This window comes from Hordeum vulgare, chromosome 6H (genome assembly GCF_904849725.1).
Source record: "Hordeum vulgare subsp. vulgare chromosome 6H, MorexV3_pseudomolecules_assembly, whole genome shotgun sequence".
Classification (NCBI taxonomy): Eukaryota; Viridiplantae; Streptophyta; class Magnoliopsida; order Poales; family Poaceae; genus Hordeum; species Hordeum vulgare.
Window position 1 is genome coordinate 193,732,467 of NC_058523.1, and position 72,089 is coordinate 193,804,555.

The 72,089-nt window shown below is 45.2% G+C and overlaps 1 protein-coding gene, 1 long non-coding RNA gene and 2 pseudogenes across 3 annotated transcripts; 1 reads left to right on the top strand and 3 right to left on the bottom strand.

Annotated features, from left to right (window-relative positions):
• Window positions 1-9,521: 9,521 nt before the first annotated feature.
• LOC123405293 lies at window positions 9,522-10,167 on the bottom strand (annotated as a pseudogene).
• A 15,363-nt stretch (window positions 10,168-25,530) lies between these two features.
• LOC123403173 (protein CLP1 homolog) lies at window positions 25,531-29,801 on the top strand. Its single transcript, XM_045097130.1, has 10 exons — window positions 25,531-25,834; window positions 25,938-26,006; window positions 26,120-26,215; window positions 26,324-26,565; window positions 26,677-26,815; window positions 26,903-26,959; window positions 27,845-27,979; window positions 28,198-28,433; window positions 29,461-29,505; window positions 29,581-29,801. Exons 1-10 carry the CDS (start codon window positions 25,628-25,630, stop codon window positions 29,669-29,671), a joined length of 1,317 nt encoding a protein of 438 aa, XP_044953065.1. The 5' UTR covers window positions 25,531-25,627; the 3' UTR covers window positions 29,672-29,801.
• A 3,001-nt stretch (window positions 29,802-32,802) lies between these two features.
• On the bottom strand, window positions 32,803-34,144 carry LOC123403174. The gene is made up of 2 exons (XR_006611421.1): window positions 33,999-34,144; window positions 32,803-33,404 (listed from the first exon to the last, which is right to left on the bottom strand). It is a non-coding gene; the product is annotated as an uncharacterized LOC123403174 (long non-coding RNA).
• Window positions 34,145-34,234: 90 nt separating this feature from the next.
• On the bottom strand, window positions 34,235-39,071 carry LOC123405294 (annotated as a pseudogene). The gene is made up of 8 exons (XR_006611956.1): window positions 38,304-39,071; window positions 37,720-38,218; window positions 37,557-37,623; window positions 36,393-36,506; window positions 36,166-36,269; window positions 35,165-35,385; window positions 34,822-35,066; window positions 34,235-34,718 (listed from the first exon to the last, which is right to left on the bottom strand). The product of XR_006611956.1 is annotated as a cytochrome P450 72A14-like (transcript).
• Between the last annotated feature and the right edge of the window lie 33,018 nt (window positions 39,072-72,089).

The following is a 72,089-nucleotide window of genomic DNA, read 5'->3' on the forward strand; positions in this document are numbered from 1 at the left end:
CTCTGTGTACCTCTTAACAGACTTGCTGCAAGGCACACATCAGGTGCGGTACTCAGCATGGCATACTTTAGAGTCTACGGCTAAGGCATAGAAGACGACCTTCGTCTATTCTCTTTATTCTGCCATGGTCGGTTTTGAGTCTTACTCAGATTCACACCTTACAACGCAACCAAGAACTCCTTATTTGCTAATCTATTTTGAACTCCTTCAAAAACTTGTCAAGGCATGCATCTTGTTGAAACTTCCACTAAGCGCTTTTGATCTATCTCCTTAGATCTTTGATGCTCAACATTCAAGTAGCGCAATCCAGGTATTCCTTTGAAAACTCCTTTCAAACAACCTTGTATGCTTTACAGAAATTCTACATTACTTCTGATCCACAATATGTCAACCACATATACTTATCAGAAATTCTATAGTGCTCCCACTCACTTCTTTGGAAATACAAGTTTCTCATAAACCTTGTACAAACCCAAAATCTTTGATCATCTCATCAAAGTGTATATTCCAACTCCGAGATGCTTGCACCAGTCCATTGAAGGATCGCTGGAGCTTGCATACTTGCTAGTATCCTTAGGATCGACAAAAACTCCTAGTTGTATCACATACAATGTTTGCTCAAGGAAACCATCGAGGAAACAATGTTTTGACATCATATGTGCAATATTTCATAAATAATGCAGCAACTACTAACATAATTCTAACGGTCTTTTAGCATTGCTACGAGTGAGAAAGTCTCATCATAGTCAACTGTTTGATCTTGTCGGAAACATCTTTGCGACAAGTCGAGCTTTTCTTAATAGTGACTTATCAGCATCATCGTCTGTCTTCCTTTTAAAGATCCATCTTTACTCAATAGTCTTATGACCATCAAGTAGTTCTTCCAAAGTCTACACTTTGTTTTCATACATGGATCCTCTCTCGGATTTCATGGCTTCCAGCCATTTGTCGGAATCCGGGACCACCATTGCTTTCTCCATAACTCGTAGGTTCACTGTTGCTCAACAATATGACCTCCAAGACAGGGTTATCGTACCACTCTGCAGTAGTACGCGACCTTGTCAACCTACGAGGCTTGTAGTAACTTGATCCGATGCTCGATGATCACCATCATCAGCTTTCACTTCAATTGGTGTAGGCGCCACAGGAACAACTTCCTGCGCCCTGCTACACACTGGTTGAAGTGATGGTTCAATAACCTCATCAAGTTCTATCACCCTCCCACTCAATTCTTTCGAGAGAAACCTTTCCTCGAGAAAGGATCCGTTTCTAGAAACAAACACTTTGCTTTCGGATCTGAGATAGGAGATGTACCCAACTGTTTTGGATATCCTATGAAGATGCATTTATCCGCTTTGGGTTCGAGCTTATCAGACTGACACTTTTTCACATAAGTGTCAAAGCCCCAAACTTTCAAGAAACGACAGTTTAGATTTCTCTAAACCTCAGTCTATACTGTGTCATCTCAACGGAAATACGCGGTGCCCTATTTAAAGTGAATGCGGATGTCTCTAATGCATAACCCATAAACGATAGTGGTAATTTGATAAGAGACATCATAGCATGCACCATACCAAATAGTGTGTGGCTATGACGTTCAGACACATCATCACACTATGATGTTCCAGGTGGCATGAACTGCGAAACAATTTCCACATTGTCTTAACTGCGTACCAAAACTCGTAACTCAGATATTCATTTCTATGATCATATCGTAGACAGTTTATCCTCTTGTTACGATGAACTTCACTCCTGAAACAGAATTGAACTTTTCAATATTTCAGACTTGTGATTCATTAAGTAAATAATCTTGTATCTACTCAAATCATCATTGAAGTAAGAACATAATGATAACCACTGCGTGCCTCAGCACCCATTGGACTGCATACATCAAAATGTATCACTTCCAACAAGTTACTATCTTGTTTCATCTCAATGAAAACAAGGCCTTGCTCATGTGGTATGATTTGCATGTCACTAGTGATTCAAAATTAAGTGAGTATAAAGATCCATCAGCATGGAGCCTCTTCATGCAATTTATACCAACATGACTCAAGCGGTAGTGCCACAAGTAAGTGGTACTATCATCATTACCTCGTATCTTTTGGCACCAATATCATGAACATGTGTAACACTACGATCGAGATTCAATAAACCATTGAAGGTGATTATTCAAGCAAATAGAGTAACCATTATTCTCTTTAAATGAATAATCGTATTGCAATAAACACGATCCAATCATGTTCATGCTTAACGCAAGCACCAAATAACAATTATTTAGGTTTAACACCAATCCCGATGGTAGAGGGAGCGTGCGACATTTGATCATATCAACCTTGGAAACACTTCCAACACGTATCGTCACCTCGCCTTTAGCTAGTCTCCGTTTATGCCGTAGCTTTCATTTCGTGTTACTAATCTCTTAGCAACCGAACCGGTATCCAATACCCTCGTGCTACTAGGAGTACTAGTAAAGTACACATCAACATCATGTATATCAAATATACTTCTTTCAACTTTTGCCAGCCTTCTTATCTACCAAGTATCTAGAGTTGCTCCGCCTCAGTGACCGTTCCCCTCATAACAGAAGCACATAGTCCCGGGCTTGGGTTTAATCTGGGGTCTCTTCATTAGTGCAGCAACTGCTTTGCCGTTTCACGAAGTATCCCTTCTAGCCCTTGCCTTTCTCGAAACTTAGTGGTTTTACTAACCATCAACTATTGATGCTCCTTCTTGATTTCTACTCTCGCAGTGTCAAACATCGCGAATCGCTCAAGGATCATTGTATCTATCCTTGATATGTTATAGTTCATCACGAAGCTCTCACAACTTGGTGGCAGTGACTTTGGAGAACCATCACTATCTTATCTAGAAGATCAACTCCCACTTGATTCAAGCGATTGCCGTACTCAGATAATCTGAGCACACACTCAACGATTGAGATTTTCTCCTTTACTTCATGGACAAAGAATTTTGTCGGAGGTCTCATACCTCTTAACAAGGGCACAAGCATGAAATCACAATTTCATCTCTTTAGAACATCTCTTATGTTCCGTGACGTTTCAAAATGTCTTCGGCGCCTTGCTTCTAAGCCATTAAGTATTTTGTACTGAACTATCGTGTAGTCATCAGAAACGTGTATGTCGGATGTTCACAACATCTACAGACGACGCTCGAGGTGCAGCACACCGAGTGGTGCATTAAGTACATAAGCCTTCTGCGCAGCAACAAGGACAATCCTCGGTTTTACAGACTCAGTCTGCAAAGTTTGCTACTATCAACTTTCAACTAAATTTTCTCTAGGAACATATAAAACAGTAGAGCTATAGCGCAAGCTACATCGTAATTCGCAAAGACCATTAGACTATGTTCATGACAATTAGTTCAATTAATCATATTACTTAAGAACTCCCACTCAAAAAGTACATCTCTCTAGTCATTTGAGTGGTACATGATCTAAATCCACTATCTCAAGTCTGATCATCACGTGAGTCGAGAATAGTTTCAGTGGTAAGCATCTCTATGCTAATCATATCAACTATACGATTCATGCTCGACCTTTCGGTCTCATGTGTTCCGAGGCCATGTCTGCACATGCTAGGCTCGTCAAGCTTAACCCGAGTGTTTCGCGTGTGCAACTGTTTTGCACCCGTTGTATTTGAACGTTGAGTCTATCACACCCGATCATCACGTGGTGTCTCGAAACGAAGAACTGTCGCAACGGTGCAAAGTCGGGGAGAACACAATTTCGTCTTGAAATTTTAGTGAGAGATCACCTCATAATGCTACCGTCTACTAAGCAAGATAAGGTGCATAAAGGATTAACATCACCTGCAATTCATAAGTGACATGATATGGCCATCATCATGTGCTTCTTGATCTCCATCACCAAAGCACCAGCACGATCTTCTTGTCACCAGCGTCACACCATGATCTCCATCATCATGATCTCCATCAACATGTCGCCATCGGGGTTGTCGTGCTACTCATGCTATTACTACTAAAGCTACGTCCTAGCAATATAGTAAACGCATCTGCAGGCACAAACGTTAGTTTAAAGACAACCCTATGGCTCCTGCCGGTTGCCGTACCATCGACGTGCAAGTCGATATTAACTATTACAACATGATCATCTCATACATCCAATATATCACATCACGTCATTGGCCATATCGCATCACAAGCATACCCTGCAAAAACAAGTTAGACGTCCTCTAATTTGTTGTTGCATGTTTTACGTGGTGACCATGGGAATCTAGTAGGACCGCATCTTACTTACGCAAACACCACAACGGAGATATATGAATTGCTATTTAACCTTATCTAAGGACCTCCTCGGTCAAATCTGATTCAACTAAAGTTGGAGAAACCGACACTTGCCAGTCATCTTTGAGCAACGGAGTTACTCGTAGTGATGAAACCAGTCTCTCGTAAGCGTACGAGTAATGTCGGTCCAAGCCGCTTCAATCCAACAATACCGCGGAATCAAGAAAACACTAAGGAGGGCAGCAAGACGCACATCACCGCCCACAAAAACTTTTGTGTTCTACTCGAGATTACATCTATGCATGAGCCTAGCTCATGATGCCACTGTTGGGGAACGTCGCATGGGAAACAAAAAATTTCCTACGCGCACGAAGTCCTATATTGGTGATGTCCATCTACGAGAGGGGATTTCCGATCTACGTACCCTTGTAGATCGCATAGTAGAAGCGTTAAGAAACGCGGTTGATATAGTGGAACGTCCTCACGTCCCTCGATCCGCCCCGCGAATCGTCCCGTGATCCGTCCCACGATCCGCTCCGATCTAGTGCCGAACGGACGGCACCTCCACGTTCAGCACACGTACAGCTCGACGATGATCTCGGCCTTCTTGATCCAGCAAGAGAGACGGAGAGGTAGATGAGTTCTTCGGCAGCGTGACGGTGCTCCGGAGGTTGGTGGTGGTCTAATCTTAGCAGGGCTCCGCCCGAGCTCCGCAGAAACGCGATCTAGAGGTAAAACTGTGGAGGTATGTGGTCGGGCTGCCTTGAAAAAGTTGTCTCAAATCAGCCCTAAAACCCCACTATATATAGGAGGGAGGGAGGGGAGGAGGCAGCCTCAAAACCTAAAGGTTTGGCCGAAATTGGAGGTCGAGGAGTCCTACTCCAATCCTACTTGGAGTAGGATTCCACCTTCCCACTTGGAAACTCTTTCCACCTTGTGTTTTTTCCTTCTCAAACCTTATGGGCCTTAGTGGGAACTTATTCCAGCCCACTAGGGGCTGGTTTATCTCTTCCCATAGCCCATGAGACCCATTGGGGCGTGATACCCCTCCTGATGGTCCCCGGCACCCCTACCGGCACTCCCAGTACACTACCGATGAGCCCGAAACTTTTCCGGTAATGCACGAAAACCTTCCGGTAACCAAATGAGGTCATCCTATATATCAATCTTTGTTTCCGGACCATTCCGGAAACCCTCGTGGCATCCGTGATCTCATCCGGGACTCCGAACAACACTCGGTAACCAACCATATAACTCAAATACGCATAAAACAACGTCGAACCTTAAGTGTGCAGACCCTGCGGGTTCGAGAACTATGTAGACATGACCCGAGAGACTCCTCGGTCAATATCCAATAGCAGGACCTGGATGACCATATTGGAGCCTACATATTCTACGAAGATCTTATCGTTTGAACCTCAGTGCCAAGGATTCATATAATCCCGTATGTCATTCCCTTTGTCCTTCGGTATGTTACTTGCCTGAGATTCGATCGTCAGTATCCGCATACCTATTTCAATCTGGTTTACCGGCAAGTCTCTTTACTCATTCCGTAATACAAGATCCCACAACTTACATGAAGTCACATTGCTTGCTAGGCTTGTGTGTGATGTTGTATTACTGAGTGGGCCCCGAGATACCTCTCCGTCATACGGAGTGACAAATCCCAGTCTTGATCCATACTAACTCAACGAACACCTTCGGAGATACCTGTAGAGCATCTTTATAGTCACCCAGTTACGTTGCGACGTTTGATACACACAAAGCATTCCTCCGGTGTCAGTGAGTTATATGATCTCATGGTCATAGGAACAAATACTGGACACGCAGAAAACAGTAGCAACAAAATGACACGATCAACATGCTACGTCTATTAGTTTGGGTCTAGTCCATCACATGATTCTCCTAATGATGTGATCCCTTTATCAAGTAACAACACTTGCCTATGGCCAGGAAACCTTTACCATTTTTTATCAACGAGCTAGTCAACTAGAGGCTTACTAGGGACAATGTTTTGTCTATGTATCCACACAAGTATTGTGTTTCCAATCAATACAATTATAGCATGGATAATAAACGATTATCATGAACAAAGAAATATAATAATAACTAATTATTATTGCCTCTAGGGCATATTTCCAACAATGACTTCTCCAAACCCACTTTCAATATTATTGCAAATATCATTGCAACAAGTAGTGGACATAGCAAAACTAGCATCCCCAAGCTTAGGGTTTTGCATATTTTTAGCATGATTGTCATTAATGAATTTATAATGAAATCATTGCAATCATGCTTTTCATTCAAGGAGCCCTCGTGAATCATTTCATAAATTTCTTCATCACGATTTTCAGATTCACGCATCTCAAGCAAAACTCCATAGAGAAAGTCAAGTGCACTCAACTCACTAGCAATTAGTTCCACATAAGTGGATCTCTTAAAGAGATTAGAAAGTGGGTGAGGATCGATATCACGAGATTTTCAGCAAGCGAAGATGCAAGCATATTGAAGGCACATAGCACACAAGCGAACAGAAAGCAAGCGAGAGAAAAGGGCAAACGAAAAAGGCAAACGAAAAAGGCAAATTGGTGAAGTGGGGGAGAGGAAAACGAGAGGCAACTGGCAAACAAAGTAAATGCAAGACATGAGTTTGTGACACCTACTTGGATGAGTTCTTGACTTCATCCTCCTCCCCGGCAACGGTGCCAGAAATCCTTCAGCTACGTCAACAAAAGTCCTTCCTCGGCAGTGGTGCCAGAGATCCTTCTGTCGTCTCTTGAGCTTGTGTTGGGTTTTCCCTTGAAGAGGAAAGGGTGATGCAGCACAGGAGCAGTAAGTATTTCCCTCAATTTTATAACCAGGGTATCAATCCAGTAGGAGAATCTCGTCAAGTCCAGAGTACCTGCGCAAACACAAAAGAGCTTGCACCCAACGCTTTAAAGGGGTTCTCAATCCCTTCAAGATTGTTTGCAAAGTGAGATTTGAAGGCAGAAAGTTCAACGAAGTAAAAAGTGTAAGGCTGAAAATATGGTGTGGAGTAGACCCTCGGGGACGTAGTGTTCACTAGAGGCTTCTCTCAAAATAGCAAGTATTACGGTGGGTGAACAAATTATTGTCGAGCAATTGATAGAACCATGCAAAGTCATACGATATCTAAGGCAATGATCATACATATAGGCATCACGTCCGAGACAAGTAGACTGATACTTTCTGCAACTACTACTATTACTCCACACATCGACCGCTATCCAGCATGCATCTAGTGTATTGAGTTCATGACGAATAGAGTAACGCCTTAAGCAAGATGACATGATGTAGAGGGATAATCTCAAACCAATGATGAAAACCCCATCTTTTTACCCTTGATGGCAACAACACGATGCGTGCCTCGCTACCCCTTCTGTCACTGGGTGAGGTCACCGCATGGTATGAACCCAAAACCAAGCACTTCTCCCATTGCAAGAATCATAGATCTAGTTGGCCAAACAAAACCCACAACTCGAAGAGAATTACAAGGATATGAAATCAGGTATAAGAGAGATCAGAAGAAACTCAAATAAGATTCATAGATAATCTGATCATAAATCCACAATTCATCAGATCTCGACAAACACACCGCAAAAGAAGATTACATCGGATAGATCTCCATGAAGATCATGGAGAACTTTGTATTGAAGATCCAAGAGAGAGAAGAAGCCATCTAGTTACTAGCTATGGACACGTAGGTCTATGGTGAACTACTCACGCATCATCGGAGAGGTCATGGTGTTGATGAAGAAGCCCTCCGTATCCGAATCCCCCCTCCGGTAGGGCACCAGAACGTGCCCCAGATGGGATCTTGCGGAGACAAAAGCTTGCGGTGGCGGAAAAGTACTTTCGATGATCTCTTGATTTTTTTGGGATTTTTAGGGAATATATAGGTGCAACACCTAGGGCAAAGGAGGTCCAGGGGGGCCACAAGCGTGAGGGCCGTGGTCTCCCCCCCTAGCCGCGGGGTGGGGGCTTGTGGGGCCCCTGGGGACCCCCTGCCTTGGCTCTCAAGTCTCCTGATCTTCTTCCGTTACGGAAAAAATCTTTTCGGGGATTTTATTCCATTTGGACTGCGTTTCAAATTCTCCTCTGAAAGGGGTCAAAACATGGAAAAAACAGGAACTGGCACTTGGCACTGAGTTAATAAGTTAGTCCCAAAAAATATATAAAAGGCATGCAAAACATCCACAGTTTGACAAGATAATAGCATGAAACCATCAAAAATTATAGATAAGTTGGAGACGTATCAGTCAACACTTGATCGTACACAAGATGTGGAGGAATCTCCTTCCCATCTGGTCCCACCGGTCTAACTCGGGCCATGTGCTCGGGATTAAAGCGGTTCTTCACCATAGCCCACGCCCCCCCGAGCTCCTTCTCAGCATGTTGAGGTCTTCCACAATTCAAAGCGACTGTGGGCTCTTGTAAATTTCTCGACAAGATCGACCATCCCATACGGAGGGTTTTGGTTCACCATAAAGCTCGGATCATATGATGCATAGCCTTTCGCGCACGCTCCGTCAACAGGTCCCCCCCAATGGAGGTGGCCTCCTCCTCAGGACGCCCAGTCAAAAGACCTAATCCAAAGGAGGAACAAATTTTCATGATCAATAGAATAAAAGTTGAATCAGTTCCAAGCCAGATCTTTACTTACAGAACATGTCGCCTTTCAATTTCTGGTTCTCTTCTCGAGTCTGCGCCAATTGAGTTTTCAAACTGTCAACTTCCTCAACTTGCTTTTTGTTCTCTTCCTTGGTATTGTTGTTTTATTCATGGCATCACCTCAATACGGGCTGACCGGCTTCAAGCTATGATTCGGCATATCGCTAAGCCTCTTGAGAGGCATCCAGATCTTTTTGCATTTGTCCTATTGATTCACCTACTCTAGCAATTTTTTGGGCTATACATATTTTAAGCAAATTCAGCATACTACAAATCAACTCCCTTACCATGGGCTTCTCTATTAAATTCCTTCACATCTTCCAGCTCGGCCCTATTGGCCTTTAAATCGGCGTGGCTCTGATGGAGATCTTTGGATAAACTATCATTTTCCTGCTTCAAAGATTGTAGATTGAAAAAGTAATTGTTGTCAACCCCTAATTCAGTCGTCCCGACCAAATTAAGGCCCGGGTACTACTGGGTCTGAAATTTTGTTTGGATATTATAAAGTCGATAACTTACGTGCAGGTGGGAAGACACTTGCCCGACCACTTCTTTAAGGTGGCTCACGAGGCTCCGAGGTACGCATCAGTCGAATTAAGAGCATTAAACTCTTGTTTGGAAAATACAGGATGACGTAGAGCCTCCTTCCGGTGCTGATGATTCATGGCACTCTCGTATTCAGAGTTCGTTACCGACAGACCATCCAAACACTCTGGGAGCGGACCCATGTTCGGTACTCCGATGCCCACCGACGCGCCGGGGTTTGGTTGACTACCCAATACATCGACATCGTCCTCGGGCGGGGAAGGTTGCGCATGTTTCCTACATTGGTCGGTCAAGGGTCATGAAAGTAAGGAAGGACACATATCATTGTAAGGAATATAAGTCAGCCCGTATACCTTTTTGCCAGTGGAGCAGTAGATGGGTTTTCTCCCGCCACCTTTCGTTTGGGAATTTTGTCCTCGTTCGACGGAACCCCGGCCGATCTTGTCTGGGGAGTGGTGTGACGACCGCTCCGATGATCCCTAGGCGCATCCCCTCATTCGGGCGTCGTTTTTCTCTTCCTCCCTGAAGATGGAAGGGGATTAGGGTTGTCGACTACAAGGGCTACCCTCTATTCATCAACTCCATCCTGGTAAAACACTCCATCCTGGAAAGTGATCGAAAGCTTCGGGCCTTCATGAAACCGAGGATCATCGTCACGGGCATAGTCCTCGGGCTGAGGCGCAGGAAATTTTACCGTCTTGATATAGTGTTTCCAAGGCTGCAAGGAAGGGGTAGAAGTTATAAATCAAACAATAAAGGGCATGAATGCCTTAAACTTTGAACATTAGCACACTTACGTATTTGACAGGGTTGTATGCCGAATTGCCTTCCTTGGTGAAGGGGCGGTTAAGATCTTCTTTTTCCCCTTTGAAGAGATCGGCTAGGATGGCCGCTAAGGCTTTCTGGTCTTTCGGTCCTAGCCTGCTGGATCGAGTGGAATCGCTCGTCCCGCTGTAACACCACAAGGGATGCGTACGTTGTTGGAGCGGCTAGATGCACCGGGTAATCACCTCGGCCATTACATCACTGATGGTTAGCCCACAATCAGCAAGCACCTTGACCTTAGCGGATAGTTGTTTTACTTCAAAACTCTCCTCTTGGGAGAGACTCTTCGGCCTCCAGCTATAACGCTTTTTCAAAGTCTGTGCAGAGTATTTGGGAAGGCCCCTCCGAATTGGATAGAACAGGGGAACATCCTCGATATAAAACCACTCAGACAGCCACTCGTCGAGTTCCTTCTTTGGTGTCCCAGTTGCGTATTCGATGGCGGCAATATGCCACACTTTGGCTCCTCCCACTTCTCGGATTGATGTCCCTCTTGTTCGAGGACTGACGCGGAAATACCTTCTCCAGAGATCAAAGTGGGGTTCACAACCCAAGAACATCTTGCATAAGGCCACGAAGCCTCGGATATGGAGGATGGAACCAGGAGTGAGATTGTGGAGCTGCAACCCGTAAAATTCCAATAAACCCCTTAAGAAGGGGTGAATGGGGAATCCCACCCCTCGCAGTAGGAAGGGAACGAGGCAAACCCGTTCCCCCCGTGTGGGGAAGGGAAGTTCTCTGCTAAGGCCTTCCCATCAATGGAGGTCACACCAGCGCGAGTGGGTGCGGGATCCGATTGGGGTAGATATCCCTACATTTTGAGATCACGCACGCGAAGGAGGGAGACAGGGCAACTGGCCGAGTCCCCTAGAAGGGGATCGAGGGGGCGCGAAGAGGAACCAACCATAATTCCAGGAGTGTTAAGAGCTCTAGGGTTTCTTGGCGAGGCTGAGATGCGATGGGGGGCTCGAGACGAATTTTGATATGTTTATAAAGGGTGCTACCCCCGCTTGCTATAAGGAGCAGTTTCGTCCAGGATTGCGAGAGGTGTCTTCCTCTACAACACACGCAAAAATCAAGAAATATTGTTAATCTTTGTGCAGAATTAAAAGTCGTGGGCCCCGTGACGCTTCGGTAATCGTGAGCCAGCCGAAGAACAGACCATAATTTCTTGTTTGGAGGAGACGAAGGAACTCGCCTTGCAAGCCGAACACTTTGGGCGTAATCATCCGAAGACCCTACACATCAGCGTTGAAGGATAGTTTGGGGGATACCGAGGGAGTCCGGGATTAAGGAGTCCTTGGGTGGTCGGCTTACTATGAACAGGTCGGCCTTATGGGTTGTGCTTATGATGGGCTGGGTTGTGCGATTGTCTCGTATTCGAGAAGGAGAACCTCGAGGACTAGCGTGGTGACCAAGCAAACTAGATTAGGTCGGTTGCATGTAACCCTAGGACTCCCGGTGACTATATAAACAAGGGGTCCTTGTCCATGTAGACGGATTATTCCACCTAGGGTTTAGAATACGCGATCTCGAGGTAGACTGTGTAATCATCATCCATATCAATATAATCAAGCAGGGTGTAGGGTTTTACCTCCTCAAGAGGGCCCCAACCTTGGTAAACATTGTCTCCCCCTCTTTCCTGCAACCCATCGATCTAAGGTCCACAGTTCGGGATCCCCTACCCGAGATCTGTCGGTTTTGACTCTGGCAGGAGGGTGAATAGACAACTACCAACTTTAGGTTTTTCTTTAACAAATTAAGTTTAGCAACAAATAGGTTGTCTAGATATGGAACTAATTGAGCAACCTATATGATGCTAACAACAACAATAACAAGCAATTAACAAAAGCAAGTAAAGGTAAGAAATGACCACAAGTGAAACCGATGAAGACGAGGATGTGTTTCCAAAGTTCCTTCCCTTTGAGGGGAAGTACGTCTCCGTTAGAACGGTGTGGAAGCACAATGCTCCCCAAGATGCCACTAAGGCCACCGTATTCTCCTCACGCCCTCACACAATGTGAGATGTCGTGATTCCACTAGTGTTGTCCTTGAAGGCGGCGACCGAACCTTTACAAACAAGTTTGGGGCAATCTCCACAACTGAATTGGAGGCTCCCAATGAAACCATGAAGCTTCACCACAATGGAATATGGCTTCAAGGTGACCTCAACTGTCTAGGGTGCTCAAACACCCAAGAGTAACAAGATCCGTGAGGGATTAGTGGGGGGAATCAAATTTATCTTGGTGGAAGTGTAGATGGAGGCCTTCTCGAGCAAACCCTCGAGTATCAACAAGTTTTGTTGGCTAGGGAGAGAGATCGGGTGAAAATGGAGCCTGGAGCAACAATGGAGCTTAGGGTTGGGAAAGGTGAGCTTCTAAAGGAAGAAGAACTCCTTTATATAGTGGGGGGACATTTCCAACCGTTACCCACTCACTCAGCACACACATGAGCGGTACTACCACTGTGGAGAGCGGTAGAACCACCCATTAGAGGTAGTATCGCTCCAGGGGGAGTAGTACTACTTCTGAGGTAGAGGGCAGCAACACAAGAGGGAGGCAGAGGCTTGTAGTAGTATCGGGGTGGTACTACCGCTGCCAGGAGCGGTACTACCGCCATTAGGGGTAGTACCGCCTCCTATATCTGCTCAAGATTTTGCTGCAGGCCTAGCCAGAAACAATAAGTGGTCCTGGCGCGGTAGTAACAAGCGGTACTACCGCTCCGTGGGCGGTACTAACTCCCAGTACTTGTTGGAAATATGCCCTAGAGGCAATCATAAAGTGGTTATTATTATATTTCCTTGTTCATGATAATTGTCTATTGTTCATGCTATAATTATATTAAACGGAAACTGTAATACATGTGTGAATACATAGACCACAACATGTCCCTAGTGAGCCTCTTGTTGGCTAGCTCGTTGATCAATAGATGATCATGGTTTCCGGATCATGGACATTGCATGTCATTGGTAACGGGATCACGTCATTAGGAGAATGATGTGATGGACAAGACCCAATCCTAAGCATAGCACAAGATCGTATAGTTCGTCTACTAGAGCTTTTATAATGTCAAGTATCATTTCCTTAGACCATGAGATTGTGCAACCCCCGGATACCGTAGGAGTGCTTTGGGTTTATCAAACGTCACAAAGTAACTCGGTGATTATAAAGGTGCACTACAGGTATCTCCGAAAGTATCTGTTGGGTTGGTACGAATTGAGACTCGGATTTGTCACTACGTGTGACACAGAGGTATCTCTGGGCCCACTCGGGAGTGCATCATCGTAATGAGCTCAATGTGACTAAGGAGTTAGCCATGGGATGATGTGTTACGGAATGAGTAAAGATACTTGTCGGTAACAAGATTGAACAAGGTATAGGGATACCGATGATCGAATATCGGGCAAGTTATGCATCGATAGACAAAGGGAAGTGCATACGGGATTGATTGAATCCCCGGCATCGTGGTTCATCCAACGAGATCATCGTGGAACATGTGGGAGCCAACATGGATATCCAGATCACGCTGTTGGTTATTGACCGGAGAGGTGTCTCGATCATGTCTGCATGATTACCGAACCCGCAGGGTCTACACACTTAAGGTTCGATGGCGCTAGAGTTGTAATGGGAATAGTGTGTAGTTATCGAAGGTTGTTCGGAGTCCCGGATGAGATCCCGGACATCACGAGGAGCTCCGGAATGGTCTGGAGGTAAAGATTTATATATAGGAAGTCGAGTTTTGGTCACCGGAAGGGTTCCGGGGTATATCGGTATTGTACTGCGATCACCGAAAGGGTATGGGAGGCCCGCCGGGAGGGGCCACCAGCCCCGGAGGTCCACAAGGGCCTAAATAAGGTGCGAGCCAGCCACCTAGGTGGTCTGGCTCGGTCGACTAAGGCCCATTGGCGCCTAGGGGTGGGAACCCTAGGGCGATGGTGGCCCACCTCCCAGCTTGGGAGGCAAGCCACCTCAACCGTGGCCGCCACCCCCTCCTTGTCCACCGCACCCACCCTAGATTGGTCTAGGGTGGTCGGCCCTCATCCTCCTCTTCCTCCTATAAATACCCAAGGGGTTTTCAGGGTTGCACACAAGAATTCTTCTCTCCCTCGGCGCAGCCCTGCCCTCTCTCTTCCTCCTCCTCCGCAGCGCTTGGTGAAGCCCTGTCGGAGAACTACATAGCGCCACCGCCACCATGCCGCCATGCTGTCGGAGCTCTTCCTCAACTCCCCCTCTCCCCTTGCTGGTTTAAGGTAGAGGAGACGTCATCGGGCTGCACGTGTGTTGAACACGGAGACGTCGTTGTTCGGCCCTTCGATCGGTATCTTCCGCGATTTGAATCGCTACGAGTACGACTCCATCAAGTGCGTTCATAGTAACACTTCCGCTTAGCGATCTTCAAAGGTATGAACATGCTCAACAACCTCTCTCGTTGCTGGTTTCTCCTAGTTTGATCTTGGTGTTTCGTAGGAATTTTTTTAAGTTACTACTACGATCCCAAACAGTGGCATCAGAGCTAGGTCTATGCGTAGATTCTATGAACGAGTAGAACACAAAAGTTGTGGGCGATGATTTTGTCAATTGCTTGCCATTACTAGTCCAATCTTTTTTCGGCGGTATTGTGGGATGAAGCGGTCCAGACTGACTTTACACGTATGCTTACGTGAGATTGGTTCCACCGCCTGACATGCACTTGTTGCATAAGGTGGCTAGCGGGTGTCTGTCTCTCCCACTTCAGTTGAATTGATTTGGTGAAAAGGGTCCTTATTAAAGGTAAATAGCATTGGCATATCAACATTGTGGCTATGAAGTAGGTAAGAAATGTTCTTGCGAGAAACCCATAGCAGCCACATAAAACTTGAAAGAACAATTAGAGGACGTCTAACTTGTTTTTGCACGGTATGCCATGTGATGTGATATGGCCAAAAGGATGTGATGATATATATGTGATGTATGAGATTGATCGTGTTCTTGTAATAGGATTCATGACTTGCATGTCGGTGAGTATGACAACCAGCACGAGCCATAGGATTTGTCTTAATTTATTGTATGAGATGCAACGCCATGTGATTACTTTACTTTATTGCTAACCGTTAGCCATAGTAGTAGAAGTAATAGTTGGCGAGATGACTTCATGAAGACACAGTGATGGAGTTCATGGTGTCATGCATGTGACAGTGATGATCATGACGCGCCCCTAAGATGGAGATCAAAGGCGCAAGATGATAATGGCCATATTATGTCACTATATGATTGCATGTGATGTTTATCATGTTTCTATATCTTATTTGCTTAGAACGACGGTAGTAAATAAGATGATCCCTTCACTAAAATTTCAACAAAAGTGTTCCCCTAAGTGTGGACCGTTGCGAAGGATCGTTGTCTCGAAGCACCACGTGATGATCAGGTGTGATAGATTCTAACGTTCGCATACAACGGGTGTAAGCCATATTTACACACGCAAAACACTTAGGTTGACTTGACGAGCCTAGCATGTACAGACATGGCCTCGGAACACGAGAGACCAAAAGGTCAAACATGAGTCGTATGGGGATACGATCAACATGGAGATGTTCACCATTCATGACTAGTCTGTCTCACGTGATGATCAGACACGGGCTAGTCGATGTGGATCATGTATCACTTGGATGACTAGAGGGATGTCTGTCTGAGTGGGAGTTCATTAAATAATTTGATTAGATGAACTTAATTATCATGAACTTAGTCTAAAGTGTCTTTATAATATTGTAGATCCAATGGCCAACGCTCATGTCAACTTCAATTTCAACGCGTTCCTAGAGAAAACCAAGCTCAAAGATGATGGTAGCAACTATGCGGTCTGGGCTCGTAATTTAAAGCTCATCCCAATTGCTTCCAAGAAGGCATATGTCCTTGATGCATCACTAGGTGACCCTCCCGTTCCCGCGGCAGCCCAGGACGTTATGAACACTTGGTAGTCGCGAAGTGATGACTACTCCCTGGTTCAATGCGGCATGCTTTAGAGTTTAGAACCGGGGCTTCAAAAGCATTTTGAGCAACATGGAGCATATGGGATGTTCCAAGAGCTGAAACTGGTTTTCCAAACTCATGCCCGGGTCGAGAGATATGAGGTCTCCGACAAATTCTTCAGCTGTAAGATGGAGGAAAATAGTTCTGCCAGTGAGCACATACTCAGAATGTCTTGGTTGCACAGCCGTCTGTCACAACTGGAAGTTAATCTTCCGGGTGACGCGGTTATTGATAGAATCCTCCAGTCTCTTCCACCTAGCTACAAGAGCTTCGTGATGAATTATAACATGCAAGGAATGGAAAAGACCATTCCCGAGTTATATTCAATGCTGAGGTCAGCGGAGGTGGACATCAAGAAGGAACATAAAGTGTTGATGGTGAATAAGACCACCAGTTTCAAGAAAGGCAAGTGTAAAAGGAACTTCAAGAAGGACAACAAAGAAGTTGTCGCTCCCGGTAAAACAGTTGCCGGGAAGAAGCGCAAGAATGGACCCAAGCCTGAGACCGAGTGCTATTACTGCAAGGGAAACGGTCACTGGAAGCGGAACTGCCCCAAGTACTTAGCGGATAAGAAGGCCGGCAACGTCAAAGGTATATATGATATACATGTTATTGATGTGTACCTTACCAGCGCTCGTAGTAGCTCCTAGGTATTTGATACCGGTGTTGTTGCTCACATTTGCAACTCAAAACAGGAACTGCGGAATAAGCGGAGACTGGCAAAGGACGAGGTGACGTTGCGTGTCGGGAATGGTTCCAAGGTCGATGTGATCGCCGTCGGCACGCTACCTCTACATCTACCTTCAGGATTAGTTTTAAACCTCAATAATTGTTATTTAGTACCAGATTTGAGCATGAACATTGTATCTGGATCTCGCTTAATGCGAGATGGCTACTCGTTTAAATTTGAGAATAATGGTTGTTCTATTTATATGAGTGATATGTTTTATGGTCATGCCCCGCTGGTCAATGGTTTATTCTAAATGAATCTCGAACGTGATGTTACACATATTCATAGTGTGAGTACCAAAAGATGTAAGGTTGATAATGATAGTCCCACATATCTGTGTCACTGCCGCCTTGGTCATATCGGTGTCAAACGCATGAAGAAACTCCATACAAATGGACTTTTGGAGTCTCTTGATTTTGAATCATTTGACACATGTGAACTGTGCCTCATGGGAAAGAGGACCAAGACTCCATTCTCCGAAACAATGAAGCGAGCAACCAACTTATTGGAAATAATACATACTGATGTGTGCGGTCCAATGAGCGTTGAGGCTCACGGTGGCTATCGTTATGTTCTCACCCTCACTGATGACTTAAGCAGATATGGGTATGTCTACTTAATGAAACACAATTCTGAAACCTTTGAAAGGTTCAAGGAATTCTAGAGTGAGGTGGAGAATCAACGTGACAAGAAAATAAAGTTCTTGTGATCTGATCGTGGAGGAGAATATTTGAGTCATGAATTTGTCACGCACTTAAGGAAATGTGGAATTGTTTCACAACTCGCGCCGCCTGGCACACCTCAGCGTAACAGTGTGTCTGAACGTCCTAATCACACTGTATTAGATATGGTGTGATCTATGATGTCTCTTACTGATTTACCGCTATCATTTTGGGGATATGCATTGGAAACTGCCGCATTCACTTTAAATAGGGCATTTTCTAAATCCGTTGAGACGACACCATATGAATTATGGTGTGGAAAGAAACCTAAGTTGTTGTTTCCGAAAGCTTGGGGTTGCGATGCTTATGTCAAGAAACTTCAACCTGGGAAGCTCGAACCCAAAGCGGAAAAATGCGTCTTCATAGGATACCCTAAGGAAACTATTGGGTATACCTTCTATCTTAGATCCGAAGGCAAAATCTTTGTTGCCAATAAAAGATCCTTTTTAGAGAAAGAGTTTCTCTCGAAAGAAGTAAGTGGGAGGAAAGTAGAACTTGATGAGGTAATTGTACCTCCTCTGGAACCGGAGAGTAGCACAGCACAGGAAAATGTTTCTGTGGTGCCTGCACCGACTAGAGAGGAAGTTAATGATGATGATCATGAAACTTCGGATCAAGTTGCTACTGAACCTCGAAGGTCCACAAGGACACATTTTGCACGAGAGTGGTAAAGAAGTCCTATCATGGAAATCATGTTGTTGGACAACAGTGAACCTTCGAACTATGAAGAAGCGATGGCGGACCCGGATTCCAACAAATGGCTTGAAGCCATGAAATCCGAGATAGGATCCATGTATGAGAACAAAGTATGAACTATGGTGGCCTTGCCCGATGATCAGCGAGCGATAGAAAATAAATGGATTTTTAAGAAGAAGACAGATGCGGATGGTAATGTAGCCATCTATAAGGCTCGACTTGTTGTTAAGGGTTATCGACAAGTTCAAGGAATTGACTACGATGAGACTTTCTCACCCGTAGCGATGCTGAAGTCGGTCTGAATCATGTTAGTAGTTTTCGCATTTTATGATTATGAGATCTGGCAAATGGACGTCAAAACGGCATTCCTTAACAACTTTCTTAAGGAAGAATTGTATATGATACAGCCGGAAGGTTTTGTCGATCCTAAAAATGCTGACAAGGTATGCAAGCTCCAACGCTCCATCTATGGGCTGGTGCAAGCATCTCGTAGTTGGAACATTCGCTTTGATGAGGTGATCAGAGCGTTTAGGTTTGTACAAAATTACGGAGAAGCCTGTATTTACAAGAAAGTGAGTGGGAGCTGTGTAGCATTTCTCATATTATATGTGGATGACATATTGTTGATGGGAAATGATATAGAACTTTTGGAAGGCACAAAGGCCTATTTGAATAAATGTTTTTCAATGAAGGACCTTGGAGAAGCTGCCTACATATTAGGCATCAAGATCTATAGAGATAGATCGAGACGCCTCGTTGGTATTTCACAAAGCACATACCTTGACAAGATATTGAAGAACTTCAATATGGATAAGGCCAAGAAGGGGTTCTTGCCTGTATTACAAGGTGTGAGGTTGAGCACAGCTCAACGCCCGACCATGGCACAAGATAGAGAAAAGATGAGTACCGTCCCCTATGCTTCAACCATGTTGTGTACCAGACCTGATGTGAACCTTGCCATAAGTTTGGTAGGGAGGTACCAAAGTGATCCAGGAGTGGATCACTGGACATCGGTCAAGAATATCCTTAAGTACCTGAAAAGGACTAAAGATATGTTTGTCGTTTATGGAGGTACCGAAGAGCTCGTCTTAAAGGGTTATGTTGATGCTAGCTTTGACACAGATCCAGATGACTCCAAGTCACAAACCGGATATGTGTATATTTTGAATGGTGGGGCAGTCAACTGGTGCAGTTGCAAGCAAAGCATCGTGGCGGCATCTACATGTGAAGCGGAGTACATAGCTTCTTCGGAAGTAGCACCAAAAGGAGTCTGGATGAAGGAGTTCATCACCAACCTAGGAGTGATTCCCAGTGTATCGGGCCCGATGACTCTCTTGTGTGACAACACTAGAGCTATTGCCATTGCCAAGGAGCCGAGATTTCACAAGAAGACCAAGCACATCAAGAGTCACTTCAACTCCATTCGTGGATACATCCAGGATGGAGATATAGATATTTGTAAAGTACATACAGATCTGAATGTCGCAGATCTGTTGACTAAACCTCTTCCACGAGCGAAACATGATCAACACCAAAACTCTATGGGTGTTTCGATTCATCATAATGTAACTAGATTATTGACTCTAGTGCAAGTGGGAGACTCTTGGAAATATTCCCTAGAGGCAATAATAAAGTGGTTATAATTATATTTCCTTGTTCATGATAATTGTCTATTGTTCATGTTATAATTGTATTAAATGGAAACTGTAATACATGTGTGAATACATAGACCACAACATGTCCCTAGTGAGCCTCTAGTTGGCTAGCTCGTTGATCAATAGATGATCATGGTTTCCTGATCATGGACATTGGATGTCATTGGTAACAGGATCACATCATTAGGAGAATGATGTGATGGACAAGACCCAATCCTAAGCATAGCACAAGATCGTATAGTTCGTTTGCTAAAGCTTTTCTAATGTCAAGTATCATTTCCTTAGACCATGAGATTGTGCAACCCCCGGATACCGTAGGAGTGCTTTGGGTGTATCAAATGTAACAATGTAACTGGGTGATTATAAAGGTGCACTACAAGTATCTCCGAAAGTAACTGTTGGGTTGGTACGAATCGAGACTGGGATTTGTCACTCCATGTGACGGAGAGGTATCTCTGGGCCCACTCGGTAGTGCATCATCGTAATGAGCTCAATGTGACTAAGGAGTCAGCCACGGGATGATGTGTTACGTAACGAGTAAAGAGACTTCCCGGTAACGAGATTGAACAAGGTATAGGGATACCGACGATCGAATCTCGGGCAAGTTATGGATCGTTAGATAAAGGGAATTGCATACGGGATTGATTTAATCCCTGACATCGTGGTTCATCCGATGAGATCATCATGGAACATGTGGGAGCCAACATGGATATCCAGATCCCGCTGTTGGTTATTGACTGGAGAGGTTCTCGGTCATGTCTGCATGATTCCCGAACCCGCAGGGTCTACACACTTAAGTTTCGATGACACTAGAGTTGTAATGGGAATAGTATGTAGTTACCGAAGGTTGTTCGAAGTCTCGGATGAGATCCCGGACGTCACGAGGAGCTCCGGAATGGTCCGGAGGTAAATATTTATATATAGGAAGTCGAGTTTCGATCACCGGAAGGGTTCCCGGGTATATCGGTATTTTACCGGGATCACCGAAAGGGTATCGGAGGCCCACCGGGAGGGGCCACCAGCCCCAGAGGGCCACAAGGGCTGAAATAAGGTGGGAGCTAGCCACCTAAGTGGGATGGCTCGGCCGCCCAAGGACCATGGGCGCTTAGGGCTAGGAACCCTAGGGCGATGGTGGCCCACCTCCCAGCTTGGGAGGCAAGCCACCTCAACCCTGGCCGTCGCCCCCTCCTTGGCCGCCGCATCCACCCTAGATTGGTCTAGGGTGGCCGGCCCTCCTCCTCCTCTTCATCCTATAAATACCCAAGGGGTTTTCAGGGATGCACACAAGAATTCCTCTCTCCCTCGGCGTAGCCCTGCCCTCTCTCTTCCTCCTCCTCTGCAGAGCTTTGCAAAGCCCTGCCGGAGAACTACATAGCTCCACCGCCACCACGCCGTCGTGCTGCCGGAGCTCTCCCTCAACTTCCCCTCTCCCCTTGCTGGTTCAAGGTAGAGGAGACGTCACCGGGCTGCACGTGTGTTGAACACGGAGGCGCCGTTGTTCGGCGCTTGGATCAAAATCTTCCGTGATCTGAATCGCTACGAGTACGACTCCATCAACCGCCTTCATAGTAACAGTTCCGATTAGCGATCTTCAAAGGTATGAAGATGCTCTACAACCTCTCTCATTGTTGGTTTCTCCTAGTTTAATCTTGCTGTTTCGTAGGATTTTTCTGAATTACTACTACGATACCCAAGAGTACTACCACTCTAGAAACCACTGAGTCGGACACGAAAAAGTGTCGAGACCGAGGGAAGTGATACTGGCCAGAGCACTTCCGCCCGAGAGCGTACTAGGTAGTACCGCTCTAGCGAGCGGTGCTACCGCTTGGATCTTTCTAGGTAGGGCAGGGGCAAGGTTAGAGGCTCCATCGAGGTGGGAAAGAGGGTGTGATAAAATGTGTACATGATGATTCCGCCCAAACCTTTCTGATGCGCCCCCCTCTTAATAGTACGACTTTTCTTACGATTCAAGTACACCCATAGTGAAACGTAATAAAGAAAACCGTCCTCGTTTTAATACACCGAGGGGCATGAACCGTCTTGTGCCATATGATGAAATACGTGAAAGGCTTAGTGCACACGATTAGTCCACAAAAGCATTGCCATCAATCACCAAAACCACAAATATGCCCTTACACATACGTTACCCTCATCTATCATATTATTTCGGTATGTGTTGACATACTTAGCCTATGCCCGTATTTTGTGCTCACATACTACTTGCATTTGTGCTCGTTAATCTCATCATATTGATTGCAAGTATTGCATCGTTTATAAAATACATGGGGAGTGTTGATCCTAGTGTGTGTGCCTTGCATTGCACAAGCATTCCTCAATGGCGCACACGTCTAGTGGAAGCTTGTCTATATTTTATTAATGATGGGGGTTGCCATTATTTATTATTTCTATCTGTTGTGCAAACCCCGCGTTATCATCAGTCCACCAAAAAGGGGTACATTGTTAGGGCATATTTCTTCCCCTATAGTTTTGGTGATTGATGACAAGGTACTCCGCGGACTAACCGGTTGCCCTGAGTATTTCAGAGATCTTATCAAATAGGCACGAGATGGTTTACACCCCTCAGTGACATCATGAGAAGACGTATTGTTCCGGCGATTCTTTTTAGGTGGTATGTGAGTCGTAGGAAACTTGTACTATTAACAGGGGGGTCACATCTAAAAAGGTTGGGTGGAATCAAGAGTACCCATTTCCTTTGTACCCGTCTTTCCTTCCAGCAACATGGATGTCCTCTGTTTCTGCTTGGGCTCTTGGTGGCAACCAAGCGGCAGTACCGCTGCCCACAACGGTAGTACCGCTTGAGCGACAATACTGCACATGGAGCGGTAGTACCGTCTTGGGGGTACTCTTGCTCTCCAGTGTTGTGGTCTATACCGCTAGGGTCGACACAGACTTATTCACATGCACGATAGTGGGGACGACACGAAAAATTGGGTCCTTCGCTTTAAGCGGTAGTACCTCTCCTAGTGAGCGGTAGTACCGCTTCAACTACAGCGGTAGTACCGTTGCAGTACTCCGACCACTCTGTCGCGCTGCACTAGCCCCTACCTCCTTTTAGCGGAAGTAGGAGCGGTTGTAGGCGCGACAATCCATTTCTGACACTATCGCCCTGCCCCACTGTACTACCACTTGAAGTATAGTAGTGCTTTTTATAAGTGGTAGTACCGCTCGTATGAGAGGTAGTGCCGCTTGTAGAGTTCCGCACACACATAACAATTGGATTTGCACTACCACTATATAAAGGAGTCTTCTTCCCCACGAAGAATTCACCTCTTTTCCCCCAAGCTCCATTATTACTCCTAAGCTCATTTTCAGCCGATCTATGTCCCTACCATCAAAACTTGTTGATCTTCTAGGGTTTGGAGAAGAAGGTCTCAATCTATAGTTCCACCAAGATAAATTTGATTCCCCGCATTAATCCCTTGCGGATCTTGTTACTCTTGGGTGTTTGAACACCCTAGACGGAAGAGGTCACCTCGAAGCCACAATCCATTATGGTGAAGATTCATGGTGGTGTTGGGAGCCTCCAATTAAGTTGTGGAGATTTCCCAACCTTGATTGTAAAGGTTCAATCGCCTCCTTCAAGGGCACCACTAGTGGAATCACGGTATCTCGCATTGTGTGAGGGCGTGAGGAGAATACGGTGGCCCTAGTGGTTTTTTGAGGAGCATTGTGCCTCCACATCGCTCCAATAGAGAGGTACTTCCCCTCAAAGGGAAGGAACTTCGGTAACACATCCTCGTCTCCATGGACTCCACTTGTGGTTACTTCTTATCTTTACTTTGTGCAAGCTTTTATTGTGTTGTATCCTTTGCTTGCTTACTTGCGTTGTTATTAGCATCATGTAGGTTGTTCACCTAGTTGCATATCTAGACAACCTTTTTGTTGCTAACCCTAGTTTATTAAAAAAATGCTAAAATTAGTAGTTGCCTATCCACCCTCTCTAGCCGACCATATCGATTATTTCAGTTGTCCCATTTGCAAGCACACCCTTGACTCGCAACTAGGATCATAGTTTGTTTGATCCACATGCAAGCCCATCCTTAGCTTACAACTTGACAAGTATTTAGTTTTTCATCCTGGTTACAGGTCGAGTCTTGACTTGCAACTAGGCCCGTAGTTTATTTTATCCCAGTTACAAGTCCATACTTGACTCACAACTCGATTTGTAGTTTCATAATTTTCCTAGCTGTGTCGACCATCGGATCATAACTTGGCTCGTAGTTGTTCGAGTTGCAACTCCATCCTCGTCTCACAACTGGAACTTGTGTTTTAGTTTTCATCTCCGTTACAACTCCATCTTTAACTCACAACTCGTCTCATAGTGTGTTTCATCACAGTTTTAAGTTGACACTTGACTCGCAACTGGGCTCGTACTTCCGTCGTTGTATTGTTGTTTTCTACAGAGGGAACATCACTTGGGGGGATTAAAATGGTCTCATCCATTTTAAACTATGTAAAGTTGTAACACCACTTGTTATTAATATATCACAGTAGGAGCCTCTCCTATGGTTGCAAGTTAAAAAAAACTCGTATCATAGTTTTGTATAGTTGTTTGAGTTGTAAATTCACCATCGACTCGCAACTCGTATGGTAATTTTGTGTAGTTGTCTTAGTTGCAAGTACACTCTCAACTTGTATCGTGGTTTTGTGTATTTGTCCTAATTTTAAAAGATTATTACATTTTCAAGTTTTGTTTTCACAAATTCAAAAAATATTTAGGATTTTTTAAATTTTCTTCACAACTTCAAAAAATGTTTAGAAACTTTTAAAACTACTTGCATTTAACAAAAAAATATAATTTTGAAAACTGTTTGATATTTGAAAAAACCATTTGCAATATTTCAATAATCTCTAGTTAGGCGCTATTGTTAGTTCTTTAAGCTACAAGCTACTAGTTTATCACTACAACTAGTCGGTTTTATATGGCTTGCAAGACGAGTACATCAATAAAACTCCACAGTTTGAACCATGACACTCACGAAACATTCATTTTTTGAATTTTTTGCACCGGACTGCTCGTTGTCAGTTTGACACTAAGCCAACGCAGACGACAACAAAAAAAGAAGAAAAACAAACAAAACAAACAAAAATATATAATTACGGAGGCTTTATTATTTATTAACTGATGCTAGATAATGTCATAGATAAGTGTAAGTTATTTCCTTCGTATCAAAATAAGTGTTTTAACTTTAATATTTATTTTGAGACAGAAAGAGTATTACAAATTTAAAATCACACGCTGCATTTACAAAGAATAAAAGAAAAGGTGGGCAGTTTCAGGTGAAATTTTCACATAATTCGTTCAAATTACTTGTCTTGTGGTTCAACTCACGTTTATTCAGTACCAATCCGATCCGATCCCGTTTACGCAGAACTCCTTCGCGTTCCCGCTGCCCCCCTCCCCACTGCCGCACCAACACGTCAGTCTCGGCGACGCCAAACCCTCGCCCGCTCTCCAGAACCCCCGCTATGGCCGCCACCGGCGCTGCCGCGCCCGCGGCCGCGGCCGTGCAGCCGCCGCGGCAGTTCAAGCTCGACCCGCAGAGCGAGCTCCGCGTGGAGGTGCTCCCCGACGCGACCCTCCGCGTACGCCTCGTCTCCGGCACGGCCGAGATCTTCGGCACCGAGCTCCCCCCCGAGGGCTGGCTCACCATCCCGCCCCGCTCCAAGATCGCCGTACGCGCGCCTTCCCCATCCCCCACCTAAACCCGCTTTGCTCAGCTTAGCTGCTACGGCCGCCGCACAGTTCTGACCTGCTGTTTCTGTTCCCCACGATTAGATTTTCACGTGGCACGGCGCGACGGTGGAGCTGGACGGGGTCAGCGAGAGCGAGTACACGTCCGACGAGGTGAGGCTGGCGTTCGGCTCCCTTCCTCTGCCAAAACATCTTCGCTTTCGTTGTGCTCTGTCCGTTCTTGAATGTGTGCTGTAGTGGTGAGGTGATTCTGCTTCCAATTGTAGACGCCGATGGTGATTTATGTGAACGCACATGCCATTCTCGACGCACGGAGGGCGAGGGCGAGGGCAGCGCAGGGGGGCGACTTGGAGGCCTCACAGGTGACTATTCACTGTTTCATTCATTGTGGAACATTGTGAAAAAAAGGCTGTATCGAACTGTTATGCTTTGGACCGAATCAGTGAACTTCTCAACTCTTCGTTGTCTAGGGACCTAGAGTGATTGTTGTGGGGCCAACCGATTCTGGAAAAAGCACTCTGTGCAAAATGCTCCTTAGCTGGGCTGCCAAATTGGGATGGAAGCCTACATATGTGGATTTAGATATTGGCCAGGGTTCGATAACCATACCTGGATGCATTTCTGCTACACCAATTGAGAAACCTATAGATATAGTTGATGGGATCCCTTTGGAGATGCCGCTTGCATACTTTTATGGCCATCCAAATCCAAGGTAACTTTCCAGTTTACTCTCTTGGTGTTCTAGCCACCGCTCTATGTGGCTCCTTTTCTGTTCTACTGATCCCGTGCCTCAGTTTTCTAATTCTCTTTATGTTGTCAACAGTATTAATCCAGATGTTTACAGAGCGCTCATGAGAGAGCTAGCTCAAACATTAGAGACACAGTTCTCTGGGAATGCTGAATCTAGGGCAGCTGGTATGGTTATTAACACGATAGGGTGGGTTGAAGGCCTTGGCTACGAGGTAATTATTTGCTTAAACGTAATTAGCTATTTGAATAAGCATGTTAATGACTAATGTGTATGCTAACACAAGTTAAGTGATGTGCAGTTACTTCTTAATGCAATTGAAATCTTCAAGGCTAATGTAGTGCTGGTATTGGGACAGGCAAGTCTACATTGCTATGTTCAGTTTGAATGTTACTAGTTTATTCAGTGTTGCTTCACAAGGGACATGTGATGTACTTCTGTAGATAACTCAACATGTATTTCATACTCATCAACTCTTGCTATCCTATATTATGTCTCCCTTTGATGATAATGTGTTAATTGCTGAATCTACAGCAAAGTATAATTATGTCAAACCTAGCATTTGTCATAGCATCCAATTGATGGTACTCAGAGATCTTAAGTATGTTTAACACCGTTGTTAAACACCGCAGAGAAGTTGGATCATAACCCACACTTTACTTCCCCATTTGATGATCTCCTGAAAATGACTATTAAGAGCAGTTAATCTGCCCTCCATTGAGACACCGTAGTAAACTGTGGTAAATAGTAGAAACATCGGCAGTGGTAACTGGTAAGAGCAGTTAATATGCCCTCTGTTGTTAAAACGATCATCAACATCAGTATGTAGCATAAATACATTCATGCATAAAAAACCATCCTCGCTGAAGTTTATTACATATTTAATTTGAACAAAGAAAATCTAGGTTGATAAGAAAGCCTCAACAGCTGAGAAATAGTGAAGAGTATCACTCCAACTCCTAATTCTGGCAAATACAGCTCGAAGAGGTGCTTGCTTGAGTCTATGCTAATAGACAGAGTCTGCAAAATTGTTTGTATAAATACGAAGCCACATGGATGCAGAACTGCTGACACTATAAAAGATAAACGAGTCATTTTTAGGATTAGATTTCATACAGTAATAACAATTATGGCACGCTTTACGTTGTCCTTTTTGTCATGTTTGCCTTGAAGTGTGGAGTCATGGATAAACATGAGATCAAATGATCCTCAAGCTTGGAATGATCTTACTTGTCTGCTGCAGGAGAAGCTCTGGAAGATGTTAAAAGATGCAGTACAAAGTAAGCCCAATATCGATGTCGTAAAACTTCATAAATCAGAGGGTGTCGTCCTAAGGAATTCAAAATATCGTCAAAAGACTAGAAGTTTTCGTATCAAGGTAAATTTTCTTTGTATCCGGGCCCCCTCAGTGTTCTGATTTTGGTGTTTGTTAGGAGCTCTATTGCTTAAAAACATTTCAGTTTAGTATTTGTTGTTAGGTAACCTATTTTTCTTTTTATAATGCAAGACTTAACATCAAATTAGGTCTATAGAAAATCAAGTTTATCCATCCTTGTGCTATGCCATCCTCGTGCTAAATCCTATTCCTGTCTGCAGGAGTACTTTTATGGGATTGCAAATGATCTGGCACCACATTCAAATGTAGTCAACTTCAGTGATGTTTCTGTTTTTAGAATTGGTAGTGGACATCAAGCTCCTCGGTCAGCATTACCAATTGGCGCAGAGCCTGTGGCAGATCCTACTCGGCTTGTTGCTGTCAACATCAGCACTGATATGGTCCACACAGTGCTTGCTGTTTCTTATGCGAAGGAACCTGATGAAATAATTTCAAGGTAATACAAACTGTCATTCTCCAAGATAGTGGTTAAGTATTACAGCCATGTGAAACACATGCCTGAACTCAAGACGCTGCCCGCCGCCCGCTGCCCGGCCATGAAAAATCCCATGGACAGAAAATCATGCCGGAGTCAAACCCGATGAGTCTCCGTTGAATCACAGCAAATAATCACAATAAGCAAATAATATCATGGGAAATAAGAAATGAACTCAACAATTCAAGCATACAAGTTTACGGTTTCTCTCAAACTGACAACACCTCCAAAGGCACGTGTCGTATGGAATAAATTCATTTTAAAATTAGTATTACCTCCGTCTCAAAATTCTTGTCTTACATTTGTCTAGATATGGATGTATCTAACACTAAAACATGAGTAGATACATCAATATTTAGACAAATTTAAGACAATAATTTTGGGACGGAGGAAGTATAATATTAATTGGGCGACCCTTGGTAAAAAAAACACATGTATGCCTGATACATTCCTAGTCAGGTCTTGCTACCATGGGCGATAAAAATTGAAAAGCTACCCATGGCTATGGGCTAGGGCTATAACTATATAAGCAAGGACTGATGCAAAAGTAGCCTCAACTAGAAGTAGATCACAAATGTCAAAAGCTTCTCAACCTAAGCCTGGCAACAGATTGCTCATTTGCTCGCCTTACAAGATTTTAAGTGCTGTGATATTTTCAGTGCCATAGTTATACAGGATAGTGGTGTCATTTATTCATCTAGTGACTTATTTGACTCTCATGCGATCTTTTCAAGTAGTTCGATCAGTGGCAAACTGGCAACTGTTACTGTGGTGAGAAGGTGGTACACAGTTGTTTGTGTTATTTGACATTAGATGTACTATAGATTAGAACTTTTTTACTTTGTGTCGTGTGTGCGTTCTCCGGCTGCTGCAGATCTGTAGCATAACAAAATCGTTTTATGTCTTCATTCCCAGTAGGCAAAACTGTCGAGTCTGTGTTTCCTTTTTTTTTTTTTTTTGCTAACAGGTAGAATGAAATTCTGTGCAGCAACGTTGCCGGATTCATCCATGTCACGGATGTTGACATCCAAAGGTACACTAACACCACGAAACCAACTTGTGGCTCTGCCTGAAAATTTCAGCTGGGACCTAACATTGTGCATTTCAGGAAGAAGCTGACGTACATCGCACCTTGCCCAGGAGACCTGCCAAGCAGGCTGTTAATCGCGAGCTCCCTGACATGGTACGAGCAGGCCTGACCTGGTTCGAGGTTGAACATTGTAGGTAGGTAACCATATGGCTGATGACATGTTGTAACGTCGACATGGATACTCTGTGCATTTGATAACTGGAACACTGTGTTGGCAAAGCTGAATGGGTTGGATGATATCTCAGGCATCTTGCTGCGAAGCTTTCTGATACCTTGCTTATGTTTTCTATATGCTGCTGTCAGTGAAAGGTTGGTGTGCTCTTTTGTACGCTGTTGGAAAGTAAGTAAGATATACTAGAAGATTAATCCGTTGGCCTCTTTTCAAATGTAACCTTCACTTTGGCCTCTTCTCAAATGCATCCAGATATAAAGCTCAGAGCTACTCCCTCCGTTCCTAAATATAAGTCTTTAAAAGGTTTCATTAATGGACTACGTACGAATGTATATAGACATACTTTAGAGTGTAGATTCACTCATTTTGCTCCGTATGTAGACTTCTAGTGAAATCTCTTAAAAGACTTATATTTAGGAACGGAGGGAGTAGTTATTATGCAGGAGTACCCAATATAAAGCAACTAAACACAGGGGTTGAAAGTTGAAAAAGTCTTTAAAGAGGTTTCATTAGTGAACTACGTATGAATGTATATAGACATACTTTAGAGTGTAGATTCACTCATTTTGCTTCGTATGTAGACTTCTAGTGAAATCTCTTAAAAGACTTATATTTAGGAACGGAGAGAGTAGTTATTATGCAGGAGTACCCAATATAAAGCAACTAAACACAGGGGTTGAAAGTTGAAAAAGTCTTTAAAGAGGTTTCATTAGTGGACTACGTATGAATGTATATAGACATACTTTAGAGTGTAGATTCACTCATTTTGCTTCGTATATAGACTTCTAGTGAAATCTCTTAAAAGACTTATATTTAGAAACGGAGGGAGTAGTTATTATGCAGGAGTACCAATATAAAGCAACTAAACACAGGGGTTGAAAGTTGAAACTGGCGGCCGAAGATTTCCAGCACTTTGTATCAGAGGAAACATCAAATTGACAAGTAAACATGTGCATTTGATTAACGTGTGTGTGGATAATAAGCATCTGATTTACAGATGCTGGTGCTGGATTTTGAACAGCTGATCAACAGCTAAAGAAAAACTAGAGCCGATCGAGCCTGAATAGCGTGGGAATAGAGCGACGTGGCAGGACCAAACCTGAAAGAGGATTTTGTGAAGCTGAACACTGATGCACGTGCTCAGTTGGGTCGGACTGACAGCGTGACCCCCTTCGTCTCTCACCCTGCTACGGCCCTGTTCGGTTTATCCCTTCTCGAGGAGGAATTGGATTATTCACCTCAACCGAACAGGATTTTGATTAATCCACCTCAACCGAACAAGTCCGTAGGATTTTTGATGGGTGCCAAGTGTAAGGCTTGTTCGGTTGATTTCAAGTCTATTGCACCAATCTATGTGGATTTTATGTACAGGATTTTATTGCACCAATATTACTCGCGATTCAATTTTGCAGGGATGGCGACCAAGATTGGTGCAATAGTCTTGAGATTAATTCTGATTGCATGGAGGCTAAGGTTATTAGCATCGTCAACGAGGGTGGTATGTCGTGATTTTACTAGGGTTTGCTTTGAGCGTTGTCCTAGGGAGGTATCCAATATACTCCGTTGCTGCAGATACTTTAGCTAGCTAGACAGGCAGTTGGTCCCCTCAACACTCGGCATCAGGACCTCGCACCAGTGCTTAATTTCTGTGTTAGCTTCAGTATAAACCCAGGGGCAATACTACGCGTCCGGAACGTTAGATCTATTCATGCAACATTTTTTCTTCGATGCAGCAAATTTCGGCGCGATTGCCGACCGTCAGATCTATGAGGGGAATCGTTAGATCTATTCATGCAACATTTTTTCCTCGATGCAACAAATTTTGGCGTGATGTAGCAATTTTCGTTAACGGTTGCAAAAAAAAAAAAATTATAGTAAAAAAAATATATACATGATCTTAACAAAAAGACGAAGCTGATGATGCGTGATAGCAAAAGTCAAACGCCGGTTGTAGCAAATATACATGAACGTGTATGCAACTTTTTTAGTGAACGGTTGCAGAAAAAAGATGTTGGTTGTAGCAAAAGTCAAACGTTGGTTGTAGCAAAAATCCAACGAACTCGAGTTGCAACTAACCGTGGATGCAGCTTTTTCAATGGACTAAATATAGTAAAATGACAAATGTTTAAGATAAATTCATACATGGTTACAACAAATCTGATGAAAAAATATTGCATGCACCTGGCCAGCGAGACGCGTGGCTCACGCGCGCCGACGCGCCGGGTGAAAGCGTTTACCTAAACCCAAGGCGTTACCTCAAAAACAGAGAGGATACATCCGTATCGAAAACAGAGAGGACAACACTGTAGCCCTGGGTCCAGTTATCGAGCCTGGAGACCCAAAGAGTAGCCAATTGTTCTCCCTGCCGGACATAAAGTTTCTAGTAGTGACTAGCTGGGTACCCGTGGCAACGCCACGGAATTAAAAAATAATTTTACTTATTAATTATATGGTTACTTCTTAATGTTTGATGTGCTTACTTTAGAGAATAGGATAATCTGATTTATTCGATTAAGAATAATGTACGGCTTGCATTTGTTCACGGGTACCATTTCGTACTTCTAGTTTCACAAATACTCCAGATATCGAAGTTCACAATATTGTCTCTGTATGGTTATCTTATGTGAGATTATGGTGCATCAGCACATCATTGAAGCTATATAATTCAGAAATAAAAATTCACAACTGAAGACCTTCCAGTATTTTTGCCTCTTCAATTTAACTTGGTGTGAAGAACAATCAGAACCTTCTTGAGTAATATTGTCTTTATATGGTCATTGTACATGAATGTGCGTTTTCACATTTGTATTGTTCTCCGCATATTAGGATTGATCTTCGTACTTGGTTCTGAACCTGGATGGACATTTCTGATGCTGGTAAGAATCACATATCCATATTCTTCACTACCGTATATCTATCGTTGAGATTTTGATGACCTTGTCTCAAATGAATAAAAATCCACCAAAAATAAATTCAGTTTTTCATGCAACCATACTAATCGAGTAGTAGTATAAAATAATAACAACTTTAAAAAATGTCAAAATAAATATCATAAGATGCAAGTCACATAGATGATGCAAACTTTTTTTTATCTCCACCAGTTTACACGAACAACACGAACAGTGAGTTGGGTTATAAATATTGATATCATCCGTAGCGCAGACAAAGACAAAGTACTGAATATGAAAAATTCAGTTAAAAATATACCCCTTCGTTCCTTTATATAAAGGACATGTTCAATTTGGATTTCAGATTTGCATTTTTAGCTTAACAGTAGGACTAATCACTTGAATTAAATGAATCAATTAATTAATTCGATATGGAGACGGCTTGTATGTTATACTCTCGGCAGGCCTCTTCCACCTTCTCTATAGTGATGTACCCGTCGTGCTCCTTGTCGAAATAGGCAAAGGCAGCCAACAGGTGCTCCTCCCGCTACATCTCGTATATTGTACTCTCAGCAGGCCTCTTTCACCTTCTCTATGGTGATGTATCCATTGTCGTTCATGTAAAAATAGGCGTAGGCAGCCATCATGTGCTCTTCGAGCTACAACTTCTTGATGTACACTCTCGCCTCGATGAACTCATCGTAGTCTATGCTCCCGCTCTGCTCCATCTTTCCTAGCCCTCTGATAATCAACCCTGCTTGACGTGAAAATGAAAGTTGGCCCTATAGCACATAAATGAGTCAGTAGGTAGCAGACAAACCATGTCATTTCTCTATCAATGGAATATGTAAGTGCCAACACATATATCCAGATATGGCAAGGACGATGACACCCTAGCTGTCCCCATCGACAACTCCTTCGAAAGCATGACCAATAACCAATCAATCCTCAATAAAACTGGAAACTAAATCTGAAATTTCTTACCCACCAACATTGATCTGATTTCTCATAATACAAGAGTTCACAAAATCTGCAAAAAATTCTGGAGGTACTAAAAATTCACAAAATCAAAATATTCCTAACTCAGTTTTCTTAAAACATATTAATTAATAAAATATTTCGTACTATTGCTATGCATGGTAGATTTCCAAGCTCTGTAGAGACATATACTGGGCACATGCATTTTAGAGAAAATTGAATATATTTGTCAATTGGCATGTATATGTAGAACCAAAAATTGGGACATACTACTCGGAGGAAGAGGCATATATATGTACCAAAGCAAGTTGTATGCGTATGTGAAAATTGATATTCATCAAAAAGCACGTCACTGACATCCATCATGGTCTTGCCGTTCTAGAATTAATTAAAATTACCTTCCAGGCTTCTTCCCTTGTCAAGTTGATTCCCTCTTTGTTGGGTACCATTGGGATCTGAATTTGGATGTATATATTGCCCTAATTTGATCTTAATAAACAAGCAAAACCATCTCCATCTCCACCCATAATCTGCACTCATCACATGCTTACAAGAATAAATAGAAAGTTAATTGCTCATATGTAATCTGCACTCATCTCGTGACTGTCCCTTTCCATTGTACAAGCACTGAAAACTATGGTCTTATTATTGGTTGGAAATTCTTGTACGTCTTGCGCTGGAGCGCCGTCAGCGGCGTGTACAGCCGCAGCACCTCGTACAGCACCATGGTCACAATCCTCAGGCGACTTAACCCGTCGTAATCCGGCGTGCGGTCGCCGAAGACTTGCAGGACCTCCTCCCTGGCGCGGTCCTGCCACTCTGGGTGCATGCAGAGGACGATCATCGTCCATGTGAGCAGCACCGACGTGGTCTCCATGCCGACGAAGTAGAAGAGCTTGCACTCTCCGATCACGTCGTCGGTCGTGATGCCGGCCTTGGAGTTGCCGCCCTCCCTGCTGTGTGCCATGTTGGACTCCAGCAGCAGCCCGAGGAGATCGTCGCTTGTGGCTTAGCCGGCCATCAAGGCGTTCTCTCTTTTCGCGATGATGCCCTTGAGGATCCTCTCGATCTTGGCAGCAATCTGTCTCATCCTTCGGTTGGCTTTTGTAGGCCAGAACCTGGACATAAAAGCAATGCATCAGCACAAAAACTCAAATTTGCACCACCATGGAGGATGTACGTGCAAAACGAGAGTAATCACAGACAGAGCAGAGAACTCACAAATAACCAGGGATATGTATCTTGTTCATGGCGAGCACGGCGAGCTCGATTTGCTCCCCTTGAAGCTGGAAGATCCTCCTGCCCTCCAGGTAGCTGCTACCGAACGCAGCGCGAGAGATGACATCCCCTGTCAGGTTCTGCATGTCGGGCCACACATCTACCTCGCATGGCGCATCACCTGCGGCTAGGCCTTCTCATCTCTGCACCAGGTCCGTGCAACATGCAGCGAAAGCTGTCAACATGCGCTGAAAATTGAACACCAATTTTGTCACTCCCTGGAGCCAACCAACCAACCAATGCCAGTCTGCCATGTCAATGACCGAACAAAACAAAAGAAAATCACCTTGAGCTTCTCGAGATGGAACATAGGGTTGATGATCTTCCTGTGCTTGGCCCATTTCTAGCGCTCGTGGCTACCAATGCCGTTGTGCAACATCCTCTGAAGACGGCCCAACTTGAGCTTCTCAAAGTGGCCGGACTTGTTGGACAGAACTTCGCGCACAAGTTCAGGCTTGCTAATGGTCACTCTAGGTGACGGTCCAAACCAAGTGATAGACATTTTACCTGAAATGAAATGATTTTAGATAATCACAACGTAGCTTGTATCAGCAGTTCTTTTTTCTTCTTCTTTAGTTTCTATGGATACACGTCTATATTTTCATTTTCAGTTAGCCCATATACCTAAGTGTGGGGCAGGGTTTGTCTAGTTCGCTAGCTAGAACATACTGTATTAGATTTCATGGATAGAAAAATGAAGCCCGATGCAGTGACTAAAATAAGAAGGGTGGGATCTAGCGTCTAGTCATCATCACATTAGCTAGTGTGGGTGCCTTTCGAACTGGACTATTGAGTTGGTGTTTTCCTCTCTGGAATGATGCTGTCTGCTAGCTAGCTTACGCAATAGGAATATTGCCGCGGATGCAATCATGGATTTTGTTGTTGATGATACTCTCTTTACAAATGCTCCTATAGCTAGATACCTTGAATGTCTCTAAATCTTGTTGTTCTAATCTGCTACGAAACTACAATTAATAAAGTTGAATTGAACTTCAAAATAGCATGAGACAAAACCTCCCGCAGAAGAAAATCAGCATGAGGAAAATAGGCAATAGCCGTGAATATATGTATACAAAGAAAAAATGAGTCCGGTAGTCAACCAATTTTTTTTGATGAAAACTGAATCCGCTCTTTTTTATTTTGGAAACGGAAATCCGCTGTGGAAACATATGTTCCCGGACGACCTTGGACGAGACCAAAGAAATTTCCAAGGCAAACCAATGCAGCCGACTCCAAGGTCAAGGGACTGACAGACCAGAAAGAGAACAGGAGAAGTACGGGACGTACCGTGCTCCTTCATGGTCTGGTGGAACAGCGGCATGGCCCGGGGCACGACGTCGTGGCAGCCCAGCGGCATGGACCGCGACCTCGCCAAAAGTGTTATGATGTGACTGACACATGTAACTTCGCTTTAAATTTTCACATAGGCAACAACCCGCGTATAGTACAAGTAATGAATGACGTCATCATCCTAGTAACTCATATTCACTTAAAGTAACAGCAAGAAAGCATACTTGAAGATTTGTGGATGACGGGTCAAGAAGATCTGTAATTTGTTCATTATAGATCTCCAGGAAAGAACACTTGCAGTTGTACTTAAGATTCTCATCCCTCCTGCTCTCATCTTCCTGCAATTTTAGGATTTGCACATAGCAGATTTAGAAACCATAGCATTATAAGACACATTACCCTATGCTCAGCAACAAGTCTTTTATTATCAACAGATTTAAAAAAATACTGCTATGGAGGGGTCATCCCTCCTCCCGCTGCGCTGCCCCAAAGCGCGGCGCCCCAGTGCGGGAGGCGGCGCTGGCGTCGTTGCGTTGCCCGTGCACACGGGCCGTTTCTTGCTTGCCGGCCAGCGCCGCCGCTACCCGCTCCTCCCTCTCTCTTATCTCTTTCTCTCTAACAAAACAATGTTGTACTGGTTGTATTTGTTCCATTAGCTCCGTTGAAGATTTTCTCGACGCATATCTTATTTATCTTATCGAGGCAAGACAAAATTTGCTCTTCCTCCTCTTTTACTGGTTGTATCTGTTCCACTGGTTGTCAACTTTAGATGTTTTAAATCATAGGAATATTGCCATTAGTTGTCCCAACTAACAACAGCACTCCACACTGTATAAGTACTCCACACATGCAAAAATACTCTAAGCACTTTTTTCTTTGAAATCAATACTCACACTTTCAGAGACAAAAATGAAAGTTACAGTGAGCCGAGCATAAGTAGAATAAAGGACCACTTTGCTTCCACTGAACATGTATGTGAGTAGTTAAAATGGTCATGTCCAGTTTTCATTTAGTACTTATTCTAATTGCTATAGGGTCATGTATGAGTAGTTAAAATGATTATGTATGAGTAGTTAAAAAGATCATGTAAGGAATATATGGATGTTCCTTACTGTACACAAATTCTGTCATCCTGGATTCTCCTTATTGTGAATAAATTCAGTCATAAAAAATGTTCAGTCTTATCTAACATTTGCAGTCTAAGCAAGCAAGAAATAAATGTGTAGTTGTTCAAGTTTCTAGTTTCATATATTTTAACTAAATTGCAGTAGTAGATGAATGTCACGGTATGAGCAGCAATCTTCCCAGCAAAGAAGAAGTCATACAACAAGTGGAGTTTGCTCCGAAATGACACTTTCTGCACTTCCATCAGGCATGCAGATCCTCACCTTGACCCTCCTCAGCAGATCGTATCCTCTGTCATGTTGTAGTAGTGATGATCAAATTCACGCCCACCTTCTGCGACAAAAGGTTCAGATCTCATTCCATGGCGCAGCAACGGGGAATCATCAATCAAAATCTGTTAAAAAACAACCCAAGTAGGAGTATTACCTGGTGGTTGTCAGGGCGAAGGAGGAGGAAGGCTATGACAACCTCATTCGAGCGGCCGCCTTGGTCTGCTGCTGCACCACCAGCATGGACAACCGGGATCCAAAGTCGACGGACGTGAGCAGGTCCCCGAGAACCCACAGCTTCAAGTGCTCGCTCCAGTCCGATATGTCGGCCGTCAGCGGCAACTCGCGGCTCTCCGCTCGCCGCCCAACCACAAGCAACTCGACACCTCGCTTCCTCCTCCTCCTCCTCCTCAACAAGAATAATCTTTGTCTTGCACATAATCCATCATATAAACAATTAGCTACAGATCAAACACCAATACAAGATTAAATATCAAGCATTAGTTTGTGACTTGCCTTAACAAGGGCCTAGATGATGTCTCACGTGCACATGTAGCCATGTAGGCGAGTTTATCATCACCCCGACAACATGCAGAATTTAGGTAAACATCTTCGGTTATATGCACCTCCATCACCTGCTTGTTCCCCAGCGAATTCTGCGACGCGCCGCGAGACCACCGAGTCAGAGACAGCAAACCCTGAACACACAAGGGGAGGGAAGGCTAGGGTTTGTGGGGCCACCTGTAGGGAGGATGCAGGGGAGGCGACGCTGGACCTGCTCCTCGAGGACGGCGGCGTCGGCGGAGCGGCTCTCCTTGCGAGCGGACTGGAGGCCGAAGAAGATCTCCTGGAGGTCGTCCACGCGGGTCTTGGCGCGGTCGCGAAACTGCTGGTGGCGCGTCGACGAGCGGGGACCCTTGCCCGTCGCGGAGCCACCACCGCCGCTGCCGATCAGATCGCCCGCCATTGGTGCCGATCAGGGCGGCGCTGGTGGTGCGGTTGCGGCGAGGGGAGGGAAGGCTAGGGTTTGTGGGGCCACCTGTTGGGAGGATGCGGGGGAGGCGACGCTGGACCTGCTCCTCGAGGACGGCGGCGTCGGCGGAGCGGCTCTCCTTGCGGGCGGACTGGAGGCCGAAGAAGATCTCCTGGAGGTCGTCCACGCGGGTCTTGGCACGGTCACGAAACTGCTGGTGGCGCGTCGACGAGCGGGGACCCTTGCCCGCCACGGAGCCACCGCCGCCGGCGCTGGTCGGATCACCCGCCATCGGTGCCGATCAGGGCGGCGCTGGTGGTGCGGTTGCGGCGATTGGGAGTGGGGGGTCGGGAGAGGCGAGGCGAGGCAGAGAGATGGGGTGGGGGGGGGGGGGAGAGAGGCCCTCCGCGGAGCCACCGCCGCCGGCGCCGGTCGGATCACCCGCCATCGGTGCCGATCAGGGCGGCGCTGGTGGTGCGGTTGCGGCGATTGGGAGTGGGGGTCGGGAGAGGCGAGGCGAGGTAGAGAGACGGGGTGGGGGGGGGGGGGGGGGAGAGGGACGAGGCGTTCAGCCGGTTCGGGGGTAAGCATGATACCTTTTTTATTTATTTAATCGATCGGTTTACGGAGGGATGGAAAAAATCGGTGAAACTGGCAGTGCTAGCGAGGGGATGTGTCGTGGTTGAACCATCACGACGACGGCAGATCCCCTTTAATATTAGAGATATAGAAGTGCTCCTTCCTCTCTGAAATATAAAGCGTGCTTGATTTTATCGGTCTTCCTCGCATAATTTTGACTATTAATTTCGACTTATTATATGGCTTCAAAATTAGTATAAAGAAACAGAATAAAATTGTTTTCCAAGACAAATATGACGATAGCATTAGTACATTTTTAATTCATGCATTCTGACACACCCTCGGTTCCATAATTCTTGTCGTGATTTTTGTTAAGGATAGTTAGCTTCAACGGTTGATTTCCCTCACGTGTGGTTGCAACTATAACAACCGTCGCATCACTTCCTTTCATATTCCTTCCCTTGCCAACCGACGCATCCCTGGAGGCACCTCTTTGACCTCCTATATAATTTATGAAAGATGATTAATTTTCTTTTAAACGAAGGTAAAAGATTTGCCTCATTCATTAATTAAGCGGATAATATAGTTGGTTACATAAAAACCCTTATATCCATGTACGATATGATAATTACTCAAGCATAATAATTGTCCTAAATTTCTTAGTATCAACGGTGACCCAAAGGTTTGCCTCGCAAATGACTGGCGGTGGGCAGAATTGGCGGGGGAGCACTCTTTGTTTTTTTAGCGGAGGCAAACGATTTGTCTCATATATTAATTAAGAAGAGGATAGAATTTGTGTTATATGACCCAATCTACATAGGCCTCACTCTCGCGGTACAATAGTTCCCAATTTGTTTGCTCCGGTTGAAATCCACAATTTGATCTCACACCGAATATTGTTGAACAAGATTGATGTTGGTGTATTCTTGTGCTCAAAAACTCGGGCGTTTCGCTCCTTTCAAATGGTCCATCCCATAAGCATTGTCACGGACGCCATGGCCTTCCTGTTGGGCGTGTGTTCGTCGGATCTCTTGGACAACCATTCGCTAACGGAGTTCTCGAGGTGCCAATCCGCAACATCAAAGTTGATCAACTGTAGCCAGTCATTTATCAATTTCCAGAGTCTAAGCGTGAACCGGCATTTGCAGAAGAAGTGTGAACCAGATTCCTGAACTTCTTTGCATAGCGGACACATGTCACAGTTAGGCCATCCCCGCTTGGCTAGTCTATCGGCGGTCCAGATTCGATCTTGGGTGGCCAACCAAGAGAAGAAAACTTGACTTTGGAGGGGCCCAAGCTTTCCATATCATGTATTCCATGGGAGAGTAAACCGTTCCCAAGAATCGGGCCGCGTAGGTAGAGGCGGCAGAGTAATGTTCGCTCACCGTGTGTTTCCACACGATTTCATCTTCGGTATGATCAAGGTGAAGACCTTGGATGAATGTCTAGAGGGCCACAAATTGACGAAGATGTTCCATAGTGAAGTTTGCAGAAGTTTTGACCTTGTCAACCCAAGCATTATTATTCAACGCCTCTTTAACCTTCTAATTTTTGTGAGACGAAGCCTCATAAATGAGTGGAGCTATCTCCTTGGGCTTCCTGTCATCAATCCAAGGAGCCTCCCAAAAGGGGTTCTTGCTTCGTCCCCAACTGTGATGGTGGTGGATGCATAGAAGAAGTCAAGATCATGCTCATCGCATGGGTTGCCCATACCAACCCGAAGTTTGGAAGGCTCTTTCCATTCAAACCATGGCCATCAAAGACACAAAGCTCGCACAAACTTGTCCGTGTTGAGCACTCCGAGGCCTCCTCGATCATATGGCGTGCATACCATGTCCCAATTGACCTTGCATTTCACTCCCGTTGTCTTGTCTGATCTTGACCAAAGGAAGACTCTCTCAAGTTTATTGGTGCTACGGAGAGTCCTTGGAGGTACTAGTAGTGGAGTAATGTAGTATAACACTTGTGAGGAAAAGACATATTTGACAAGGGTAGTGCGTCCAATTGCGGTGATGTTGCCTTCATCCGAGGGAGTGAGCTTGGCCACCAACTTGTCCTCCAGGAATTGAAAGTCCACTTTTTTCAGCTGCCACGCCGAGAGGTGTAGACCTAAGTATCTCATTGGGAATGAGGATCTTTTAGCTGGCAGATTATGAAGGACGGACGTTAGGTTTATGTGACCGCATCTGATTGGTATGATAGAGCTCTTTTGAAAGTTGGATGTGAGGCCTGTGACCTTGCCAAAAGAGTGTAGAATCTGAGATAGCCGATCAATGTCACTCTTGATGGGCGCCATGAAGACAGCCACATCATTCGCATAGAGAGAGGTGCGCACAACGGAACCACGACCACGAATCTTGTGTAGGAGGCCCTTTAAGGTGGCGTTGTTCAGAAGTTGCTGAAGCGGATCAATGGCAAGGAGAAACAACAACGGAGATATAGGGTCTCCTTGTCAAAGACCACAACCATGCTTAATCAGAGGCCCTGGAACCCCATTTAGGAGGAACCTTGATGAAGAGGTGCATAGCAAGGTAGTGATCCAATTTCTGAACCTAGCGGGGAATCCTCGCTTTTGAAGAAGGTCGATGATGTATTCCCATTTGACTGAGTCAAAGGCTTTACGGATGTCTAACTTTAATAGGAGTGACGGAGTTTTGCTCTTGTGCAGTCTACGTGCAAGATTACTGACATACATGAAGTTGTCGTGGATGCTTCTTCTCTTGATGAAGGCGCTTTGTGCGTTGGAGACAAGGTCATTCATGTGATGGCGCAATCTATTTGCAAGGATTTTCGCGATGATATTTGTGATGGCATGGATGAGGCTAATTGGCCTATAGTCTGAGATTCCCTCGCACCTTCCTTCTTGGCACAAGCACCACATTTGTTGAGTTCAACACATGGAGATTGATACCATGCAGGTCCTCGAAGAGTCAGATCACTTGCATCACATCCCCTTTTACTATTTGCCAAAATTTTCTGAAGAAAAGTCTGGTGAAGCCATCCGGACCCGGGGCCTTGTCAGAAGGCAAGTCGTTGATCGCTGCTTGCACCTCCTCTTCACTAATTGGGTCATCCAACTCTGACAGGTTATGTGTCTTGAAGTTGAGTTCTTCCCAGTTTAGGTCCACGGACCTAGGCTCCCCTTTTTTCAGCACCTCTCTAAAGTGATAAAAACTGAGCTCCTCTTTTTTCTCATGCTCGGTGATCCACCCTTGGTTGAGTTTAAGTCGATGGATACAATTTTTTTGGCGTCTTGCATTAATTTTTCAAGTGAAAGTACTTGGTGTTTACATCGCCCTCCTTCAATTTTTTTATTTTAGCACATTGAATTTTTCTAGCTCTCTCAATGAACGATAAGGAGAGCGCCATCCATTTTAGGCACTTGTAAAGGTTCATCTCCCTCAAGGACAAATCACGACTTTCCTGGGTGATGTCAACATGAAGGGTGATCAACATGGTAGCGTCGATATGGATCTTTGCTTTGGAGAAAAGTTTCTTGCTCCACTCCGAAAGCCTAGTGCTCGTTTTTTTGAGCTTGTGATGGAGCACTTGGCAGGGCTCGAAATGTGAAGTTGGCTCGATCCAAGCCTTTTGGACCACCTCAGAAAATCCCGGCATCGAGGTCCAGAAGTTCTCAAATTTGAATGCGCGAGGCCGCTGAGGCCCCATCTCATCAGCCAACAAGAGCGGACAATGGTCCGAGAGGGACAAAGAGAGGGCATGAAGGATATGAGAGCTGAAGTGTAGGTCCTAGTCGGCATTGCAAAAGAAGTAGTCTAATTTGCTCAACGTGGGGTTGGACCTCTCGTTGCTCCAAGTGAAGCGTTGGTTTTGAATATGTATTTCTTTTAAGTCACGGCTACGGAGAGTTGCAGGGAAGCACTTTATGCGGCTTTGGTTTACATTTATCTTGTTCTTGTCCCGGACGTGATAGATTTCGTTAAATCGCTAGCCACTAACCACATCACCCCGTCGTTGGGTTTCATTCCAAGAAAATTGGAGAATAAATCGTCTTTGTGTTGGGAACGCTCTTGTTGTGGAACACCCTTGCGTTCCTCTCATTCCAAATGGTCCATGAGACGAGGATAGTAAGTGATGGCATTGCCTTTCTACTCGGTGCGTCGGCACCAGTCCTATTCGCCGACCATCCCTTGACCATGTCTTCCAAGTGTCATGTAGAGGTGTCCATGTGATCAACAAGGAGTTTGTGGATGATCAACTTCCAAAGCCTAATGGTGTATATGCATTTGTAAAAAATGTGGGGTCCACTTTCTTTTAATTTGTTGCAAAGTGGGCAAAACCCTCAATTCCGCCCACATATCTCAAGCCTATCTGTGGTCCAAATTCTATCTTGAATGGCCAACCAAGCAAAGAACTTGACTTTAGAAGGGGCTCAAATCTTCCAAATCATTTGGTCCATGGGGAAAGCACCAAACCGTGGAATAGTGCCTTATAGGAGAAGGTCATGGAATAGAGGCCGTTGTTTGAGTGCCTCCCAATGACGGTGTCCTCCATGAGCTCGTCAAGTTGTACATGAGCGTCCACAAAGTGAAGAATTGGCAAATGTGCTCGATAGACACGAGGGTGGGAGGCCAAATCTTAAGTATCCACGCATTGTTGTTAAGAGCCTCGCGCACCTTTCATTTTTTTCTCGAGGAGGCCTCGAAGATAAGCTGAGCAATCTCCTTGGTCTTTCGCCCTAGAAGCCATGGTGTTAGAGCATATTTCTCCATATGTGGTTTCGGTAATTGATGAAAATCCCTATGGACTAATGGTTTCCTTGAGTTATATTCGAAGGATTTGTCCATACGCACTTCTTGAAGTCCAAATGTTGGTTTGAAGGAGTTTATCTGATGACCAAGGTGGTCTTCAAGGTTTTATCCAAAGATTGGTCATAAAGACACAAGGTTTATCAAGACTAAGTCAAAGAGTGAATCAAGTTGATCAACACACAGAGCATGCAAGATGTACCGAGAGGGATCAAGTGATCCCATGGTATGGTAAGCATTGCCCATTACACTTTGTGTACTAACCCATGGTCTTCATGATGGTTCTGTGTGGGGTTAGGTGTGTTTCCATGGGCTTGCGTCAAGAGGAAGATCTCATACAACCCATGGAGGATAACATCAATGTTGGGGAACATAGTAATAATTCAAAATTTTCCTACGTGTCACCAAGATCAATCTAGGAGATGCTAGCAACGAGAGAGAGGGAGATCATCTTCATACCGTTGAAGATCGCTAAGCGGAAGCGTTGCAATGAACGCGGTTGATGGAGTCGTACTCGCGGCGATTCAAATCACGGAAGATACGATCCAAGCACCGAACAAACAACGCCTCTGCGTTCAACACACGTACAACTCGAGGACGTCTCCTCCTTCTTGATCCAGCAAGGGGGAAGGAGAAGTCGAGGGAGAGCTCCAGCAACACGGCGACATGGTGGCGGTGGAGCTTGTGGTTCTCCGGCAAGGCTTCGCCAAGCGCTACGGGGGAGGAGGTGTAGGAGGGGTAGAGCTGTGCCAGGTGGAAGAGATTCAGGTGTGCTGCAGCCCTCTCACCCCTCCTCTATTTATAGGGGGAAGGGGAGAAGGGGGAAGGGGAGAAAGGGCCGGCCACCATAAATGGCCTAGGTGGGGGCAGCGACGGCCAAGGGGGGTGGCTTGCCTCCCAAGTTGGTGGGAGGCAGCCCCCACGCCCTAGGGTTCCCAGCCCTAGGCGCCTTAGGCCCATGGGTGGTGCGCAGCAGCCCACCAGGGAGCTCGTTCCCTCCCACTTTCAGCCCACGTGGCCCTCCGGGTCAGGTGGCCCCTGCCGGTGGACCCCGGTACCCATTCGGTGGTCCCGTACAATACGGATAAACCTCGAAACCTTTCCGGTGACCGAAGCCGGACTTCCCATATATAATCTTCACCTTCAGACTATTCCGGAACTCCTCGTAATGTCCGGGATCTCATCCAGGACACCGAACAACTTTCCGTAACCACATACAATTCCCATTACAACTCTAGTGTCACCGAATCTTAAGTGTGTAGACCCTACAGGTTCGGGAACCATGCAGACATGACCGAGACACCTCTCCGACCAATAACCAACACCGGGATATGGATACCCATATTGTCTCCTACATGTTCCATGATGATCTCATCGGATGAACTAGATGTCGGGGATTCACTTAATCCCGTATACAGTTCCCTTTGTCTACCGGTATGATACTTGCCCGAGATTCAGTCGTCGGTATCCCTATACCTTGTTCAGTCTCGTTACCGGCAAGTCTCTTTACTCGTTCCGTAACACATGATCCCGTGGCTAACTCCTTAGTCACATTGAGCTCATTATGATGATGTATTACCGAATGGTCCCAGAGATATCTCTCCGTCATACGGAGTGACAAATCCCAGTCTCGATTCGTACCAACCCAACAGATACTTACGGAGATACCTGTAGTGCACCTTTATAGTCACCCAGTTACGTTGTGACGTTTGATACACCCCAAGCGTTCCTACAGTATCCAGGAGTTGCACAATCTCATGGTCTAAGGAAATGATACTTGACATTAGAAAATCTATAGCAAATGAACTACATGATGTTGTGCTATGCTTAGGATTGGGTCTTGTCCATCACATCATTCTCCTAATGATGTGATCCCGTTATCAACGACATCCAATGTCCATGGTCAGGAAACCATAACCATCTATTGATCAACGAGCTAGTCAACTAGAGGCTCACTAGGTACATGGTGTGGTCTATGTATTCACACATGTATTACGGTTTACGATTAATACAATTACAACATGAACAATAGACAATTATCAGGAACAAGGAAATATAATAATAACCATTTTATTATTGCCCCTAGGGCATATTTTCAACAGTCTCTCACTTGCACTAGAGTCAATAATCTAGTTACATTGTGTTGAATCGAACACCCATAGAGTTCTGGTGTTGATCATGTTTCGCTCGTGGAAGAGGTTTAGTCAATGGATCTGCGACATTCAGATATGTATGCAATTTACAAATATCTATATCTCCATCCCGAATGTAACCACGAATGGAGTTGAAGCGGCGCTTGATGTGCTTGGTCTTCTTGTGAAACCTGGGCTCCTTAGAAATGGCAATAGCTATAGTGTTGTCACACAAGAGAGTCATCAGGACCGACGCATTGGGAATCACTCCTAGGTCGGTGATGAACTCCTTCATCCAGAATCCTTCATGTGCTACTTCCGAAGCAGCTATGTACTCCGCTTCACATGTAGATGCCGCCACGATGCTTTGCTTGCAACTGCACCAGCTGACTGCCCCACCATTCAAAATATGCACGTATTCGGTTTGTGAATTGGAGTCATCTGGATCTATCTCGAAGCTAGCATCGACGTAACCCTTTACGACGAGCCCTTCGACACCTCCATAAACGAGAAACATATCTTTAGTCCTTTCGAGGTACTTAAGGATATTCTTGACCGCTGTCCAGTGATCCATTACGGGATCACTTTGGTACCTCCCTACCAAACTTATGGCAAGGTTCACGTCAGGTCTGGTACATAGCATGGCATACATAATAAAGCCTATGGCTAAAGCATAGGGGACGATACTTATCTTTTCTCTATCTTCTGCCGTGGTCGGGCGTTGAGCTGTGCTCAGTCTCACACCTTGCAATACAGGCAAGAACCCCTTGTTGGACTTATCCTATATTGAACTTCTTCAATATCTTGTCAAGGTATGTGCTTTGTGAAAGACCAATGAAGCGTCTCGATATATCTCTATAAATCTTGATGCCTAATATGTAAGCAGCTTCTCCAAGGTCCTTCATTGAAAAACACTTATTCAAGTAGGACTTTATGCTTTCCAAAAGTTCTATATCATTTCCCATCACCAATATGTCATCCACATATAAAATGAGAAATGCTACAGAGCTCCCACTCACTTTCTTGTAAATACAGGCTTCTCCATAAGTCTGTACAAACCCAAAAGCTTTGATCACCTCATCAAAGTGAATGTTCCAACTCCGAGATGCTTGCGCCATCTCATAGATGGAGCGCTGGAGCTTGCATACCTTGTAAGCATTTCTAGGATTGATAAAACCTTCCGGTTGCATCATATACAAGTCTACCTTAAGAAAGCCGTTAAGGAATGTCGTTTTGACGTCCATTTGCCAGATCTCATAATCATAAAATGCGGCAACTGCTAACATGATTCAGACGGACTTCAGCATCGCTATGGGTGACAAAGTCTCATCATAGTCAACTCCTTGAACTTGCCTATGACCTTTAGCGACAAGCCGAGCCTTATAGACGGTCACATTACAATTCGCGTCAGTTTTCTTCTTAAAGATCCATTTATTTTCTATGGCTTGCCGATCATTGGGCAAGTCCATCAAAGTCCATACTTTGTTCTCATACATGGATCCTATCTCAGATTTTATTGCTTCAAGCCATTTGTTGGAATCCGGGCCCGTCATCGCTTCTTCTTAGTTCGAAGGTTCACTGTTGTCTAACAACATGATTTCCAAGACAGGGTTGTCGTACCACTATCGTGCGGATCGTGTCCTCGTGGACCTACGAAGTTTAGTAGTAGCTTGATCCGAAGTTTCATGATCATCATCATTAACTTCCTTTCTAGTCGGTGCATGCACCACAGAAACATTTTCCTGCGCTGCGCTACTCTTCGGTTCGAGAGGGGGTACAACTACCTCATCAAGTTCTACGTTCCTCCCACTCACTTATTTTGAGAGAAACTCTTTCTCTAGAAAGGATCCATTCTTGGCAACAAAGACTTTGCCTTCGGATATGAGATAGAAGGTATACCCAATAGTTTCCTTAGGGTATCCTATGAATATGCACTTTTCTGACTTGGGTTCGAGCTTTTCAGGTGGAAGTTTCTTGATGTAAGCATTGCATCCCCAAATTTTCAGACACGACAACTTAGGTTTCTTCCCAACCATAATTCATACGGTGTTTTCTCAATGGATTTAGACGGTGCCCTATTTAAAGTGAATGCGGCAGTCTCCAATGCATATCCCAAAAATGATAGCGGTAAATCAGTAAGAGACATCATAGATCACACCATATCCAATAGAGTGTGATTACGACGTTCAGACCCACCGTTATGCTGAGGTGTGCCAGGCCGCGTGAGTTGTGGAACAATTCCACATTTCCTTAAGTGCGTGCCAAACTCGTGACTCAAATATTCTTCTCCACGATGAGATCGTAAGAACTTTATTTTCTTGTCACGTTGATTCTCTACCTCAACCTGAAATTCTTTGAACCTTTCAAAGGTCTCAGACTTGTGTTTCATTAAGTAGACATACCCATATCTGCTTAAGTCACCAGTGAGGGTGAGAACATAACGATAGCCACCGCAAGCCTCAACGCTCATTGGACCGCATACATCGGTATGTATTATTTCCAACAAGTTGGTTACTCGCTCCATTGTTCCGGAGAACGGAGTCTTAGTCATCTTGCCCATGTGGCATGGTTTGCACGTGTCAAATGATTCAAAATCAAGAGACTCCAAAAGTCCATCCGTATGGAGTTTCTTCACGCGTTTGACACCGATATGACCAAGGCGGCAGTGCCACAAGTATGTGGGACTATCATTATCAACCTTACATCTTCTGATACTCACACTATGAATATGTGTAACATCACGTTCGAGATTCATTAAGAATAAACCATTGACTAACAGAGCATGACCATAAAACATATCTCTCATATAAATAGAACAACCATTATTCTCAGATTTAAATGAGTAGCCATCTCGCATCAAACAAGATCCAGATACAATGTTCATGAATCAAATATAACTCAGGAATGGACTTCTCCATCCCTTGCATATTGTAGTTCATCATAGAGCTCTTGTAGCTAGGTGGAAGCGACTGTAGGATTCTATCAACAACCGAGTCATGTGGAAGATTAACTCCCAGCTGAGACAAGTGGCTGTGCAACCCAGACATTTTGAGTATGTGCTCGCTGACAGAACCATTTTCCTCCATCTTACAACTAAAGAACTTGTCGGACACTTCATATCTCTCGACCCGGGCATGATCTTGGAAAACCATTCTCACCTCTTGGAACATCTCATATGCTCCATGTTGCTCACAACGCTTTTGGAGCCCCGGTTCTAAACTATAAAGCATGCCACACTGAACCAGGGAGTAATCATCACTACGCGACTGCCAGGCGTTCATAACTTCTTGAGCTGCTGGGAATTCAGGTGCGTCACCTAGAGGTGCATCAAGGAAATATATTTTCTTGGCAGCTATGAGGATGAGCCTCAAGTTACGGACCCAGTCCATATAGTTGCTTCCATCGTCTTTGAGCTTGGTTTTCTCTAGGAACGCGTTGAAGTTGAGGGAAACATCAGCGTGGGCCATTGGATCTATAATATAGATTGTAAAGACAATTTTAGACTAAGTTCATGATAATTTAGTTCATCTAACCAAATTATTTAATGAACTCCCACTCAGATAGACATCCCTCTAGTCATCTAAGTGATACATGATACATATCGACTAGGCCGTGTCCGATCATCACATGAGACGGACTAGTCATCAATGGTGAACATCTCCATGTTGATCACATCAACTATACGACTCATGTTCGACCTTTCGGTCTCTCGTGTTCCGAGGCCATGTATGTACATGCTAGGCTCTCCAAGTCAACCTAAGTGTTTCGTGTGTGTAAATATGGCTTACACCCGTTGTATGCGAATGTTAGAATCTATCACACTCGATCATCATGTGGTGCTTCAAAACAACGATCCTTCGCAACGGTGCACACTTAGGGGAACCCATTTCTTGAAATTTTAGTGAGGGATCATCTTATTTACTACCGTCGTTGTAAGAAAATAAGAGGTAAAATCATGATAGACATCACATGCAAATCATAAAGTGACATGATATGGCCAATATCATCTTGCGCCTTTGATCTCCATCTTCGGGGCGCGACATGATCACCATTGTCACTGGCACGACACCATGATCTCCATAATCATGTCTTCAAGAAGTTGTCTCGCCAACTATTACTTCTACTACTATGGATAACGGTTAGCAATAAAGTAAAGTAATCATATGGCGTTTTTGATTGACACACAGGTCATACAATAAATTAAGACAACTCCTATGGCTCCTGCCGGTTGTCATACTCATCGACATGAAAGTCATGAATCCTATTAGAAGAACATGATCAATCTCATACATCACATATATTTCATCACATCCTTTTGGCCATATCACATCACATAGCATACCCTGCAAAAACAAGTTAGACGTCCTCTAATTGTTGTTGCAAGTTTTACGTGGCTGCTATGGGTTTCTAGCAAAAACATTTCTCACCTACGTTACAACCACAATGGTGATATGCCAATTTCTATTTACCCTTCACACGGACCCTCTTCATCAAATCCGATCCGACTAAAGTGGGAGAGACGGACACCCGCTAGCCACCTTATGCAACAAGTGCATGTTAGTCGGTGGAACCAGTCTCACGTAAGCGTACGTGTAAATTCGGTCCGGGCCACTTCATCTCACAATGCCGTCGAATCAAGATAGGACTAGTAACGGTAAGAAAATTGACCAAATCACCGCCCACAACTTACTTGTGTTTTACTCGTGCATAGAATCTACGCATAGACCTAGCTCATGATGCTACTATTGGGGAATGTAGTAATAATTCAAAATTTTCCTACATGTCACCAAGACCAATCTAGGAGATGCTAGCAAAGAGAGAGAGGGAGAGCATCTTCATACCATTGAAGATCGCTAAGCGGAAGCCTTGCAATGAACGCGGTTGATGGAGTCGTACTCGCGGCGATTCAAATCGCGGAAGATCCAATCCAAGCACCGAAGAAACGGCGCCTCCACGTTCAATGCACGTACATCCCAGGGACATCTCCTCCTTCTTGATCCAGCAAGGGGGAAGGAGAAGTTGAGGGAGATCTCTGGCAGCACGACTGCGTGGTGGTGGTGGAGCTTGTTGTTCTCCGGCAGGGCTTCGACAAGCGCTACAGAGGAGGAGGTGTAGGAGTGGTAGGGCTGCGCCAGGTGAAGAGATTCAGGTGTGTCGCATCCCTCTCACCCCTCCTCTATTTATAGGGGGAAGGGGAGAGGGGGCCGGCCACCCTAGATGGCCTAGGTGGGAGCGGAAGCATCCAAGGGGGGTGGCTTGCCTCCCAAGTTGGTTGGAGGCAGCCCCCACGCCCTAGGGTTCCCAACCATAGGCACCTTGGGCCCTTGGGTGGTGCGCACCAGCCCACCACAGAGCTGGTTCCCTCCCACTTTCGGCCCATGTGGCCCTGCAGGACATGTGGCCCATCCTGGTGGACCCCTGGTGTTGGGGATATCACCCACTGAAAGACCCGCCCTATTGGGCCGGGTCAGGTTCATGGCGACTCGTCATTTGTGATCAAGATGGGCTTAGACCCAGGACCCAGAAGGCATGAGGTGATCTCTAGCAGAGAGCCGGCCGAGCCCAAGAGCCTGGATCACGACTCAAGGCCCATGTAGAGGAAGACTCGCCGGATAGTTTCCTTGCTTGGGAGACACGACGGTTTAGAGATATGTCAGGTCACGGTTTATGATGTGGCCAGGACTCTTGTAAACCTAGGGCCTCGACCTGTATATAAAGGCGAGTCTCTAGGGTAGAAAGATTAAGTTACAATCCATCGAGAGCTAGGTCAGGCGAGTTACGCACCCTTGTAATCGATTCCACCATCAATACACACAAAGCAGGACGTAGGCTTTTACCTCCATCGGAGGGGCCGAAACTGGGTAAACCCGAGTCTCGCTTCCGCTTAACCCCTTTGAGTCGCCACTAAGGTGTGATGGATCCATCTCTAAGTCCTTTCACGAGGACATCTGCTGTGACAAGACCACGACAGTTGGCGCCCACCATGGGGCAAGCGCACGGTGGAGTTGAGTTCTCAAAGGGAGCCCTTCCAGGGTTTGGGGGATACGCGGGTAGCCTCATGACTATGAGCCACCGCGGGAAGTACTACATCGACAACTCTTAGTGGGGACCTGACACCGATTCAATCGAGTCTGGGTACAGGGTCCCCTTCGGCAAGATCCACGTCTTCATTGGCAAGTTTGGGGTTCCCGTACCTGAGCCGGACACCTTCACCGACCTCGTCGAGCCGGCTCGGTTCGTCCAACACTCCAACCGTCAGGTGAGGACGCGCCACGCTTTTGTTGGTTTTACGTAGGGGATCGACCTGTCAGATGAGTCGGTGATCCAGGAGAACACCCCTGTCAACTCGGATGACGAGTCGTCCATCGGCGACACAGATTCGATCTACCCTCTCCATGAAGGGCGGCTTGGGGGATTGCCCGAGGCGGCGATTTCCAAGGATTTCCAAGAAGCCCATCGTCAGGTCGCCATCTACATGGAAGGGGCGGCGACGGCTCAGCCGACCGCGGCAGGCAACAACGGAGCCAGCGGATCAGGGAAGACTCCGGCTCAAGCCATGGAGGATCTAGTGGCAGAGATGTCTAAACTCACGGCAGTTGCCGTGGCCGCGGAGAACCAAGAAGAGGTCAACGCCGAACTAGCAAAGCTGAGGGAGGAGATGACCAAGATCCAGCGCGAGATCGAAGTCGAGGCCACTCGGATGGCGAAACACCAGGCCCAGATCGCTGCGGAGACGTAATGGTTAAGGGTCCAGGGATGGAGGCTTGAACGCCAACAACGCACTTCAGACGTGGTTCACCAAAGGAGGCATCATAATCGTTTTCCGGCCGATCTAAACCCTGTCCGACTCTTCGACATCCCACATACCCCTGGGGGGACCTAACCTGCCACGGCGGGTCACCCAGCAGGTTGAGCTGGCTCCACCGCCGCCCAATCCATAGGCGCCTGAGCCGACGCCGACCTAGCCGCCACACTTCCAGACGCCGCGGGGTCACTTTTCTAACCCCGTCGACGATGTGTTGGCTGCAACCCGCAACCTAGAGTCTCTTACCATTGTTGGAAACTCTCTAGCTGAGGTGGAGGCAAGAAATGCCATCGAGATGTTGAAAACGGTGGTGGTCCAACAAGCGCAGTACTCGTATAGTCGTGATCGGCTGCACTCTACGCCTCGCGCAAGTCATACCAGGAGTCGCCATGACAACCCGCCCGTAGTGTCCATTAGTGAACGGCGTCGACCTCTGCATACCAACCCGCCTGGGCTTCCAGACACGCATGCCCAGGACCTCGTGGATGCAGCATGAGCTGCTCGTCTAACGGAGGCAGCGGCCGCGGCGGGTCAAGGATATCAGGCTTATGTGCCCCTTCCCCCGTGCACGGCGAGTCAGGAGGCAGGAACATAGGGATACCCTATTTGTCACCCGCCCTCCATAATGAGCGTATGCCCAAGGACTTTAAGGGTCCGCGCAAGGTTCCCAACTACACACCGGACCTCGAGCCAGTAGCATGGGTTGAGAGTTACGACCTTGCGATGGACATGCTCGATGCTAGTGATCCGGTGTGTGCCAAATACTTTACAATGATGCTTGAAGGGACGACACGCACTTGGCTGAAGAATTTGCCGCCCAACTCCATCAACACCTGGGCCGAGTTGAAGGAACGTTTTGTCAAGAACTTCAGAGGAACCTACAAGCGTCCAATGACTATTGTCGACTTACAACACTGTGTCCAACGTCCAGACGAGTCGGCCCATCATTGGACACGGCGGGTTGTAGAGGTAATCCATTCATAGGATGGTATCACGGTGTCTCAAGCTGTGCTGATCTTGGAGAAAAACTGTCACTACCAACCCCTGGTGTTGAAGCTTGGGCGACTCAAGCGAAAGGTGCAGGATATGGGCGAGTTGATGGACATCCTAACTAGATATGCCGAGTCATACGACACCAAATACCCCGGGGAGGATGATGATAAAATCGGCAATGCCAGGAAGGGAGAATCATCCAAAGGCCAACCTCAGGCCCAGGGATGAAATAACTACAACCCCGCGAGCCAAGGGGAGAAAAGGCAGCAGGAAGGTGTCACTGATTTCGTCGCCAATACTAACACCGGGACCGGAAATCAGCGTCAGAAGAAAAGGGGCTTCAGTGGGAAAAGGCCACGTAACTATTAGGAGATGCTCAAGGGACCCTGCCCACAACATACCACAACGGAGGGTCTGGACACTCATTCTTGGGAAAACTGCTATGTGATGCAGGAGTTTCGTGCCGAGGCACTCAAGAACAACCAAGGATGGAGTGGTGGTGGACACCCACACCAATTTGGATTGGACGGCTCACATGGGAATCCGTTTGGCGGTTTTCCCAACCCTGGTCCACAGGGCGGTTCACACTCCAACGCCGGGCAGTACCCGATCCAGAGTAGCCAGCAATATAATGCGCACGGCGGTTTTCAGCAGCAGCTTCACCCGGGCGGCTCTCAGCAGCAAAATGACAACGGCGGTTTCCAGAACAACCCCAAGTAGTTAATAGAGGGCAATATCACGTGTTTAGCACCAACGTTTGCAAGAGGGACAAGAAAGTTAAGCATAGAACCCTTAGCATAGCCGAGGCGGCGCTTCCCAGGTATCTCAACTGGTCTGAGGAGCCAGTTACATGGAGTAGAGAGGACCACCCGCCCCGGGTTGATAACCCTGGCGACTTGGCATTAGTTGTGGCACCATAGGTGGGGGGCTATACCCTCTCCAAATTCCACATGGACGGTGGCAGTAGTATCAACATCCTATACCATGACACATTCCGAAGAATAGATTTCTCTGAAGGCGACTTGATGCCTTCCTCCACGGTCTTCCACGACATCATCCCAGGTAAGTCGGCATATCCTGCTGGGCGGATTAAACTTAATGTGGCTTTTGGCACCGAGTCTAACTACAAGAGCGAGTCACTCACATTCGAGGTTGGTCAAGATCAAGAGCCCTTATCATGCGCTTTTTGGTCGGTCGGCTTACGCCCGCTTCATGGCCCGGTCGTGTTATGTCTACATTAATCTCAAGATGCTAGGCCCTAGGGGAATCATCACGATAAGTGGAGATCGGAAGATAGCTCAGGAGTGCGAAGAAGGAGATGTTGCTTATGCTGAGTCGGCTTGCGCCGCTAAGGAACTCAAGTTTCATCAGGCCAATGTTGACCCGACAAACATGTCCCCACTCAAGAAGCTCACAATCGATTCAGAGCCGCCCCTTAAGTTTAAACCTACAGATGACACCAAGCAGGTTGATTTCATGCCGGGCTACTCTTCCAAGCAATTCACTATTAGGATGGGTTTGGATCCCAAATAGCAAAGCGCGCTCATCTAATTCATCCGTGAGAATCAGGACAGTTTTGCACGGAAACCTTGTGACATGCTAGGTGTACTGAGAAAGTTCGCTGAGCACCACCTTAATATAGATCCCAAAATGAAGTCGGTTTGGTAGTACCTTCGTCGTTTCAACGAAGAGAGGCATAAGGCAATCGTGGAAGAGGTAGCCCGGCTCTTGGCTGCTGGGTTCATTATGGAGGTTTTTCATCCAGAGTGGTTGGCCAATCCATTCTTGGTCCTCAATAAGAATGGCACCTTTCGCATGTGCATTCACTACACCGACCTTAACAAAGCATGCCCAAAAGACCCTTTCGCTCTCCCTCGTATCGATCAAATCATTGACTCTACGGCGTGTTACGAGCGGCTGTGTTTTTTGGATGCATACTCAGGTTATCACCAGATCAAGATGGCTCTGGCGGATCAAGAGAAGACGGCCTTCATAACTCCTTTTGGTGCCTTTTGCTATGTCTTCATGCCATTTGGGCTCAAAAGTGCAGGGGCAACTTATCAGTGTTGTATCCAGAATTGCCTGCACAATCAGGTCGGGCGCAACGTTCACGCCTATGTTGATGACATAGTGGTGAAATCCCAGAGGAAAGAGTCACTTCTGGAGGATCTCAAGGAGACGTTTGGCAGTTTGCGTGTGTAATAGATGAAGCTTAACCCGACCAAGTGTGTTTTTGGTGTCCTTGCAGGGAAGTTATTGGGCTTCTTGGTGTCAGAGAGAGGTATTGAGGCCAACCCGTACAAGATTAAGGTGATTACTTCCCCTGGCAAGCCGGCTAATATCAACCAGGTCTAGCGTATGGCGGGTCGTATCGTGGCTTTGAGTCGCTTCATAAGCCGCCTTGGCAAAAAGGCCATCCCTCTTTACCAGCTACTCAAGAAAACAGACCGTTTTGTGTGAACAGACGCGACCAATGAAGCCTTTGAGTCCCTGAAGAAGCAATTGGATAAGCCGCCCGTTTTAGCCGTCCCCACCGACAAAGAGCCTATGCTCCTGTACATTGCTGCTAACTCTAAAGCAGTAAGCGTGGCAGTGGTTGTCGAACGCAAGGAAGATGGAAAGGAGTATCCGGTCCAGAGGCCTCTATACTTTGTCAGCAAAGTCTTGACCCTCTCCAAACAGCGTTATCCACACTGGCAGAAGTTGGTTTTCGGGATTTTCATGGTGAGTGAGAAACTGAAGCACTACTTCCAGGAGCATCTGATCATGTTGGTTAGTTCCGCGTCACTTGGCGATATCATACAAAATCGTGAAGCGACCGGGCGGATCGCTAAGTGGCCATTGAGCTTAGTCCTCATCACGTGAAGTATATGCCCCGCACGACCATCAAGTCTCAGGCCTTAGTTGATTTCATCAACGACTGCACCGAGTTGCAAATTCCAGAAGACAGACCGGATCACACATATTGGACCATCCACTTTGACGGGTCCAGGCAGTTGGAAAGCTCGGGGGCTGGCGTGGTACTAACCTCCCCGTAGGGTGAAAAGTTTTGCTACGTCCTATGACTCATGTTTCCATGCACTAAAAATGCAGCGGAATACGAGGCCTTGCTCCATGGGCTTAGGATCGCCAAAGAGATGAACCTTAGCCAGGTTAGATGCCTGGGCGACTCGGATCTGGTGGCGCGACAAGTTTCCGGAACATGGGATTCCAGGGATCCGTTGATGGCGGCTTACAAGTGTGTTGTATCATACGTGGCGGGTCACTTTCATGGTTATCAAGTTGATCACATTGACCGTCGGCTCAACGAGGAAGTTGACGCTCTTTCACGACTCGGGTCTCAACATAAGCCGGTTCCTCCCAATGTATTTTTGGATATCTTGCATAACCCGTCGGTGAAGTTGCCTTCTGAGGAAAATATAGCGGTCCCTGACCCGGAATCTCAACTTGTGGCGGCTCTTCGCGCCACTCCGGATAGGGCAGTCCCTTACATGGCTTATTTGGCACGGGGCGAGTTACCTGCTGATGAGTTGGTGGCTCGCTAAATTATCCGGCGATGCAAGTCTATGGTCATACATAAGGGCGAGTTGCACAAACGAAGCACTTGTGGATTTTTTCAAAGATGCGTCTCGCCCGAAGAAGGACTTGCGATCCTTAATGATATTCATGCTGGCGACTGTGGTCACCATGCTGGGTCACGCTCTTTGGTGTCAAAGGCCTTTAGACATGGATAGTTGATGTCTCACGCAGATGCTGAGGACATAGTGCGCAGGTGTGATGGGTGTCAAAAATTTGGGCGTCAGATGCATGTGCCGACTCAAGAGTTGCGGATGATCCCAATTACATGGACTTTTGCGGTCTGGGGGCTCGACATGGTTGGTCCTTTCAAGATGTCTTCCAACAAAAAAACTCATCTACTGGTGGCGGTTGACAAATTTACCAAGTGGGTTGAAGCAGAGCAGGTTAGCAGTTGCGATGCACATACGACTGTCAAGTTCCTCAAGAAGTTGATTTTTCGCTTTGGGTATCCTCATAGTATCATCACTAATAATGGTACTAATTTATCCAAAGGCGCCATGCAAGAATTTTGTGAAAAGGAGCACATCCTGCTTGATGTTTGTGCGGTTGCGCATCCTGATACGTCCATTTTGCATCATGCTTTCATGTTGATATTTATTGCTTCTTGGGCTGTTATTTCACTTCACGGTACAATACTTATGCCTTTTCTCTCTTATTTTGCAAGGTTTACATGAAGAGGGAGAATGCCGACAGCTGGAATTCTGGCCTGAAAAAGGAGCAAGTTTGAGATGCCTATTCTGCGCAACTCCAAAAGCCGTGAAAATCAATGTGGATTTTTTTGGGGATTTATAAAAAATACTGGGCCGAAGAAGTGCCAGAGGGGCGCCAGCAGGGGGCCACAAGCCTGCTAGGCGCGGCCAGCCCCCCTGGTCGTGCCTAGGGAGCTTGTGGGCTCCCTGCTGGCCCACTAGTCCCCCTCTTTTGCTACAAGAAGGGTTTCGGTCTGGAAAAAATCGAGAGGAGGCTTTTCGGAGGATTCGCCGCCGCCACGAGGCGGAACTTGAGCAGAACCAATCTAGAGCTCCGGCACGACGATCCTACCGGGGAAACTTCCCTCCCGGAGGGGGAAATCGTCGCCATCGTCATCACCAACACTCCTATCATCGGAGGGGGCTCATCACCATCAACATCTTCATCAGCACCATCTCATCTCCAAACCCTAGTTCATCACTTGTAACCAATATTCGTCTCGTGACTCCGATTGGTACTTGTAAGGTTGCTAGTAGTGTTAATTACTCTTTGTAATTGATGCTAGTTGGATTACTTGGTGGAAGAGTTTATGTTAAGATCTTTGATGCTATTCATTACCTCTCTGGTCATGAATATGATTATGCTTTGTGAGTATTTACTTTTGTTCCTGAGGACATGGGATAAGTCATGCTATAAGTTGTCATGTGAATTTGGTATTCGTTCGATATTTTGATGTGTTGTATGTTGTTTTTCCTCTAGTGGTGTTATGTGAACGTTGACTACGTAACACTTCACCATTATTTGGGCCTAGAGGAAGGCATTGGGAAGTAGTAAGTAGATGATGGGTTGCTAGAGTGACAGAAACTTAAACCCTAGTTTATGCGTTGCTTCGTAAGGGGCTGATTTGGATCCACTGGTTTAATGCTATGGTTAGACTTTGTCTTAATTCTTATTTCGTAGTTGCGGATGCTTGCGAGAGGGGTTAATCATAAGTGGGATGCTTGTCCAAGTAAGGGCAGTACCCAAGCACCGGTCCACCCACATATCAAACTATCAAAGTAACGAACACGAATCATATGGGCATGATGAAAACTAGCATGACAGAAATTCCCGTGTGTCCTCGGGAGCGTTTTTCCACCTATAAGACTTTATCCAGGCTTGTCTCTTGCTACAAAAGGGATTGGGCCACTTTGCTGCACCGTTGTTACTTTTGTTACTTGCTACTTGCTACGAATCGTCTCACCACACAACTACTTGTTACCGACAATTTTAGTGCTTGCAGATATTACCTTGCTGAAAACCACTTGTCAGATCGTTCTGCTCCTCGTTGGGTTCGACACTCTTACTTATCGAAAGGACTGCGATAGATCCCCTATACTTGTGGGTCATCAAGACTCTTTTCTGGCGCCGTTGCCGGGGAGTGAAGCGCCTTTGGTAAGTGGAAATTGGTAAGGAAACATTCATATAGTGTGCTGAAATTTATTGTCACTTGTCACTATGGAAACTAATCCTTTGAGGGGCTTGTTCGGGGTATCTTCACCTCGAACGGAAGCACAAAGAGTTGATCCTCAACCTTCTACACCTTCTGAAAATATTTGCTTTGAATTTCCTTCGGGTATGCTTGAGAAACTGCTGGCTAATCCTTTTACAGGAGATGGAACATTACATCCAGACTTGCATCTAATCTATGTAGATGAAGTTTGTGGTTTATTTAAGCTTCCAGGTTTGCCCGAGGATGAGGTCAAGAAGAAGGTTTTCCCCTTATCTTTGAGGGATAAGGCGTTGACATGGTATAGGCTATGTGATGATACTGGATCATGGAACTACAATCGGTTGAAATTGGAATTTCATCAAAAGTTTCATGAAATTGGAACTACAATCGTGATTGGAATTATATTTATAATTTTTGGCCTCATGACGGAGAAAGCATCGCTCAAGCTTGGGGAGGCTTAAATCAATGTTATATTCATGCCCCAATCATGAGCTCTCAAGAGAAATTATCATTCAGAACTTCTATGCTCGGCTTTCTCATGATGATCGCACCATGCTTCCCACTTCTTGTACCAGTTCTTTTATGAAGAGAGATACTGACTTCAAATGGAATTTCTTGGAGAGAATTAAACGCAACTCTGAATATTGGGAGCTTCATGAAGGTAAGGAGTCAGGTATGTATTTAAAGTTTGATTCCGTTAAATCCTTTGTTGAAATAAATACTTTTTGTGATTTTAGCGCTAAGTATGGACTTGAATCTGAGATAGTAGCTTCATTGTGTGAATCATTTGCTGCTCATATTGATCTCCCCAAAGAGAAGTGGTTTAAATATCATCCTCCCTTAGAATTCAATGTAGTTAAACCCAATCCAGTTGAAGAGAAAGTCATTGCCTATAATGATCCTATTGTTCCCAGTGCTTACATTGAGAAACCACCTTTCCCTGTTAGGATAAAGGATCATTCTAAAGCTTCAACTATGATACGTAGAGGCTACATTAGAACACCTACACCCCTTGAGAAAATTAGAGTTGAACCTAGCATTTCTATTATCAAAGATCTCCTGTCCGACAATGTTGATGGCCATAATATTCACTTCTGTGAAGATGCTGCTAGAATTGCTAAACCACACGCTAGAGACAAACATAGACCTATTGTTGGCACGTCTGTTGTTTCTGTTAAGATAGGAGATCATTGTTATCATGGTTTATGTGACGTGGGTGCTAGTGTTAGTGCAATACCTCAATCCTTATATGATAAATTAAAGACGAGATTGCACCTATTGAGATGGAGCCTATTGATGTCACTATTCGGCTTGCAAATATAGATACTATCTGCCCTGTGGGAATTGTTAGGGATGTTGAAGTCTTGTGTGGTAAAACGAAGTATCCTGCTGATTTCCTTGTTCTTGCTACCACCCAAGATAGCTTTTTTCCCATCATATTTGGCAGACCCTTTCTCAATACTGTCAATCCTCATATTGACTATGAGAAGCAAACTGACACTGTTGGCTTTGAAGGTGTGTCGCATGAGTTCAATTTCTCCAAGTTTGGTAGACAACCTCATGAAAAGGAGTTGCCTAGTAAGGATGAAACTATTGCCCTAGCTTCTATTACTGTGCCTCCTACTGATCCCTTAGAGCAATGCTTGCTTGAGCATGAAAATGATATGCATATGGATGAAAGGGATGAGATAGATAGAGTTGTCTTAGAACAATATCCTATCCTTAAAAATAATTTGCCTGTTGAGCTGCTTGGGGATCCACCCCCGCCAAAGGGTGATCCTGTGTTGGAGCTTAAACAGTTGCCAGATACTCTTAAGTGTGCTTATCTTGATGAAAAAGAGATATATCCTGTTATAATTAGTGCTAACCTCTCAGAGCATGAATAAAAGAAGTTACTAAAAATTCTGAGGAAGCACCGTGCTGCTATTGGATATACTCTTGATGATCTTAAGGGCATTAGTCCCACTCTATGCCAGCACAAGATTAAAACTGATCCTGATTCGAAACCAGTTGCTGATCATCAAAGGATATTAAATCCTAAGATGAAAGAGGTAGTAAGAAAACAAATACTAAAGCTCCTGGAAGCGGGTATTATCTATCCTGTTGCTCATAGTGATTGGGTGAGTCCGGTGCACTGCGTCCCTAAGAAGGGAGGTATTACCGTTGTCCCTAATGATAAGGATGAATTGATCCCACAGAGAATTATTACTGGCTATAGGACGGTGATCGATTTTAGGAAATTGAATAAAGCCACTTGGAAAGATCATTACCCTTTGCCTTTTATCGACCAAATGCTAGAAAACTGTCTAAACACACACACTTCTGCTTTCTAGACGGTTATTCTGGTTTCTCCCAAATACCTGTTGCACAAGATGATCAGGAGAAGACCACTTTCACCTGCCCTTTCGTTACCTTTGCTTACAGACATATGCCTTTTGGCTTATGTAATACACCTGCCACCTTTCAAAGATGTATGATGGCTATATTCTCTGACTTTTGTGAAAAGATTGTTGACGTTTTCATGGATGACTTCTCCGTTTATGGGTCTTCCTTTGATGATTGCCTCAGCAACCTTGATCGAGTCTTGCAGAGATGTAAAGACACCAATCTTGTCTCGAATTGGTAGAAGTGCCACTTTATGGTTAATGAAGGCATCGTCTTAGGACATAAAATTTCCGAAAGAGGTATTGAAGTCGATAAGGCTAAGCTTGATGCAATCGAGAAAATGACATACCCCACAGATATCAAAGGTATAAGAAGTTTCCTTGGTCATGCTTGTTTCTATAGAAGGTTCATTAAAGACTTCTCTAAGATTTCTAGGCCTCTTACCAATCTCTTGCAAAAGGATATTCCTTTTGTTTTAGACGATGATTGTGAGGAAGCCTTCGAAATACTTAAGAAGTCCTTGATAACTGCACCTATTGTTCAACCACCTGATTGGAACTTACCTTTTGAAATCATGTGTGATGCTAGTGATTATGTTGTTGGTGTTGTCCTAGGGCAAAGAGTTGAGAAGAAGTTGAATGTTATTCACTATGCTAGTAAAACTCTAGACAGTGCCCAAAGAAATTATGCTACTACGGAAAAGGAATTTTTAGTAGTCGTGTTTGCATGTGAAAAGTTCAGGTCTTACATAGTTGATTCCAAAGTTACTATTCACACTGATCATGCTGCTATTAAGTACCTCATGGAGAAGAAAGACGCTAAACCTAGACTTATCAGATGGGTTCTTTTGCTACCAGAGTTTGATTTGCACGTTGTCGACAGGAAGGGTGCTGATAACCCCGTAGTAGATAACTTGTCTAGGTTGGAGAACGTTTTTGATGACCCACAACCTATTGATGATAGCTTTCCCGATGAGCAATGGAATGTCATCAATACTTCACGTAGTGCACCGTGGTATGCTGATTATGCAAACTATATCGTTGCCAAATATATACCACCTAGTTTCACATAGCAGCAAAAGAAGAAATTCTTCTTTGACTTGAGACATTACTTTTGGGATGATCCTCACCTTTATAAGGAAGGAGTAGATGGTGTTATTAGACGTTGTGTACCTGAACATGAACAGGGACAGATCCTACAGAAGTGTCACTCCGAGGCCTACAGAGGACACCATGCGGGAGATAGAACTGCACACAAGGTATTGCAATCAGGTTTCTATTGGCCCACTCTCTTTAAGGATGCCCGTAAGTTTGTCTTGTCTTGTGACGAATGTCAAAGAATAGGTAATATCGGTAAACGTCAGGAAATGCCTATGAACTATTCACTTGTCATTGAACCATTTGATGTGTGGGGCTTTTATTATATGAGACCTTTTCCAAAATCCAACGGGTATACTCATATCCTAGTTGCTGTTGATTACGTCACTAAGTGGGTAGAAGCTATCCCCACTAGTAGTGCTGATCACAACACCTCTATCAGGATGCTTAAAGAAGTTATTTTCCCTAGATTTGGAGTCGCTAGATATCTAATGACCGACGGTGGTTCACATTTCATTCATGGTGCTTTCCGTAAAACGCTTGCTAAGTACGATGTCAACTATAGAATTGCGTCTCCCTACCACCCCCAGTCCAGTGGTCAAGTAGAGCTAAGCAATAGAGAGATCAAACTAATTCTACAAAAGACTGTCAACAGGTCTAGAAAGAATTGGTCTAAGAAACTCGATGATGCATTGTGGTCTTATAGAACTGTCTATAAGAATCCCATGGGCATGTCTCCGTACAAAATGGTGTACAGTAAAGCATGTCATTTCGCACTTGAGGTAGAGCATAAAGCTTATTAGGCAATCAAAGAGCTCAACTTTGATTTCAAACTTGCTGGTGAGAAGAGGTTATTTGATATTAGCTCGCTTGATGAATGGAGAACTCAGGGATATGAGAATGCCAAGTTGTTCAAAGAAAAGGTTAAGAGGTGGCATGATAAAAGGATACAAAAGCGTGAGTTCAATGTAGGTGATTATGTCTTGCTATATAACTCTCGTTTAAGATTTTTTGCACGCAAGCTTCTCTCTAAATGGGAAGTTCCCTATATTGTTGAGGAAGTATATCATTCCGGTGCCATCAAGATCAACTACATGGAAGGTAATTATCCGAGAGTGGTAAATGGGTAGAGAATCAAGCATTATATCTCACGTACTCCCATAAATGTTGAAAGCAATATTATCAATACCATAACTCTGGAAGAATACCTAAGGGATATTTATCAGCCTGTTTCAGACTCCGAAAACTAAGAGGTATGTGATTCGTTAAGAAAACAGACTCCAAAAGTTTCCCAGTAGGAATTTTTCTCAGTTTTGGAATATTTGAAAAAATAGAAAAAATGGAAGTAGTCCGGAAAGCGCGCGAGGAGGCGACAAGCCTGCCAGGCGCGGGCCCACCCCCTGGCCACGCCTGGGGGGCTTGTGGCCACCTCGTGTGCCTCCCGGACTCCGTTTTCATGCGGTGTACTCCTTCTGGTCTAGAAAAAATCATTATATATTCTCCCGTAAGGTCTGATCCTCTTATCACGCAGATTTCCTCTGTTTTCGTTTCGAGCCTACTTTCTGCCGCAGATTTAGGGCAAGATGTCTTCTCAAGATTCAGAGGGGGATAGCTATGTGTCCGATTACCTTGCTAACCCCAAGGTCTATGGGGACTTGGATCCTTATGGCTGGACCACTGATGAGGAAGAAGATTATGATCCCAAGGGGAAGGAACAAACAAGTTCCGATGAGGAGGAGGCTCCTCTACCTCAACTTGGACACACGCATGTGGAGTTCAAGAAGTCGAGCCTCCCTGACTCAAGGAAGAAGCCTAAGACTTTGTTTATCCTTCTCGTTTCTTGCAGGAGAGTAAGCAGGAATTATGCCAAAGGGTGTTGAAGCTTGAAGAGGAAAATGATGATCTGGGGAGCAGAATTTTATGCTCAAGTGGAAATTAAACAAGCTCAAGACCTCTGCAACAACTCCACCACCATCACCCCCAAAGGAAGACAACTGAGCATGGGTATGGGCAATCCCCTTGGCTTGTGCCAAGCTTAGGGGAGTTGCCCCGGTATCGTATCACCATCACATCTTTTGCCTTTACCTTTGTTTTAGTTTGTTCCTTTTCAGTTTTCTCTTTCTCTAGTAGAATAAAAGTCTTAGTGTTTTAGGCTCGAGTTTTGCTTTGTGTCACCCCCGATGTATTCGAGCTCGTGAGCCATATAATAAAGAGTGTATTAGTTGAGGGCTTTGCCTCTTGCCATTATCAAAAGAGTGAGAAAAGAACAAAAGCATGAAAGATCATGTAATGATCTTATGGAAAGTGATGGCTTCACATATAAAAAGGATGATGATTGAAACTTGTTGAGGGTAGACAAACGTAGACCTTGGTCATTGTTGCAATTAATAGGAAGTGATAAAGAAGGAGAGGTTCACATATAAATATATCGTCTTTGACACCATCTATGATTGTGAACACTTGCTAAACTATTGCATGCTTAGAAGTAGATGTTGGACAAGGAAGACAACATAATGAATTGTGTTTGCTTGGTTCCGAACAATGTTATATGACTAGAGATCCCTTAGCATGTGACGATTGCTTCCACCTCATATTAGCCAAAACCTCCCGCACTAAGTAGGGATACTACTTGTGCATCCACAAACCTTCAACCCAGTTTTGCCATGAGAGTCCACCATACCTACCTATGGACTGAATAAGATCCCTCAAGTAAGTTGTCATCGGTGCAAGCAATAAAAATTGCTCCCTAATATGTATGATCTATTAGTGCGTGGAAAATAAGCTTTGTACGAACATGTGATGAGGAATACATAAAAGCGACAGACTGCATAATAAAGTTCTTTATCACAGGAGGCAATATAAAGTGACGTTCCTCCGCACTAAGAGGACACGCATCCAAACCTCAAAAGCGCATGACAACCTCTGCTTCCCTCTGCGAAGGGCCAATCTTGTACCATTACCTTTTGCCCTTGAAAGAGTCATGGTGATCTTCACCAATTCCTTGTTTCGCCTTTATCTTGGCTAACATCATATGCTAGGGAAAGATCTATATTCTTATGTCAACTTGGAAGTAAGTATTCATGAATTATTATTGTTGACATTACCCTTGAGGTAAGCAGTTGGGAGGCGAAACTATAAGCCCCTATCTTTCTGTATGTCCAGCTGAAACTTTGATCTCATGAGTACCACGTGAGTTGTAGCAATTGTAGAAAACGAAAAGATGATTGAGTATGTGGATTTGCTTTACAAGTTCTTATTTGACTCTTTCTGATGTTGTGATAAATTGCAATTGCTTCAATGACTAAAGGCTATCAGTTGTTAATTCTCGGTAAGGTTCTTGATCCATACTTTACTTTGTGAAGGAATTGTCACTTTAGCATGAGAGATTATATGTTTTTATTGTTGTTCTAATCATGATCATGATGCCTGAATGTTCGTATCTTGTTTTGTCGACACCACTCTCCCTAAACATGTGGGCATGTTTATTGATCTAGGCTTTCGATTGAGAACAAGCGAGGTCTAAGCTTGGGGGAGTTGATATGTCCATTTTGCATCATGCTTTCATGTTGATATTCATCGCTTCTTCGGCTGTTATTTCACTTCACGGTACAATACTTATGCCTTTTCTCTCTTATTTTGCAAGGTTTACATGAAGAGGGAGAATGCCGGTAGCAGGAATTCTGGCCTGAAAAAGGAGCAAGTTTGATATGCCTATTCTGCGCAACTCCAAAAGCCGTGAAAATCAACATGGATTTTTTTTGGGATTTATAAAAAATACTGGGCCGAAGAAGTGCTAGAGGGGCGCCAGCAAGTGGCCACAAGCCTACTAGGCGCGGCCACCCCCTGGCCGCGCCTAGGGGGCTTGTGGGCTCCCTGCTGGCCCATTGGCCCCCCTGTTTTGCTACAAGAAGGGTTTCGGTATGGAAAAAATAGAAAGGAGGCTTTTCGTAGGATTCGCCGCCACCACGAGGCGGAACTTGAGCAGAACCAATCTAGAGCTCCGGGAGGACGATCCTGCCGGGGAAACTTCCCTCCTGGAGGGGGAAATCGTCGCCATCGTCATCACCAACACTCCTCTCATCGGAGGGGACTCATCACCATCAACATATTCATCAGCACCATCTCATCTCCAAACCCTAGTTCATCACGTGTAACCAATCTTCGTCTCGCAACTCTGATTGGTACTTGTAAGGTTGCTAGTAGTGTTAATTACTCTTTGTAGTTGATGCTAGTTCGATTACTTGGTGGAAGAGTTTATGTTCAGATCTTTGATGCTATTCATTACTTCTCTCTTCATGAATATGATTATGCTTTGTGAGTAGTTACTTTTGTTCCTGAGGACATGGGATAAGTAATGCTATAAGTAGTCATGTGAATTTGGTATTCGTTCGATATTTTGATTTGTTGTATGTTGTTTTTCCTCTAGTGGTGTTATGTGAACGTCGACTACATAACACTTCACCATTATTTGGGCCTAGAGGAAGGCATTGGGAAGTAGTAAGTAGATGATGGGTTGCTAGAGTGACAGAAGCTTAAACCCTAGTTTATGCGTTGCTTCGTAAGGGGGTGATTTGGATCCACTGGTTTAATGCTATGGTTAGACTTTGTCTTAATTCTTCTTTCGTAGTTGCGGATGCTTGCGAGAGGGGTTAATCATAAGTGGTATGCTTGTCCAAGTAAGGGCAGTACCCAAGCACCGGTCCACCCACATATCAAACTATCAAAGTAATGAACGCGAATCATATGAACATGATGAAAACTAGCTTGACAGAAATTCCCGTGTGTCCTCGGGAGCGTTTTTCCTCCTATAAGACTTTGTCCAGGCTTGTCCCTTGCTACAAAAGGGATTGGGACACTTTGTTGCACCGTTGTTACTTTTGTTACTTGCTACTTGCTACGAATCATCTCACCACACAACTACTTGTTACCGATAATTTCAGTGATTGCATATATTACCTTGCTGAAAACCACTTGTCAGATCCTTCTGCTCCTCGTTGGGTTCGACACTCTTACTTATCGAATGGACTACGATAGATCCCCTATACTTGTGGGTCATCACACCCCCAATCCAATGGACAGGCGGAAAGGGCGAATCAGGAAATCTTGCATGGAATCAAACCTCGGCTCATGGATCCTCTGGAACGCGCTCCGGGTTGCTGGGTTGAAGAGCTTCCTTCAGTAGTTTGGAGCATAAGGACTAACGCCAATAGGTCAACTGATTACACGCCCTTTTTCTTGGTTTACGGAGCTGAGGTGGTCTTACCAAGTGACATTAGGCATGACTAGCCACGAGTCGCCGCATATGTTGAGGAGGACTACAAGCTCGCGCGTCAAGATTCATTGGATGCTCTGGAAGAGGAGCGTGACTTGGCCGCAGCATGATCGGCTATTTACCAGCAAGACCTGCGACGCTATCATAGCCGCCGAGTCAAAAGTCGGGTCTTTCAGGAAGGCGACTTAGTGCTTCGGTTGATTCAATATCATACTGGTATGCATAAATTATCACCCCCATGGGAAGGGCCGTTTGTCGTCGTCAAAAGTCTTCATAATTTATCTTACTACCTGGTGGATCTTCGTCAAGATAGGCCAAAAACAGAGGTAGAAACAACCCGGCCGTGGAACATTGCCCACCTGCAGCCATATTATACTTAGAGCCATTGGCTCCTTATCATTGTACATAGTTTAGTCCTTGTACTCTTTATATATATATAGCAATAAATCCGGCGCCCACGAAATTCGGGGTCTCTGCCGTTTCAGCTTCTTGAAAGCATGAGTCTTTATTGTTTCACAAGCCGTCCAAGCATGGACGCTATCAGTATCAAAGAGCATAAGTCGCCACGTTGTACTTATTTCAAAACTAGATACTGGTAAGCCAAATAGGACCAAAGTTGCCACGTTGCACGGTTCAAACATGGGTGCCTTATATGATTTTGAGAATTAAGCCGGCTTACTTGGGGCTACTAGTTCCCAAGTCATTTTGCAGTAAGAGCGTAAACGCTTCTGCAATCCTATGTCCGACTTTTCCCTAATCATATGTCACTTGGGGGCTTCTACTCACTAAGTTCATCCTGAATACCCTCTTGGCTAGCGAAAAATTAACACATTACAATGGTTATACTGGACTGTATGTTTGGCGACTCGCCCTATGTGTAATGCCCCAAGTGCCACATTGCCATATTTGGAAACCTTGCCTTGTTTGGTTCCATAATGTCATTCTATGGAGTATCATTTCATGTGGTCATGCCTTGAATTCCCTTTACATCATGCCATCGATAGCATACATTCCATGCTTGTGTGTTGTGGTGTTGATCTTGATGTGTGATTGTGATGAGTATGTGGTGTGTTAAGTTATGTGCAAAGCTTGGGTTCCAACTTTGCTTATTTATCCAAAAGCTAGATTTCAACTAAACCTCTTCTTCTTTATTTTCTGAAGTTCAAGTTTTACTTGCCCTAAACCTGTCTGTAAAATGTAGATCTTTTAGAGTATTTTCTCGTGGATGTGGTGCTATGACTAGGGTGTTTTAAAACTTATCTTAAGAGGGGTATTTATTCACAAAACATATTACAATAATTCGGTTTTGTAAATATTTCTTTGCTCCAAAAATCCTCTTTTCATTTTATTTATTTAAGTCATAATTCCCTTATGGCCATGGACATTTCATTTTATTTTTTTGCAAGCCTAGATTTTACTAGGAGTTTAATTCTGCTGTGATTTGTTTTAATGGGAAAAACCCAAAGGGTTTTCTTCTCTTCTATCTGGCGCCACCGGAGTGGGCTCGTCCCCCTCGCTGGCCCATCTCCTCTCTTCTCTTGCTAGACAGCCCACCCCGCGACCGTCTCCTTCCTCCCGTTGGCGTCACTGTTGTACGAACGCTCCTCCCACCACAGATCAGATTTACCCTTGATCTTGCGGTTCTTAGCTCGCCTCCCGAGGCGATATAAGGAGTCCGACGCCTCCCCGCTACCCTAGGGCTCCCGTTTTCCCCTTCTCCTCCCCCTCGCGCCGTCAAGGCAGGGCCTCCGACGCCGGCTCCATGAGAGGTGCTCGGTGAGCTCGCAGCAGCAGGAGACGTGGACTCCTTCGCCACTTCAGCAGCACCAGGAGGACGCGGTGGCCGAGGCGATTCCGTTCCCGCAGCAACCCGACGGCTTCATCCTCGACGTCCATGACGTCCTCTTCCTCCCCTGCTGTCTGGGACCTCCCCTGCTTTGGATCGACGCCCTCCTTCCTCTCCTGCTCCGGTTCGTCTTCTAGGTTCTAGGTGAGCGTTCCCCGCTCCTTCCCCCTTTGTGTAGCATGGGTAGGTGATCGCAGCGACGACCTGTCGGAGTAGCGCGTAGAAGCTCGAGCAGCAGCACCACCGTAGCAGAGTGGTCGTAGCTCCGGCGAAGCAATGCTTCTCTCGGTGAGTTTAGGCCGGGAATGGATCCCTGGTGGATCCATCTTCCTCCCCGCAAATGGCTGCTCCTCGCTTTAGGCCGTAGCATTGCATGTGGCCGTCCCCTGTTCCAGCCGCCGACGATCTGCAGCAGGTTCAGAGGGGGATGCTCAAAAGAGCAAAGCCCCCCTCTCTGTTAAGTGGCGTATGTCTAGCAGAGTGGTAGCACAGGTGTTTTGCGCGCGTGTGGTCGTGGGTTCGATACCCCAAGGCGCTCCTTTTTAATTTCGGTTTGTCTTAGAATAGTAGCTCGAAAGGAGTGTTACCTTGCTTTGTTCCCCTTCTCCGTCGAGGTAGAGTAGCTAGCCCAGTGGTGCAAGCGCTGGAAGAGCACCAGGGAGTGCCTGGGTTCGATCCCAGGGTTGCCCTTTTTTTTACATGTTGTTGCTTGTTTTGAACTCGGCTTGCTTGGACAGCAAGTTGTTTGTGCCTAAGGACACAAACCAGTAGGTTCTCCTTTTTTTAGCTTGTATATGTATGTGTGTGTAGACAAACTCTTGCTGTTGATGTGGTTGATCTAGCATGAGTAGTGAGTTGTGTGTATGTATGTGTGAGTGTGCACGTGTGTTGATGTGTGAGAGATCTTGCAGGTGTATGTGTGTGTGAGGGCACATGCACTAGGTTGTGCATGTGTGTATGTGTGTGTAGGTTACCTCCCCCACCACATACTTGTGCAAGTTGCACAACCTCATGGATTTACATGTGTGTGTATATGTGTGTGCACATGGGTGACTTGTGCACCTATGTGAGAGGGTGTGTGTGTGCTTGTGGTGGCATTTGCACATGTGCAAGAGGTCACCCCTCTTGTTGCACCTCTTGTATATGTGAGAGTAGTGGTAGTGTTTGTGTGTGTGTAGGTGTGTAGGTGCTCATGCATATGTGTGTGTGTGAGCATGAGTGCAATTGAGCACTTGAGCATGAGGGCTCGCCTCTCATGCTTGCCACCAAGTTGTGTTGGTGGAGTGTGGTCTTGTGTGTGTGCATAGGTAGATATAGGGATGCCATGTATGTGTTCTTCACATGTGATGATGCTTGTATATGCTTATGTTGATTTCATGTAGTTTTTCGAGCTAGCTTTGTGCCTATTTGTTCCATGCAAGTACCCATGTATTATATATGCTTTTGGGGTAGAATCATCCCAGGAATCCACTGGTGGAGTCAGATTTCACCTTGGAGCAACTTCATAAACTGTCATTTTTCTGTCTTGATGCTATGTTTAGAGCTTAGTGCCATGTGGTGTGTTGAGCCTCTGAGGATGATTCCTTGATGTGGCAATAGTGGGTGAACCCCTCTACAACATGGTAGTTTTGTTTTGCTCATAGGAGTTTGCATGTGCAAGTTGTGCCTTGCCAAAGTAGACACTTGGCTGAAGATTACAGATTTGTGAAAACCCTGTGATTTTCACTAAGTCTGGAAATCTGCTGATATTTTCTTCCCCTGTTGATCTGGTTGCAAAAGTTCATGTGTTGGGAATCATCCCAGGCAATCAACTAGAGAGTTCGAGCTTTTGGGTTTGTCTAGCTCTCTGTTAAATTTCATGCACTTTCACTTCGTGTAGATATCATTTTGGAGGCTGTCAAAAATGTTTCACAGC

Coding starts and splice junctions, on each gene's coding strand:
- LOC123403173 (XM_045097130.1), top strand. CDS start 25,628: ATGGCCGCCACCGGCGCTGCCGCGCCCGCGGCCGCGGCCGTGCAGCCG. Junction 25,835..25,937: donor CGCCCCGCTCCAAGATCGCC/GTACGCGCGCCT, acceptor CCCCACGATTAG/ATTTTCACGTGGCACGGCGC. Junction 26,007..26,119: donor GCGAGTACACGTCCGACGAG/GTGAGGCTGGCG, acceptor TTCCAATTGTAG/ACGCCGATGGTGATTTATGT.